The sequence below is a fragment of the Panicum virgatum genome, chromosome 9N (genome assembly GCF_016808335.1).
Source record: "Panicum virgatum strain AP13 chromosome 9N, P.virgatum_v5, whole genome shotgun sequence".
Lineage (NCBI taxonomy): Eukaryota > Viridiplantae > Streptophyta > Magnoliopsida > Poales > Poaceae > Panicum > Panicum virgatum.
This window is the reverse complement of record NC_053153.1, coordinates 20,154,725-20,225,767: the sequence shown is the minus strand read 5'-3', so window position 1 is coordinate 20,225,767 and position 71,043 is coordinate 20,154,725. Positions and strand designations below refer to the sequence as shown.

Sequence of the window (71,043 nt, the reverse complement as noted above, 5' to 3'; positions counted from 1 at the left end):
CACGCGGAGAAGATGAAAAGGCGGAAGGACGCGGCGGTGGCAAAGGTCGAGAGGAAGAGGAAGAGGAAAGCGAGGCACGACAAGGCGTGCAAGCTCGCTCGCGCGGAGGGGAAGCCGCAGCCCGCCACACCCAGAGTCCTCGGAGGAGGACGAGGAGGAGGCTTCGGATGCCGAGGACCACGCTCTGAGGGGCGACGGGGAAGGTGCGGGCGCGAGCCCCCCACCGTTCTACCTGTGGGACGAAGAAGTGGGAGCGCCCGTGGCGCCAGAGGAGCCGAGGGCCGTGGCGGGGTCATCGGCGAATTCCTCCCTCGAGGGTGCGGAGCGGGAGTCATCCCCGCCGGCGGCCGGCGAGGAGACGCCCTCGCCCCAGGTGCTGATCCGTGGCGATGAGGCTGCGGCGGGAGAGGAGTCGTCCGTGCTGGCAGCCTCGATCCACCGGGCCGACACGAGGGGGGCGCCCTCGGGGTAGTCTTCGAGGGGCGGCACGATGCCCCGGGCTCGAAGAAGCATCACGAGGAAGCGGAGTATGAGTGCTCGATCTAGGTAAGTATTTTGGATTTCGTTTTTGTTGCGTGTTTGGTGGATTTCTCGATCCTGTTGTCCTCAATTCGCGTCTCTTGATTTCCAGCCCCGGGGCCGTTCCCAAAGATGCAGTGCAGCTTGCCCCGGCCAAGGCTCTCAAGACCGGGGCACGCAGCACGCCGCACACGACGCCGCAGCCCCAGCCTGCTGTGGATCTCGAGGCGGCGGCCGCGAGGCTACGGGAGGCCATGGCTCGAGGGGCCCAGGCGGCGCAGCAAGCTCGGGCACAGGAGGAGGATGGTGACGCCGGTCAGAGCGGTGCCGAAGCGGCCGCTCAAGCTGACGACGCCGAGGAGACTGGCCGGGGCGGTGCCGGTGGCGCTGCCCAGGCGACCATTGAAGTTGAGGCCGGTCAGGGCGTCGCGGCCAGCGCCGCCCGACCGGATACGGAAGGAGAAACTGGCGGGGAGGAGGACACCCTCGTCCCCGAGCCCCCGAGAGCCGAGGGCGAGGGCGCCACAGAGGAAGAGACGGCGCAAAAGGCGCCAGTGATGGAAGGAGCCCCCATCTCGGAGCCCACCGAGGCCCGGGACGAGGGCATTGTCGCGGTAGTGCCCGTGCCAACAGCGCAGGGGGGCGTGACGTCGGTGGAGCTGCCGGACAGCAGCGAGGAGTACGGGGACCCGATGGACATCGACCCCGCTGCTGCGGCAAGCGCCGCCGCGCATATCGCCGAGTTCGCGTCGGCTAGTGCGGGCATGCTCGTGGTGGGGACGTCCGAGGGGGGGCATCTCTGGGCGATCGTCCCGTCCGGGGTCCCCTCGGAGTTCCTCCGCAAGGAGCAAGAGGAGGATGCCTGGAACAAGCAGATGGGCGTGGGTCGGGAGATCTTGCAAGCCCTCGACCGCGCCTTCCAGCTCCACCAGAATGCGGATTACCAGGTCAGCCAGGTAAATACTCCCCTCGCTGAAAATTGCTCAGATTCGGTTTTAGCTTTTACGCTTCTTCACCCACGTCCTCCCCCTTTGCAGCAGCTGAGGGAAATCTCGCGCGAAAAGAGCGCCAAGATGACCCGGCTGTACTCCCAGGTGAGCCAGCTCAGGCAGCACAACGCCGAGCTGGTGCTCAAGAACATTGACGCCAACACGAAAATGGCAGATCTGGGGGCACGTCAGCGGGCGCTGGAAGAGGAATTGGCGCGGGTTGCCGATGAGCGGGATGTCCAGAGGGCGGCAGCGGAGCAGAAGGCCCGGGAGACCGAGGCGCAAGCTGCCGAGCTGCAGCGCCTTCGGACGGCGCTCGAGGAAAGAGCTCGGGAGGTTGAGGCGTAGAGCGCCGAGCTGCAGCGTCTCAGCACCACGCTCGAGCAGCAGAAGGCCGAGCTCCTCCACAAGGAGGTAGGCGTGTTTGCGCTCACCGGGACCCTCCGGGAGCAGGGCGAGGCCCTCGAGGGGAAGGAGGTGGCTCTCCAGAACATGGGGGCTACCCTTAAGGAGAAGGAAGCCTCCTTGTCCTCGCTCGAAGAGGCCGCTCGAGCCCAGAGGGAGGAGGCGCAGAAGAACATCACGGGTGAGTACCTTCGATTTTTCGTCGATTTGTTTCTTTTCGTAGCTGACGTTGATTTCCTTTGCTCAGTGCTGAGGCAGAAGGTGGCGGACGAGACCGCGGCGAGGGAAGCGGTCCACACCGCGCTCACGGCGGCACAGATGGAGTTTGCTGAGCTGGAGCAGACCGCTGTGAGCGTGTGTCAAGAGCTCGAAGGGGAGAGTGCCGTCTCGGGCAGTTCGGTGATCAGCCGCCTGTGCGCGCTAGGCGGCCGGATTGCCGAACACGCCAAGAGCACCTTCCGTCTCGGTGTCCTGCGGGCTCTCGCCGTGGCCTCGACGCATTACCTCATGGATCTCCAGAGGATGTCGTCGGGGTACGTCGTTCCCGATGATGCTGATGCGGACGCCGCGTCGGCCGTTATGGATGAAGCCGACGCAGCTGCGGAGGAGTTCGCCACCGTCCTCGCCGAGAAGCTCGAAGCAGACATCCCTCCCATCGCCGAATTCGACGCCCCTGAGGGCCCGCAAGGGGGGATGGTAGCCTGTAGGAAAACTGGTCATCGAAGCCCATGTAAATAGATTAGTGTTTATATCATAGTCGCGCTTTGTAATCGCATCCTATGAATATAAGAGATTTTATTTCGTAATTTGAATGTGCGGCCCGTCGAGGCCTTGTGCGTTCGAGCCTATGTTTCTTTACTTTATTTCCGTGTCCTTCGTATGCGACTTAGATAATCATCTGCGAGGAAGTTTGCGTTCATAAGCAACGTAGGCGTAGGGTGGTGAGGGGGGTGCCGTATCCCGGATGCGTAGGCGGCCCCACGACTCGGCCGGCCCCGTACCGTAGTTGCTTACGCCTCGCGTCCGTTTTTTCCAAGGATACGAGAAGCTTAGGGTCGAGACGGAATTTTTTCGAAAAATATTGGCGATTTTTTGGGGACGTTTGGGGGTTCCCCCCGTAGTAGCCCTCGAGGGAGGCTCGGCTTTGCCGAGGGTAAAGCCAAGCGTACCTCAGTGTTAGCGCGCATCCTAGCCTTCGAGGGCCCGGATGGTTCCCAAAAATAAACCAGTAAAGCGTACTTTATTATTTCGGGAAATTGAAGATGTGAGTATAAACGATGTACGAATATCTTGAAATTTTAAGGATAGAAGCGACGTAGCTGTTGTATATTCCAAGCGTTGGTGAGGACTTCGCCATTTTCGTTCGCCAGCTTGTACGTGCCGGGTTTGAGCAGCTCGGCGATTATGTACGGTCCTTCCCACGGAGGTGAGAGCTTGTTGCGGCCCCTGTTGTCCTGTCGGAGCCTCAGCACTAAGTCCCCTTCGTTGAGGTCTCGTCGCCGGACCCTCTGCGCCTGATACCTTCGCAAGGACTGTTGGTAGCGCGCAGAGTGTAGGAGTGCCACATCTCGAGCCTCTTCCACTTGATCCAACGAGTCTTCGCGAGCTCGCTGGTTTTGTTGCTCTTGGTATGCCTTGAGCCTTGGCGATCCGTACTCCAAGTCAGTGGGGAGTATGGCCTCGGCGCCATAGACGAGGAAGAACGGGGAAAAGCCCGTGGCTCTGCTTGGGGTCGTCCTTAGGCTCCAGATGACCGAGGGTAGCTCCGTGAGCCACCTCCGACCGAATTTGTTCAGCTTGTTGAAGATTCTCGGCTTTAGTCCTTGGAGGATCATGCCATTGGCACGCTCCACTTGCCCGTTCGTCTGTGGGTGTGCCACAGCCGACCAGTCCACACGTATGTGGAAACTGTCGCAGAACGCCAAGAACTTCTTGCCTGTGAACTAGGTGCCGTTGTCGGTGATGATCGAGTTCGGGACCCCGAACCTGAAGACGATGTCAGTGAAGAACAGAACCGCTTGCTCGGATTTGATCTTGCCGATGGGTCGAGCCTTGATCCACTTGGAGAATTTGTCGACCGCCACCAGCAAGTGGGTGAAGCCCCCGGGCGCCTTCTTCAGCGGACCGACGAGGTCTAATCCCCACACGGCGAACGGCCACGTGATGGGGATGGTCTGCAGAGCATGGGCCGGGAGGTGTGTTTTTCGAGCATAGAACTGGCAACCCTCGCAGGTCCGCACAATGTCGGTGGCGTCGGCGACCGCGGTGGGCCAGTAAAAGCCTTGCCGAAACGCGTTACCCACGAGGGTGCGTGGCGCGGCGTGATGGCCGCAGATGCCGGCATGGATGTCGGGGATGGGGATGCATCGTTGCAGGACACCCGAGGGGCTGCGCTTGTGTAGCTCGTTGTCGATTAGAACGAAGGACTTGGCCCGCCTGGCGAGGCGTCGCGCCTGAGCGCGGTTTGAGGGTAGGACCCCTCGAACCATCTAGTCGAGGTACTGGACGCGCCAATCTCGCGAAGTGGGGGCCTCGTCAACTTCCATTGCCTCGGCCTCGTCCGCGGAGGTGGTGCCGAAGTTGATGTCCATGGGCTCGACCTCGTCCGCCGGGGGGTTCCCGTCGGAGGGCCCAGCGGACGAGGGGCCTGACTTCGTCGGGTCCTTGAACTCGACGGAGGGCTTGATGATGTCTCGAGCGAAGATGTTCGGGGGGACGGTGGTCCGCCCCGACGCGATCTTGGCTAATTCGTCGGCGTCCTCGTTGTACTTGCGCGGGACATGATTGAGCTCTAGGCCGTCGAACTTGTCTTCGAGGCGGCGCACTGCATTGCAGTACGCTTCCATCTTCGGGTCGTGACAGCTAGACTCCTTCATTACTTGATCGACGACGAGTTGAGAGTCACCGCGTACGTCGAGGCGTTTGATGCCGAGCTCGATGGCGACGCGGAGGCCACTGAGGAGGGCCTCGTACTCCGCCATGTTGTTAGACGCAGGGAAGTGTAGGCGTATCACGTCTCACATTTGTTCTCCGAGGGGTGAGATGAAGAGAAGGCCGGCACCGGCGCCGGTTTTCATCACCGACCCGTCGAAGTACATAGTCCAGCATTCGCCCTGGATTTGCGATGGGGGTAGCTGAGTGTCCGTCCACTCGGCCACAAAGTCGGCCAAGATTTGGGACTTGATCGCTTTGCTGGGGGCGTAAGTAAGATTTTGCCCCATCAGCTCCACAGACCATTTGGCGATTCTATCCTCGGCTTCCCGGTTGCGGGCTATCTCTCCCAAAGGAAAAGACGAGACCACGGTGACGAGATGGGCCTCGAAGTAGTGGCGCAGCTTGCGCCGAGCCAGAACCACTGCGTAGAGCAGCTTCTGAATCTGCGGGTAGCGTGTCTTAGTTTCAGACAACACCTCGCTGATATAGTACACCGGCCGCTGGACGAGCAATGCATGGCCCTCCTCTTGTCTTTCGACTACGATCACCGCGCTGACCACTTGGGTCGTCGCAACGACGTACAGGTAGAGGGGCTCGCCGTCCGTGGGTGGTGTGAGAATGGGGGCTCGAGTGAGTGATGCCTTCAGCCTTTCGAGGGCTTCTTGAGCTTCGGGGGTCCACGTGAAGTGCTCGGTTTTCCTCAAGAGTCGATACAGGGGTAAGTCTTTCTCGCCGAGACGCGAGATGAACCGGCTAAGGGACGCTAGGCATCCCATGACCCTTTGTACCCCCTTTAGGTCTCGGATCGGTCCCATCCGAGTGATGGCCGAGACTTTGTCAGGATTGGGTTCGATGCCCTGCTGGGAGACAATGAAGCCTAAGAGCATGCCTCGAGGCACCCCGAACACGCACTTCTCGGGGTTAAGTTTTACCCCTTTGGCCCGTAGGCAATCGAATGCGATCCTGAGATCAGCAACTTGGTCGTCCGCCTTCTTGGATTTTACAACGATGTCATCGACATATGCCTCTACGCTGCGCCCGAGGTGGTCTCCGAAAACGTGGAGCATACACCGCTGGTATGTGGCTCCGGCGTTTCTGAGGCCAAAGGGCATCGTAACGTAGCAGTACATGCCGAAGGGTGTGATAAAAGAAGTCGCGAGCTGGTCGGACTCTTTTATCTTGATTTGGTGGTAACCGGAATAGGCATCAAGAAAGGATAGGAGTTCACATCCCGCAGTAGTATCTACAATCTGATCAATTCGTGGCAAAGGAAAGGGAACCTTCGGACATGTCTTATTTAAACTAGTGTAATCTACACACATCCTCCATTTTCCACTCTTTTTCTTCACTAATACTGGATTAGCTAGCCACTCGGGATGGAATACCTCTTTGATGAATCCGGCCGTCAGAAGTTTCTGCAACTCCTCGCCGATCGCCCGGCGCTTGAGCTCGTCGAAGCGTCGTAGGCGCTGCTTCACCGGCTTGGAGTTGGGTCGGACATCAAGGGAGTGCTCGGCGACCTCCCTCGGTATGCCAGGCATGTCCGAGGGGCTCCACGCGAAGATATCTGCGTTGGTGCGGAGGAAATCGACGAGCACCACTTCCTATTTGTCGTCGAGGGTGGTGCTGATCTGCAACGCCTTGTCGTCGGAGTGGCTCGGATCGAGGGGCACCTTCTTGATACCCTCGGCGGGTTCGAAGCTCCCGGCGTGTCGGTGCGTGGAGTCCAAGGCCTCGCTTGCCATTTTGTCGAGGGTGGCTGCGAGGGCCTCGTCCTCCGCTTGAGCTTCTGCGCGCTTAACGCACTCAACGTCGCACTCGTAGGCGTGCTCGAACGAAGGGCCGATGGTGATGACGCCCTTTGGACCCGGCATTTTAAGCTTGAGGTAGGTCTAGTTGGGGACGGCCATGAACTTGGCGTAGCAAGGACGACCAAGGATGGCATGGTAGGATCCTCGAAACCCCACCACCTCAAAAGTGAGTACCTCATTGCGGAAGTTAGCTGCCGTGCCGAAGCAGACAGGCAGATCGATCTGGCCGAGGGGTTGGACTCGCTTCCCCGGCGCAACGCCATGGAATGGCGACTTGCTGGGGCGAAGCTTGTCCAGTTCGATCCCCATGAGCTCCAAGGTGTGGGCGTACATGATGTTGAGGCTGCTGCCTCCGTCCATGAGCACCCTGGAGAAGCGGGTGTTGCCGATGATGGGGTCGACAACGAGCGGGTACCGTCCCGGATGCGGGACGTAGTCGGGGTGGTCCTCGCGGCCAAAGGAGATGGTATCCTTCGACTAGTCGAGGTAGGATGGCGTGGCCTTGGTGACAGAGAAAACTTCCCGACGCTCGCGCTTGCGCTGCCGAGAAGTCAAGTTCGTCGTTGCTCCTCCAAAGATGAAGAAGGCGTTCTCCACTGGGGGGAACTCGTCATCTCCACCTTTGTCGCCCGCATCCTTCTTCTTGTCCTCGTCGCAATGCGCGACGCGGTTGTAATATTTTTTGAGCATTTCGCACTGCTCGAGGGTATGATTGACCAGGCCCTTGTGGTAAGGGCACGGCTTCTTAAGCATGTCGTCGAATTGGCCACCACCACCTCGAGGGGGCCTCGAGGTCCTTTGCGGTCTGGGGCGGCAGCGAAGGCCTCCTCGGAGTCCTCTGCCTGCCCCGACCCGCGCTGGTTTGGTGGTATCGGCTTCTTTCCCTTCCTCCCCCGCTTCAGTTTCTTGGCAGGGGCGTTGGGCTTGACGCTGCTGCGTAGTTGGTGGCAGCGTCGAACAACTCATTGGTGCTGACGGGTCGGCTTCTCGCGAGCTCATGTACCAGGTTTCTGCACGTCGTACCCTTGAGGAAAGCGTTAATGACCTCGACGTGGGTGACGCTGGGGAGCTCGGTGCACTGCTTGGAGAAGTGTCGCACATAGTCGCGCAGGGACTCGCGGGGCTTCTGGCGACACCCTTTGAGGTCCCAGGAGTTCCCAGGGCGCACGTACGTGCCCTGGAAATTGTCCACGAAGATATGGACCAAGTCGGCCCAGTTGTGGATCTGATCCGCAGGCAGGTGCTTGAGCCACGTTCGTGTGGCGTCTTCAAGATGAAGAGGATGGTTGCGGATGATGACCGCGTCCTCCGTCGCGCCGCCCAGCTGGCACGCTAGGCGGTAGTCATTGAGCCAGACTGCAGGATCAGTTTCGCCCGAGTACTTGACAAGGGTGTTGGTTGTCGAAAGCGTGGGGGAAAGGATGCAGTTCGAATCTCCCGGCTGAATACCCGGGTGCCCGGAGGCTCTGGGGACTCACCCCTGTCGTGCTCGGGGTCGAAGTGTCCACCCCGTCGAGGGGTGTACCTCCTGCCGTTGATGACGTTGCGGGCGTCGCCGTCGCCAGCGTGCCCGCGAGTGTCACGGATTCGCTCCCTTACGGGAACTCTCTCGACGCGCTCGTGCACCGAGGGTGCCCCCGCACCGGGCGCTACGGCTGCCTTGCCCCTCCCTGCTGGCGGTGTGTGCACAGAAACCTCGCGGTCCTGGTGCGCAGTCCCACCAGGCTGCTCCGGGGCCCTGAGCGCATACGAGACGCAGAACTCTCGGCCTGCTGCACGGCAGCTTGCTCGATGAGCTCCTGTGCCTCGCGGCGCAGGTTGCGGCCCGAGGGTGTCGATGGCTCGGGCATAGCTTGGAGTAGATAAGCCGCAGCGACGAGTTTTTCGCCGGCCGTTTGCAGTTCCGGAGATTTGTCGACGTTGTTGTCGGCCAGGATGCGCTCCCGGGCAACACGTCCCGCCGCCTGGGTGTGTGCACCACGCGCGGTACGCTGCTGCTCGAGTGCGGCGCGCAGCTCCTGGGTTTGTTGACGCTGCTCGTCGAGCTTGGCTTGAAGCTCATTGAGCTGCGCCAGCTGAGCTTGTCGCGCCGCCGAGCTTGACGAGGAAGGGGCTGCAGCCTGGACCACCGGTTGCTTTGCCCGCGTGTCCGCCCCGCCGTCCCCGTCGTTGCTCGGGGCGTTGTCGTTCTGCTCGTCCGCAAGGTCCGCCATGAAGCACTCCCGGGAAGGATCGAAATCCCCCTCGCTGGAGTCTTCGGAGCAGGTGAGGCAGTAAGCCGTCGCCAGCTGGAACGAGCGAAGAGCGTCGGGGTCGCGAACCCCGAAGTAGTCCTCGGCCTCCTCGGCCGTGAAGTTGTTCATGAAGAAGTTGACGTCGTGGGCGATCGAGCTCGCCGTCTCGGGGTAGGATTCGTCGGGAGACGACGCGATGAGGCTGCGGATCGACAGAAGATGATGACCCGGCGGATCCTCATGCTTGATGAAGTTAGCGCTGGTTGACGAGGCGTGGGCGGCAGCGTTGCGCATCCCGAAGGGAATGGGCGACGCCAAGGTCGAGCCCCCCCGGGAGGTACTAGTGCCGCAGCAGGTGACGATGCCAGCGCAGATGACGCCGAGGCACGTGATGACGACACGGTGGCTCCGTGGGCCGTGACGCCGAGTTGCGACATGCCAGCCTCGACCCACGTGGGGGAGCTGTGGCGTGCCGCGCGACGCCGCTTCGCGCGTGCTTGTCGCGAACGCTGACCCGAGCGCCTGTTGTGCCGGGCTGGTAAAGTCGGAATGATGGGGTTGCTTCTGGGCGAGAGGAGCCGCATGAGGTAATCGTTACCGGCCGCTCTGAACTCGAGACTCCCGAACCAGATCACAGATCCCGCTGGGAGCGGATCCGAGACCACCCATGGGGTATGGGTTGGATCTCCTCGCCATCCCTGGAGATCAAAAGGGAAAAAGAGAAAAATGTCACGCAGCTCCCCCTACCTGGTGCGCCAACTGTCGGTGTTCCGACCCGGGGGCCCGGATCCCAACTAGTAAATGCTGCGTGTTTCCTCGTCCCAGATGATGATGCAAGAGGCAACACAGTAACGCACGGTTTATCCTGGTTTCGGCCGCGGGGCCGTACGTCCAGCAAAGGGGGGTGTGCGAGGGCACTGTATTATCTTGCACCCGGAGTGCTTGCAGTAGGGGATACAAGCGAGGTGAGAGAGGGAGGGAAGCTCCCAAGTCTCTGCTAGAAGTGGAGTCGGTTGAGATGAGTGCTTAGTAGTCCTTGAATGTTCTTTTGGAAGTGAGAAGCCAGAGAGCCCAGAGAGACTAGAGAGACCAGAGAGACCAGAGAGACTAGACCCAGCTAAGGGGAGCCCGCCTCCTCCTTTTATAGTCACAAGGAGGGGCAGCGTACATGAGTGGGGCATGGAAGTCGCCGTCCTCCCCTGAATCGCGGGGGTACAGTGGTCGGACACTGTAAGAAATACACTGTGGGAAGGCGGCGCGCGCCCGTCATCCTGGATATCGTCCTTGGTCCTGCGAAGATCGTGCCGGTCGTCCTGCCAGCCCCCGCAGGTGGCGTGGTCGTCGCTGGTGCATGGTCTTCTATATATGGCGCGATGGCATTCGGTGGGCCCTTCAGACTAGGGTCCTGCATGCACCAGCGGTAGTGGTGGCGCGTGACGGCCCCGGACCCCCTGGTCGGAGTGCGGGCGTGCACACTAGAAGGTCCGGGGGATACGTGGAGGTCCTGGGCTCCTCAAGGGGGGAGGTCCGGGGCTTCGTCCGTGTGTGCTGAGCGCTCCTCTCGGAAGGACACGTGTCGCCGGACCCCTTCCCCAGTGGGAGGCGAGTCCGGATGGTCGGTGTCGGCAAAACAGTTACGGGAGCAGTGCCGAGCCCGTCTTGTCTCGCGTCGCATGTCCCACAGTGTCGCTACAGCCTTCGGGCGGGATGGCGGAGCGGTGACCGAAATCAGCGGATGGGACCCCGGTCACATCCACTGTGGGAGTGGCAGCCTGACGCCGTCTGTCCTGGGCGTCGTGGCGGAGTGGCTGGCCTTTAATGCCTTCGTACGGCGAGTGGTTGGGTGGCGGGGCTGTTTGTCCCTTGCGCCGAGGGGTGGCCTCGAGCGAGGCGGAGATGAGTCACCCGCTCGAGGATAGATCCGCTACTCTCGAGCGAAGCGGAGATTGCCCAGCGGGCACGAGAGGGACCCTCGAGCGAGGCGGAGATGGCTTACCCGCTCGAGGGTAGATTCGCTACCCTCGAGCGAGGCGGAGATCGTTCCGCGGGTTCGAGGGGGATGTGAATGGGCCGCACGCTAGGCTACTTTGAGTCCTTTCCTTTCTTTCAGATTGGAAGGAGGCCGTGGGTCTTTGTGGGCCCAGTTGTCTTAATATGTGTTTGCGTTTTAAAGCGATCTTAGTGCCCCGATTAGGGTGTCCCTAATCGTGGTACCCGACACTGCTATTCAAGAACAAATCTATGAAACTGTTATAATTAGTAATTAGTACTATCACGGATGTTTGTAACATGTTGGATCATCTTGGCTCTGAATTTCATGCTGTCTAGATCATTCAGGTCTGGAACTATAGTTATTTGCATATTTACATATCTTGGTTAATTTAGTATTTTCAAATCATGTGATTACAGAAGTTTGTACTCCGGCATAGATAAGTACCTTCATTTAATATGCAATATTTTTGCCAGTGAATATCTTCACTTTTTTGTTGTTCTGTATTGCACATTTATTATCTTCGATTTACTTATATTTGATTGTTTAAACGGTAGGGCGCGCATGGTGCGCCTAATGTTCTAGTGCGATTAATGCATCAAGGGCTCCCAAGGAATCCAGCTACAATTGCCAACACAAGTCCATTTCCTAGCTGTTGCTCCTGCTGAGTAACTGATACTCCCTCCGTTCTAAATTATAGATCGTTTGGCTTTTTCGATTATAAGTTTGACCACTCGTCTTATTCAAAAATTTATTAGTCCATCAAACTTGGTGTCAAACTTGGTGTACAAGTGCTTTTCAGTTTTGATAATTGTCCATCCCCTGCAAATTTATTAGACCCAAATTACGTAAACTGCACATTATGTAACGAAAGATTGCACGAACATTTTATTCCCTTTCTATAAAAGCAGGCTGAACCCTTCTTCAAAAAAAAAAGACCGAAAGATTTGCTGTTTTTGTTACTATTTATTGATTTCTAAAGGAAATTCCAAATCAAGGGGTCCGTGGTCACCTTTTGTCTCAAGGAAGCTCCATGCCAGAGTGCTCACTTATTTACCTAAATTTCACATTTGGTGATGTACTACAAATTTGACTGAAGTCTGTGTGCGGTTTTGCGCATATGTAAATAGTAACTTGAATGTTGACTTGTTGAGTCAATTGGTGCATTGTTGAATTGGTTTTGGTGTATCGTACACTGGCTGTAGCATTCCCCTAACTATATGCATGCTCATTTGTGCTTATTTGTCTTCTTGGAAACGGAGTACCGGGGCACTTATCATCAAATCTTATTCCCTGTCTTAACTGCACTGATATAACCAACATTCTCTGTCCTTGTATTGGATCCGTTCTCGTTGGCCAGGAATTCTCGTCCCAGGATGGAGGATAGCTCCTGCCGTTCTTGCGAGTCTGCACCCAGAGGTGGAACTGAAGTCTTCCACAATCTTCAGTAGATTGCTACTGACTGTGGAAAAATTACTGTAATATGAGGCTCGATTTTCAGTGCGCTATTTTAATCTGAATATGAAGTACTTATTGAGAGTGGTCATCGTTGTTTTACACTGTAGCCACTAGCCACTATTTGAAACAAGAGGGGAACAAAAAAAATAGGAGTTTTGTAATTTTGCAGGACTTGAGCAAACCATTTGTATGTAGTTGCCGGGAGGTGTGATTAGCGTGCTCTATTCTGCTCATGACGAATCACCACTTAAAGCTTTGCCAACATCTCTTCCAGCTCTGCACAATTAGATTTCAAAATTTTACACCCAAAAACGCCACGTCGAATGTTTGGACACATGCATGGAGTACTAAACAAAATTTATTTGTAAAACTATTTGCACGGATGGTTGTAAATCGTGAGATAAATATAATGACTTTATTTAATCCAAAATTTGCAACAGTGATGCTACAGTAATTATTATGAATTAATTATAGATTCATTTGGTTTATTAGATTCATCTTGCGATTTACAATCCATCCGTGAAAAAAAAATTTATAATTAAATTTTTTTAGTACTCTGAAATAGTAATTTTTTTAAAAAAAATTACACCAAAAGATCTAAACACACCATCTCTATCTGTACTGCACAACGACGTTAAATTATTCCTGAAAGAGAGAACGACGTTAAATTATTCCTGAAAGAGATTCTCTGGCGCCCACACACTGATCTGATCCGTGCTCGATGCATCGGGCTGGCTGCTCGCTTTCGGTACGTTTGGTTTTTTAGCGCGCTAGTGAATAGTGATACTTTGATCGTTTATTACGGTGTCAAATAAAGTCAGTTTAAAAAACAACTCCAGAACTCCTGCGCTAGTGATGCTGAAGAATCTAATGAGGCCTTTGACCGCGTGATTAGAGGATGATCACTGTAGCATCACTGTAGCAAATCATCGATTAATTACCGTCATTAGATTCGTCGCAAAAAGTTATACCCATCCCTAAAATTTTTTTACAAATAGACTTCATTCAATCCTTCATGCAGAAAAGATTCTCTTCTAGCGCTAGAATTATAGCAGGCATCCAAACAGGCCTGTATCCTGTTTTGTGCAGACAAATTGCCGGTGTCGCTTTTACAGTTGACATGGAATCAATTCCATCAGCCTTGACGTCGATAGGCACCGAGTCTCTTAAGCTTGGGGTGTGTTTAGAACCACCCGTAAATGCAAAAAAACCATAAACGCATTAAAGTGAAAAGGAATTTTACTAATTTAAAATATCAAATGAAGTCTATTTACAAAACTTTTTGCATTGGTTGAGCTGTAAATCGCGAGACGCATCTAATGAGCATACTTAATTCATGATTTGCAACAGTGATGCTACAGTAACCATCCGCTAATTATTGAGTAATCATGGATTAATTAGCATCATTAGATTCGTCTCGCGATTTACAACCCATCTATGCAAAAGTTTTATAAATAGATTTCATTTAGTACTTCAAATTGGGAAGATTCCCATGCAAAATTTTGCGTTTGATCTAAACACGGCCTTGATCCATTTCCTCCCCAAGTCCACAGCTACATACTCATCGGCGTTCATTGACGAGGCCGGGAAGCTGGGCCGAGCAAGAAGACTTGGCCATGGACACACAGCTCCTCCTCCTCGCCGCCCTCCTCCTCCTGCCCCTCGCCGCGCTCCTGCTCGCGAACCAGCGCGGGGCCCGCAGGGGCAAGAACGGCGCCCGCCTCCCGCCGGGCCCGCCGGGCCTGCCGCTCCTCGGCAACCTGCTGCTGCTGAGGCGCTCCTCGTCCGACGTGGAGGCCCTGCTCCGGCGCCTCGTCGCGCGGCACGGGCCCGTCGTCTCACTGCGCGTGGGCTCCACCCTCTCGATCTTCGTCGCCGACCGCCGCCTCGCGCACGCTACCCTGGTCGAGAGCGGGGCGGCGCTCGCCGACCGCCCGGCCGCCACGCGCGCGCTCCTGGGGGAGGGCGACAACACCATCTCGCGGTCCAGCTACGGGCCCGTGTGGCGTCTCCTCCGCCGCAACCTCGTCGCCGAGACGCTGCACCCGTCGCGGGTCCGGCTGTTCGCGCCCGCGCGCGCGTGGGTGCGCCGCGCGCTCGCGGAGACGCTCGGGCGGGAGGCCGAGGAGGCCCAGGCGCGGGCGCCGCCCCCCGTGATGGAGGCGTTCCGGCACGCCATGTTCTGCCTCCTCGTGCTCATGTGCTTCGGCGAGCGGCTGGGCGAGCCCGCGGTGCGCGCCATCGCGGCCGCGCAGCACGCCTGGCTCATGTTCGTGGCCCGGAACGCGAACACGTTCACGTTCTTGCCGGCGCTGACCAGGATCCTCTTCCGCGGCCGCCTCCAGAAGGGGATTGATGCTCGGCGGCGCCAGAAGGAGCTCTTCCTGCCCCTCATCGAGGCGCGGCGGGAGCGCAAGAAGCGGCTGGACAACCCAGGCGGCGGCGGTGCTGCGGCGGCACCAGACAAGGAGACGACGTTCGAGCACTCGTACGTGGACACGCTGCTCGACATCAGGCTCCCCGACGAGGGGGACCGCGCGCTCACGGACCAAGAGATGGCAAACCTCTGCTCCGAGTTCCTCACCGCCGGGACCGACACGACGTCCACCGCGCTGCAGTGGATCATGGCCGAGCTGGTCAAGAACCCGGCCGTCCAGGAGAAGCTCTACAGCGAGATCAAGGCGACGTGCGGCGACGAGCAGGAGGAGGTCGGCGAGGAGGACACGCACAGGATGCTGTACCTCAAGGCCGTCGTCCTCGAGGGGCTGCGCCGGCACCCTCCTGCGCACTTCCTGCTGGCGCACAAGGCGGTGGAGGACATCGAGGTCGGCGGGTACCTGATCCCCAAGGGCGCGACGGTGAACTTCACGGTGGCGGAGATGGGCCGGGACGAGCGGGAGTGGGACAGGCCCATGGAGTTCGAGCCGGAGCGGTTCTTGCCCGGCGGCGACGGCGAGGGCGTGGACGTGACTGGCAGTAGGGAGATCAAGATGATGCCCTTCGGCGTCGGGCGGCGGATCTGCGCCGGGCTCGGCATCGCCATGCTTCACCTGGAGTACTTCGTTGCCAACTTGGTCAGGGAATTCGAATGGAAAGAGGTGCCCGGCGAGGAGGTGGACTTCACCGAGACGCGCGAGTTCACCACCGTCATGAAGAAACCGCTCCGCGCGCGGCTGGTGCGCAGAGCCACTGGGTGAATCGGTGAAGGCAATTCATGTACAGTCTGCAAGCAGGATTGCCCCAAAGCCTTCACAGCGTCTGAAGGAAGTAGTCATGCCATCCTTTTGGCTTCTTTCTAGCAGGCCAGCCCCAGTTCCTTGCGTTCAAACCACCTTTCCTTTCGCAGGTCACATTGCTCCACATCTTCTTCTCAACTAACAGTAACCTCGTTGCTAGAACCTAGCAGAAGCGTGGCAGAGGATAATCCATAGGAGCACATCAAAATTTGTAAGGACCTTTGGCAGACTTTGGCTGCTGCAAAAACACCTCCGGTTTCGACTCCTCTAGCTGAGCTTGGCGTTTGGCAAAACAGTTTCGCCTTATTTTTTATGAATACATGAGAGAGGTTAAATATCCAATATGCCTCGGCTATTTGACGTGTAATTTTGGAGAGGTCAAAATGCTTGGAGAGATAATATTGTAGAGTAATTTAAAAAGGGTGTCAATCCAAAGTCAGCCAACCAGCTAGCAGTATTTTTTTCTCACACCAAATCAGCATCAACTAGCCAGCCAGCAATATTTTTCTCTCACAACAAATCAGCACCAGCTACCAGCCATAGCCAGCCGAATAGAGTCACCATGGATACATGCTCACGATGATCTAGAAAGAAAGATTGCTTGTGCAAGGTTACCACGGAATCTATCCATGGACCGATTCTCAGATTCTGGAGTTGATGTATCACTTGTATTTTGGAATGAAGATTTCATGTATATTTTGCCGGTATAGTGGGCACATAATCAGGATTCCGATCACATCTGGGAAAATATATCTCGTGCATTGTTCTCACGAATGAAGTTATGGAGGCACATGGTTGTAGCACACAATAGTCTTTTGCTTAACCAATGGAAAAGTCGGCATCATGACAAGCATTTTCCACTTCATTTTCAACAAAGAAAACCGTGTACTTGAATGCAAATGATTAAAGTGCTCATGCTCACCACGTTGAGCAGGACCCCTCCTCCAATATGGAACATGATAACTTGCAATCTTGAATGGTGCCAAGTGCTCCACCAATCCGGTGGACACCCGCCATCCACCACGGCCGCACCTCCGGGAAGCATGCCGGCGTCGAAACCGGATGCGGGGATGCCAGGCCATGCCCATGCGAATGAGGTTGGGGCGGCTGCAGGAAAGCTGGTCCACGGCGCATCCATGCCGCTTCCCCCTGGACCGGCCGGCGCGTGCGCCATGCCTTGTCCGGTTACCATGCCCGTCACAGCCGTAGCGCCCTGCCCGGGTGCCGCGCCACCATGCTCGGTCCGACCACCATGGCTTGCTTGGCCGCCGCAGCTCCAACCAGCTGTAGGACAGACCATCCGCCATCCCTAATCCCTCGATCAACCTCCTTCTCAGTGGATCCATTGATTTCGCCGCTCGGAGTGGCCTCCCTACGTGCTAACGTAGTCGGAGTGGATTCACAACCACCGCCGCGTGCGGGCTGAGCCGATGGAAGAGAACTGTGCGGTGGCAAAAATGTTGTAATTACTTTGAAGCTTGGCGGCAAAGGTTAGGTGCGGGACGCAGGGCTGCGGCCGAAGCCGCACTGACCTACGATTTCTGGCTCCGGCTCGTCCAAAGTGTTGCAGTCTCCATGTTTCACGGGGCTAGAGCCGCTGGAGCGCTTCCCTGATATGCGTTTGGCACGAGTCCTCAAGGAACCGGTTTTGGAGGGGGCATCTATTCATCACTCTCTGAGAGCCGACAGCCGAGCACCCCCGACCGCCCCCGCCGTCGAGCGCCTCCCTCGGCTCCGGCGGCCTCCGCTGCCTCCGCTGCCGCCTTCCACCACCGCCACGCTAACCAATCTTGCCGCCACGCCGTCTGTCCAGCACCGCTGCCGCCTTCTCTCACCCCTGCCGCCGGCCACCACCCATCGGTAATCCGGCCCCGGCCGGCCGGCGGCGCCGCCGCGCCCCCCCGGGCCGAACCGCCGCCGCCGCCGGGCCGCCCCCCGGGCCTCTCCTCTAGATCCGGCGACCATGGAGCCCGCCTCACCCCCAGCAACCCGAAACCTAAAGCTCCGCCGCCTCCCGCCACCACCCCGGCCGCCGGCGACCTCGCCGGCGGCCGGCCCGCCCACCTCCCACCCCTCGCCGGCCACCCCCTCCCCCACCCCTAGCTCGCTGGCGGCCCCAACCATCGCAAGCGCAAGGTTGAAGATGCACAGTGCGCGGGCCCACCTGCAGCGACGCAGCGCCTCTTCTGCGATGCGTCGCGTCGCACTCGCGCCTGCGATGAATAGCCTCCCCGGTTTTGGAGCCCCTCAAGATCTAGTACTTTTACAAGAACGGATGCCTTTACACGTAGAATGACCACTATGACTTGCCACCACATCAATATTTTGACAAGTCAGCTTTTGCACGGCTCACAGTGCTTAAACGAAACAGCTTTCAACTTTCTTACAGTTCCCAACTCAAAGTCAGCTTTTCCATAGCTCGTAGTAGCTTTTTTTTCACACTCACAGCTCAACCAAACAGGCCCTAAATTTTACATTAGCCTTTAGCCTTGAATTGGCTCCAAAGAGAATTGGAAAATGAACGAGAAGCTGTTGTTGAGAGAAGAATTCTTGAAGAGATGCTCTAAAGAGAGTCCCAAATAGTCCTGAGTCTTGAAAGCCAAAGCTAATTCTTGGAGGCAGAGAATTCCAGACTTAATGAGTTTGTTCTCTTAAAACTTCTTCAGCTAGATTTTTTTAATAAGAACAAGAATTTACTTGTTACTCTTGTCAATTTTAGAGAACTGGAAAATGAAAAAGTTGACAACCAGTCTCTAATGTCAGATATTTCAGAAAAAGTGATGAGCTTGCTACACTCAAATATTACTATGACATATTTGAGTCAGAAAAGACATGTAAAAGATCAAACTTTCTCTTTCACCTTTCAAATATTTTGCCATGTGAAATTATAGGTTACTGAGCAATTGAGCGTCCTTAATTTCTTTTATCAGAAAAAATTTACATGATAGCATTTAGTAAGTTAAGTTTGTTGAATGCATCCATTACTAACTTCATATCATCTATTTCTAGACCAAAAAGATTATTGAATGTTCTCTTCTATAAAGTTGTTATGTATTTTTATTAGATTCATATATAATATATTCATGATTAACCTATATTAAGACATACAAATTAAGCATATGATGATCAACCTAACACACATTGGTAAATTACAAAGACCATAAGTCTTCTACAATCCAGTGGCTTATCTATTACTAGTTTTTTCTCCAAACTATCGCTTGTAACATTTTCTATTCTGGAGTAGTCATTTTTAATTCATGAGGACAATTTCGTACTCACATAAAACCATACCCCAACTTAAATAGATTAGTCATATCATTTTCGCCATTTGTCAAGATATAAAAAAAACTCTCATAGATGGATATCCTTCATTAAGAAAATCACCAAAAATATCAGGCATAAGATGTCTTTGACGGTTACATGTCATTCTCATAATATATCATTGCATTACACATAGCTTGCACCTCGTGAATTCATGACCTGTATCAGCCTCTTTTGCCTTTGCCTATATCATAGCCTCTTTTGACTACCACACAACAACGGTAATTGATTTGGGATATTTTTATATGATTGGATCTTTGTGTGGCTAGACTGAAAAGGAACAGGATGGTGTCTCGGTGATTGATTTTGGATTCCTTTTCATTGTATTTGGTCATCTTTTTTTTCCCTCTAAAACCTTATTCTAGAACCTAGATGCCGGTGACATCACGACAAGCAGCTTGTTGGCTCGTTAATATCGGGTAATTCGGGATTACCCGAACCCAAAATTGCGGGTACACAAATTGTCGGGTTTTCTTTTTTTCGGGTAATTTTTGGGTTTCAGTTTTCAAAACCTAAATTTTTGAAAAACCAAAAAACCCGACCCGAATATTTCGGGTAACCCGAATGCCCACCCCTAGAGAGGAGAAGGAAGATGAATCAAGTATTACTGGTGCAGGCACATATACAGCCAACTATTATATGGGTTGGCTATTAGAGTGGTGTCGGGTATCATGATTAGGGGCACCCTAATCAGGGGACTAAAATTGCCCTAAAAACACAAACACGTATTTGGCAACTGGGCCCACGAAGGCCTACAGTCTCCTTCCAATCTGGAAGAAAGGAAAAGACTCAAAGAAGCCCAACACGCGGCCCACGTACGCAGTGCGGCCCATCCACACCCCCTCGGACCCGCAGGGTGATCTCTGCCTCGCTCGAGGGCTCCCCGCCGAAGCCCTTGACTGCGCCCCGCGCCTCCGCCTCGCTCGAGGGTAGCGAGCCCACCCTCGGTGAGGCGGATCGTCTCCGCCTCGCTCGAGGCCACCCCTCGACGGAAAGGACAAACGGTCCTTCCGCTCACCTGCCCGCCGTACGGAGGCATTAATGCCAACCACTCCTCCACAGTGCCCGGGTCAGATGGCGTCAGGCCGCCATTCCCCACAGTGGCTGTGACCGGAGTCTCGTCCGCCAACTCCGTTCACTGCTCCGCCATTCCGGACGCTGTGACGACACTGTGGGAACCTGCAACGCAGTGCAAGACGTACTCGGCACTGCTCCTGCTACTATACTGCCAACTCTCCATACCTCCTTCGTACTTTCCCTTCCGCGGAGCCCTCGAACGGCATGGGCACAACCCTCGGAAGCGGCTCCGGTCTTGACCAGGACAAGACCCTGGCCTGTAGGACCCTCGGAACGCCGCCACGCCACGCCTGGAGGACGGTACCCCCCACAGCAACGACCACGCCGCCCGCTGGAGCCGCCAAGACGCCGTCGCGATCTCCGCAAGACCAAAGACGATGCCCAGGACGACTGACACGCCCGGCGCCATACCCCACAGTGTACTTCCCACAGTGCTCGACCACTGCACCCCCGCGATTCGGGTAGAAGACAACGACTTCCACGATCCCCTGTGCATGTACACCATCTCTCCTTGTGTCTATAAAAGGAGGAGGCGGGCTTTCCTTTAAGGGGGTCGGCCCATTCGGTAGAACACAACGCTTAGCACTACTCACAGAGCACATACGCTCTTCTGAGCCCCGATATTGGCACTCGCCTCAATCAACTCCTCCTCTAGCAGAAGACTTGGGAGCTTCCCTCCCTCTCTCGCCTTGTTTGTACCCCCTACTACAGGCACCCCCGGTGCAAGATAGTACAGTGCTCTCGCACACCCCATTGTTGGACGTACGGCCCCACAGCCGGAACCAGGATAAACCCGTGCGTTACTGTGTTGCCTCTTCCATCAACATTTGGGACGAGGAACACGCAGCATCATCACTAGTTGGGTCCGGCCCGCTGGGTGAGGACACCGACAGTTGGCACGCTAGGTAGGGGTCGCTGCATGACATTTTCTCTTTTGTTCCCATTTGATCTCCAGGGATGGGGAGCAGATCCAACCCATTCCCCATGGGCGCCTCGAATCCGCTCCCAGCGGGATACGTGATTCGGTTCGGGAGTCTTGAGTTCAAAGCAACCGGCAACGGTTACCTCATGGAGCTCCTCTCGCCCAGACGCAACCCTGACACTTTGACTTCACCAGCCCGGCGCAACAGGCGCTCGGGCTAGCACTCTCGACAAGCGCGCATGGAGTGGCGCCGGGCGGCACGCCTCAGCTCCCCCACGTGGGTTGAGGTTGCCATGTTGCAGCTCAGCGTCGCAGCCGACGGGGCCACCGCTTCGTCATCACGTGCCTCGGCGTCATCTACACCGGCACCATCATCGACTGCAGCCCCAGTGCCTCCCAGGGGGGGCACGACTGCGCTATCGCCCTTTTCCTTCGGGATGCACAACGCTGCCACCTACGCCTATTCGTCCAGCACCAACTTCGCCGAGTACGAGGATCTGCCGGGTCATCACCTCCTGTCGATCTGTAACCTCATCGCATCATCTCCTGACGACTCCTACCCCGAGACGGCGAGCTTGATCGCCGACGACATCAGCTTCTTCATGGACAACTTCACAGCCGACGAGGCCGAGGACTACTCCGGGGTCCGTGACCCCGACGCTTTCCGCTCGTTCCAGCTCGCGGTGGCTTACTGCCTCACCTGCTTCAAGGACTCTAGTGAGGGGGATTACGATCCCACTCGGGAGTGCTTCATGGCCGAGCTCGCGGACGGGCAAAACGACAACGCTCCGAGCAATGACGGGAACGGCGGGGCAGACGCGTAGGCAAACCAACCAGTGGTGCCGGCCGCGACCGCTTTTTCTTCGTCAAGCTCGGCGGTGCGGCAGGCACAGCTGGCGCAGCTCAAGGAGCTTCAAGCCAAGCTCGACGAGCAGCATCGGCAGACATAGGAGCTGCGCACCGCACTCGAGCAGCAGCGCACCGCGCATGGCGCACATGCCCAGGCGGCGGCACGCGTTGCCCGGGAGCGGATCCTAGCCGATGACAACATCGACAAACCTCCGGAACTGAAAATGGCCGGCGAAAAACTCGTCGTTGCGGCCTACCTACTCCAAGCAATGCCCGAGCCGTCGATGACTTCGGGATGCAACCTGCGCCTTGAGGCACAGGTGCTCATCGAGCAAGCTGCTATGCAGCAGGCCGAGAGCTCTGCATCTCGCATGCGCTCGATAGTCCCGAAGCAGGCCGGTGGGACTGCACGGCAGGACCACGAGGTTTCGGTGCACACTCCACCAGGAGGGATGGGAAAGGCAGTCGCAGCGCACGGTGCGAAGGCACCCTCGGTGCACGACGGCATCGGAAAGACTTCCGCAAGGGAGCGACTCCACGACACGCGCGGACATGCCGGCAACGACGACGCCCGTAACATCATCAATGGCAGGAAGTACACCCCTCGACGGGATGGACGTTTCGACCCCAAACATGATAGGGGCGAGTCACCGGAGCCTCCGGGCACCCGTGTGTTCAGCCGGGAGATTCGTACCGCTCCTTTCCCCCCACGCTTTCGATAGCCCACCACCCTCGTCAAGTACTCGGGCGAGACTGATCCCGCAGTCTGGCTCAACGACTACCGCCTAGCATGCCAGCTGGGCGGTGCGACGGACGATGCAGTCATCATCCGCAACCTTCCCCTTCACCTTGCTGATGCCACACGAATGTGGCTCGAGCACTTGCCCGAGGACCAGATCCACAACTGGGCCGACTTAGTCCAGATCTTCGTGGGCAACTTCCAGGGCACGTACATGCGCCATGGGAACTCCTGGGACCTCAAAGGGTGCCGGCAGAAGCCCAATGAGTCCCTGCGCGACTACGTGCGGCGCTTCTCTAAGCAATGCACCGAGCTCCCCAGCGTCACCCACGTCGAGGTCATCAATGCCTTCCTCGAGGGCACGACGTGCAGGAATCTGGTGCACGAGCTTGCGCGAAGCCGTCCCGCCAACACTAATGAGTTGTTCGATGCTGTCACCAACTACACCGCCGGCGAGGAGGCCGTTGGTGCCATTTTCGATGACAAGCCGAACAAGCGCAAGGAAGATGCGCCCGCAGAGGGCAGCAACGCCAAGACCAACGCCCCCGCCAAGAAACAAAAGCGGGGGAAGAAAGGGAAAAAGCCGGCCCCACCAAACCAGCGTGGACCGGGGCAGGCCGAAGACTCTGACGAGGCCTTCGTCGCTGCCCCGGACCGCAAAGGACCTCGAGGCCCCCCTCGAGGCGGTGGCGGCCTGTTTGACGACATGCTCAAGAAGCCGTGCCCTTACCACAAGGGCTCGGTCAACCACACTCTATAGCAGTGCGGGATGCTCCGGAAATGCTATAACTGTGTCGCGCATCGCGATGAGGACAAGAAGAAGGATGCTGGCGACAAAGGTGGAGACGACGAGTTCCCCCCGGTGGAGAACGCCTTCTTCATCTTTGGAGGACCGACGACAAACATGACCTCTCGGCAACACAAGCGTGAGCGCAGGGAAGTCTTCTCCGTCACCAAGGCCACGGCATCCTACCTCGACTGGTCGGAGGACACTATTTCCTTCGGCCGCAAGGACCACCCCGACTACGTCCCACACCCGGGACGGTACCCGCTTGTTGTCGACCCCATCATCGGCAACACCCGCTTCTCCAATGTGCTCATGGACGGAGGCAACAGCCTCAACATCATGTACACCCACACCTTGGAGCTCATGGGGATCAGATTGAACAAGCTCCGCCCCAGCAAGTCGCCATTCCTTGGCGTTGCGCCGGGGAAGCGAGTCCAACCCCTCGACCAGATCGACCTACCCGTCTGTTTTGGCACGAAAGCCAACTTCCGCAAGGAAGTGCTCACCTTTGAGGTGGTGGGGTTTCGGGGAGCCTACCACGCCATCCTTGGTCGTCCCTGCGAGGCCAAATTCATGGCCATCCCCAACTACACCTATCCCAAGCTAAAGATGCTGGGCCCGAGGGGTGTCATCACCGTCGGCTCCTCGTTCGAGCATGCCTACGAGTGCGACGTCAAGTGTGTCGAGCACGCGGAGGCTCAAGCGGAGGATGAGGCCCTCGCAACCACCCTCGACAAGGTGGCAAGTGAGGCCTTGTTCTCCACGCACCGACACACGGGCAGCTTCGAATCCGCCGAGGGTATCAAGAAGGCGCCCCTCGACCCGAATCACCCCGATGACAAGGCGTTGCAGGTCAGCGCCACCCTCGACAGCAAATAGGAAGTGGTGCTCGTCGACTTTCTCCGTGCCAACGCAGAAATCTTTGCGTGGAGCCCCTCGGACATGCCTGGCATACCGAGGGAGGTCGCTGAGCACTCCCTTGATATCCGACCCAACTCCATACCGGTGAAGCAGCACCTGCGACGCTTCGCCGAGCTCAAGCTCCGGGCGATCGGCGAGGAGCTGCAGAAACTTCTGGCAGCCGGATTCATCAAGGAGGTATTCCATTCCGAGTGGCTAGCTAATCCTGTATTAGTGAAGAAAAAGAATGGAAGTTGGAGGATGTGCGCAGACTACACTAGTTTAAATAAAGCATGTCCGAAGGTTCCCTTTCCTTTGCCGCGTATTGATCAAATCGTAGATTCAACTGCGGGATGTGAGCTTTTATCCTTTCTTGATGCTTATTCCGGTTACCACCAAATCAAGATGAAAGAGTCTGATCAGCTCGCGACCTCTTTTATCACACCTTTCGGCATGTACTGCTACGTCACGATGCCTTTTGGCCTCAGAAACGCCTGAGCTACATATCAACGGTGTATGCTCCATGTATTCGGGGACCATCTCGGGAGGAACGTAGAAGCATATGTCGACGACATCGTTGTAAAATCCAGGAAGGCGGACGACCTGGTAGCCGATCTCAGGATCGCATTCGATTGCCTAAGGGCCAAAGGGGTAAAACTCAACCCCGAGAAGTGCGTGTTCGGAGTCCCTCGAGGCATGCTCTTGGGCTTCATTGTCTCCGAGAGGGGCATCGAACCCAACCCTGAGAAAGTCTCTGCCATCACTCGGATGGGACCGATCCGAGACCTAAAGGGGGACAGACGGTCATGGGATGCCTAGCGTCCCTTAGCCGATTCATCTCGCGTCTCGGCGAGAAAGGCTTGCCCCTATATGGACTCCTGAGGAAAACTGAGCGCTTCATGTGGACCCCCGAGGCTCAAGAAGCCCTCGACAGGCTAAAGGCATCACTCACTCACGCCCCCATTCTCACACCACCCATAGACGGCGAGCTCCTCTATCTGTACGTAGCTGCGACGACCCAAGTGGTCAGCACGGTGATCGTTGTCGAAAGACAAGAGGAGGGCCATGCTCTGCCTGTCCAATGGCCGGTGTACTACATCATGGAAGTGTTGTCCGAAACCAAGACACGCTATCCGCAGATCCAGAAGCTGCTATACGCAGTGGTTTTGGCTCGGCGCAAGCTGCGCCACTACTTCGAGGCCCATCCTGTCACCGTGGTCTCGTCTTTCCCTCTGGGAGAGATAATCCGGAACAGGGAAGCCGAGGGTAGAATTTCCAAGTGGTCCGTAGAACTGATGGGAGAAACTCTCATCTACGCCCCTCGCAAGGCGATCAAGTCCCAAGTCTTGGCCGACTTCGTCGCTGAGTGGAAGGACACTCAGCTACCCCCACCACAAATCCAAGCTGAATGTTGGACCATGTACTTCGACGGGTCGGTGATGAAAACCGGCGCCGGCGCTGGCCTCCTCTTCATCTCTCCCCTCAGATAGCACATGCGCTACATAATACGCCTGCACTTCCCTGCGTCTAATAACATGGCGGAGTATGAGGCCCTCCTCAGTGGCCTCCGCATCGCCATCGAGCTTGGCGTCAAGTGCCTCGACGTACGCGGTGACTCTCAGCTCGTCATTGACCAAGTGATGAAGGAGTCTAGCTGTCACGACCCGAAGATGGAGGCATACTGCAATGCAGTACGCTACCTCGAAGACAAGTTCGATGGCCTAGAACTCAACCACGTCTTGCGCAAGTACAACGAGGATGCCGATGAACTAGCCAAGATCGTGTCAGGGCGGACCACCGTCCCCCTGAACATCTTTGCTCGCGACATCGTCAAGCCCTCCGTCGACTTCAAGGATCCGGCGGAACCAGGCCCCTCGAATGCCGGGCCCCCCGGCAGGAACCCCTCGGCGGACGAGGCCGAGCCCATGGACACTGACTTCGAGACCTCCTCCATGGACGAGGCCGAAGCAATGGAGATCGACGAGGCCCCAACTTCGCGAGACTGGCGCACCCAGTACCTCGACTGGATGATTCGAGGGATCCTACCCTCGGACCGCGCTCAGGCGCGGCGCCTCGCTAGGCTGGCCAAGTCCTTTGTCCTAATCGACGATGAGCTGTACAAACACAATCCCTCGGGCGTTTTGCAGCGATGCATCCCCATCCCCGAGGGCAAGGAGCTGACCCGTGACATTCACGCTGGCATCTGCGGTCACCACGCTGCGCCACGTACCCTCATGGGTAACGCGTTTCGACAAGGCTTTTACTAGCCCACCACGGTCGCCGATGCCACCGACGTCGTGCGGACCTGCGAGGGTTGCCAGTTCTACGCTCGAAAGACACACCTCCCGGCCCACGCTTTACAGACCATCCCCATGACGTGGCCATTCGCCGTGTGGGGATTGGACCTCGTTGGCCTGCTGCAGAAGGCGCCCTGCGGCTACACCCACTTGTTGGTGGCAATCGACAAATTCTCCAAGTGGATCGAGGCTCGACCCATCGGTAAGATTAGATCCAAGCAAGCTGTTCTGTTCTTTACTGACATTGTCTTTAGGTTCGTGGTCCCGAACTCGATCATCACCGACAACGGCACCTAGTTCATAGGCAAGAAATTCTTGGCATTCTGCGACAGCTACCACATACGCGTCGACTGGTCAGCTGTGGCGCACCCACAGACGAATGGGCAAGTGGAGCGTGCCAATGGCATGATCCTCCAAGGACTGAAGCCAAGGATCTTCAACAAGCTGAACAAGTTTCGTCGAAGGTAGCTCACAGAGCTACCCTCGGTTATTTGGAGCCTGAGGACAACCCCAAGCAGAGCCACGGGCTTTACCCCGTTCTTCCTCATCTATGGTGCCGAGGCCATGCTCCCCACGGACCTGGAGTACGGGTTACCGAGGCTCAAGGCCTTTCAAGAGCAGCAGAACCAGCAAGCCCGCGAGGACTCGCTGGATCAAGTGGACGAGGCTCGAGACGTGGCGCTCCTACACTCTGCGCGTCATCAGCAGTCCCTGCGAAGATATCAAGCGCAGAGAGTTCGGCGCCGAGACCTCAACAAATGGGACTTGGTGCTGAGGCTTCGACAGGACAACAGGGGCCGCCACAACCTCTCACCGCCGTGGGAAGGCCCATACATCATCGCCGAGGTGCTCAAGCCCGGCACGTACAAGCTAGCGAACGAAAACGGCAAAGTCCTCACCAATACTTGGAACATACAGCAACTACGCCGCTTCTATCCTTAGAGTTCCAAGCTATTTGTACATCATTTGTCCTCGCATTTACGATTTCCTGAAACAATAAAGGAGTATGCTTTACTTGTTTATTTTTTGGGAACTTTCCGGACCCTCGGGGGCTCGGAGGCGCACGAACACTGAGGTACACCTGGATTTACCCTCGGCAAAGCCAAGCCTCCCTCGGGGGCTACTACGGGGGGAACCCCCGAACGTCCCCAAAAAATCGCCAATGTTTTTTTGAAAAATTCTCGCTTCTAAGTTTCTCGTATACTTGGGAAAAACGGACGCGAGGCATAAGAAACTATGGTACGAGTCCGGCCGAGCAGTGGGGCCGCCTACGCCTCCGGGATACGGCACCCCCTTCACCACCTCACGCCTAAGTCGCTTATGAACATGAAATTCCTCACAGAAGTTTACCAAAGTCGCATACGAGAACACGAAAATAGAGTAAAGAAAATGAGGGCTCGAATGCACAAGGCCACGCTGGGCCACACTGTCGATTTATAATTACAAATTTCTTACACCCACAAGTACTATTACAATAAAGTACTAACTTATTACATGGGCTCCGATGCCCAGACTACCTACAGGTTATCATCCTCCCCTTGCGGGTCTTCTACAGCATTGAATTCGGCTATGGGGGATGTCGGCTTCCAGCTTCGCGGCCAGGACAGTGGCGAACCCCTCGACGGTGGCGTCGGCATCGTCAATGATGGCCGACGCAGTGTCCGGGCTGGCGTCGTTGGGGACCACGTACCCCGACGACACTCTCTGGAGATCCATGATGTAGTGCGTCGAGGCCACAGTGAGGGCTCGCAGGACACAAAGGCGGAAGGTGCTCTTGGCGTGCTCGGCGATCCGGCCACCTAGCGCTCGCAGGCGGCTGATCACCGAGCTACCAGACACGGCGCCCTCCCCCTCGAGCTCCTGGCACACGCTCACAGCGGTCCGCTCTAGGTCAGTGTATTCAGCCTGCGCCACCATGAGCGCGGTGTTGACCGCCTCCTTCGCCGCAGTCTCGTCCGCCACTCTCTGCCTCAGCTCTGATCAAAGGAACCAAGATAAGCTGCGATAAATTAGAATCCAACAACAGCGAAATCTCGAGCACTCACTCGCGATATTCTTCTGTGCTTCCTCCTGTTGGACTCGGGAGGCCTCCTCGATCGAGGACAAGGAGTCCTCCTTCTCCTTGAGGGCAGCCTCCATGTTCCGGATGGCCACCTCCTTTTCCTCGAGGGACCCGAAGAGCGTGGCGAAGGGTTGCCTTCTCGCGCTGGAGCTCGGCCTCCTTGTGCTGGAGCTCGGCCTCCTTCTACTCGAGCGCCGTCCTAACACGCTGTAGCTCGGCAGTCTGCGCCTCGGCCTCCTGAGCCTTCTGCTCCGCCACGGCCCTCTGGACGTCGCGCTCGCCGGCGGTCCGCGCCAGCTCGTCCTCTAGCGCCCGCTGACGCGCCCCCAGATCTATCATCTTGGTGTTGGCGTCGATGTTCTGGAGCACCAAGTCGGCATTGTGCTGCCCAAGCCAGCGCATTTGGGAGTACAGTCGGATCAGCTCGTCGCTCTTTTTGCGCGAAATGTCCCTCAGCCACTGCAAGTGGAAGAGCGTGAATGAAACGCACAAAATCAAGGCCAAATACAAATGATTCCGGGGAGCGAGCCACCTACCTGGCTGATCTAGAAATCCGTCGTTCTATGGAGCTCCAAGGCGCGGTCGAGGTGGTCCATATGGCTTCCACCTCCTGCTCGTTGCGGAGAAACTTCAAGGGGACCCCGGACTGGATGATCACCCCGTGACGGGGCCCCTCAGACGTCCCCGCGTTGAGTACCTCCTCGGAGGACGATGTGAACTCGGCAATCCGGTCAGCGGCGCTGGCCGCAGCAGCAGGGTTGATGTCCCTCGATTCCCCGAACTCCTCGCTGCTCTCCGGCAGCTGCACCACCGGCACCATGTTCTCCGGTGCTGTTTGCGCTGTCACCGCTGCAACAACACTGTAGTCTCGGGCCCCTGCAGGCTTCGGGACACAGATTTCCTCCACTGCCGGCGCCCTTGGCGCCGACTCCTCCTCCGTGACGCCCTCGACCCCAGCCCTCGGGGGCTCGAGGACGAGGGTCTCCACCTCTATTTGGCTGGCGGGGCAATCCGGGGCATCCCCACCAGCTCCTTCTCCTGTGACCGGCCGGGCGGCGCTATCCGCGTCGCCCCGACCGGCCCCGACTTCGACGTCCGGCCGGGTGGCATCATTTGCGCCGCCTCGGTCGACCTCCCCCTCGGCGTCAGCCTGAGCGGCCGTTACAGCGCCGCCCCTGGCCGGCGTCGCCCCTACTCTCCGGCGCTCGAGCCTGTTGGGCCTTCTGGGCCCCTCGAGCCATCGCCTCCTGGAGCTTCGCGGCCTCCGCCACAATGTCCACGACGGGCAGGGGCTGCGGTGCCGTGTGCGGCGTGGCGCGCGCCCCGGTCTCGAGGGCCTTGGTTGGCGCAAGCTGGGCGGCATCCCTGGCGATGGCTCCGGAGCTGGTAATCGGGGAAGAAGCGCTGAAGTCAGCGGGATTGGGGGGTCGATTAAACGAAAGCGAAGAATAAAATCAAAATCACTTACCCTGACCGGGCGCTCATGCTGCGCTTGCCCGAGCTGCTCCTTCGAGCCCGCGGCACACTGACACCTCTCAACGACTGACCTGAGGGCATCGTCCTCGGATCGGCCTGGAGCCACGAGGCCGTCTGCGCGGACGTCTTCGTGCTCACCGCGGACCCGCCGCCACCCGTCGACACCGTGGGCGTGGGTGTCCTCCTACCCGTCGCCGGTGGAGATGACCTTTGTCCTGTCACGGGCGTAGACGATCTCCCGCCCGCTGCCGGCGTGGGCGACCTTCGTCCCGCCGCTGGCGTGGGCGACCTCCACCCCGCCCCTACGAGGGGCGGATCCACCAACAACCCCGATGTGAGCCTCGCCTCACCCAGCGTCATTGGCACATCCTCGTCGCCAGCCTTCGTTAGATCGGCGGGGAACCCGCGCCTGTCGCCGCCTCATCGTCGTCCGAGAAGTTGAGCTCGGCGTTCGAGGAGTCCTTCCCCTCCTCCTCGGTGGACTCAGGAGTGGCGGGCCAGGGCTTTCCCTCCGCGTGTGCAATCTTACACACCTTCTCGTGGTTTTCCTTCCTCTTCCTCTTCCTGGCGGTGGCCGCCTCCACCACCTCCTTCTGCTTCTTCACCACCTCTGCGTGCAGGCGGTTGACTTCGCGTTCCTCCAGGACCGGAGGCCTCGAGGTGTAGTCCCAGTGGCTCACCCCCTGCGAAACACAAACAAGTCAGAATCAGGGAGTGGGGAGAGGAGTAGCACAAATTGGCAACGAATTGAAACTAGAACTAACCACAGAAAGGTACCCCGTCTCGGGGCTCATCTTGATCTCCCAGAGATCGTTCGGGTTGTCGGGGAACTCCGCCACCGCGTTCTTCGCCCTCCAGGCAGCGACGTCACAGGGGAGCAGCATGAGCGACGTCCTCGAGCCCGAGCCCGGGGCCTCGGGGGTGAGTTCGAAAATTGGCAGGCTCCTCTCCGTGAGAGAAATCACCCTCTGCCGGTGAAAGTTCGCGATGACGGCTGCCGCCGTCAACCCCCTCCTCGCCAGATGACGCAATGCGTTGGTGAGCACCTCGAACCTGGCCTGATGCGGTAGGGGCGATACCCCCCAGTCCCACTTCTCCGGCCTCTCCCGGAGCACCTTGTTGGTGAACGCCGGGAGCCGATTGCCGAAATTGCGTAGGTAAAACCACCCTCGGGTCCACCCGGTGTTGTTCATCGTCATCCTGTTGGGGATGTACAAATTTCTCCGGGTTGGGCGCAAGTGAAGCATCAGACCGCCGGCGCGGGCGAACCTCTTCGGCTAGCCCCGCACGTTCTCGATGAAGAGCTCCCCGTGGAACAAATGGATCCATAGATCCCAGTGCACCTCGATCCCTAGATACCCCTCGCAGACAGCGACAAAGACTGCCACCTGCGAGATGGAGTTTGGGCCGAAGTTGTGCAGCTCCACCCCGTAGTACTCGCACAGCGCCCGCATGAATCTGCCGACGGGGACGCCGAATCCCCGCTCGTTGAGTCGCACGAGGCTCACGACGTAGCTCTCGGGGGTATTCGGTTCGGTCTCCTCCGGCCGCGGGGGAATCCACGCCGGCCGCTCCGAGTTGATGTTCCCCGGCAGCAGCCTGTCGGCGACCAGCTACTCCAAAACCGCTGAGGTGGCAGTGGACTTCCCCCACGACAATGGCTCCTGGACATCCGACATCGCTTCGAACCACTGGGGATGCGGGAAGGCAAGCTCTACGGTGGCTAAGGTGTGCTCTCGCTCTCTCCTTCTTTCTCCTCTCGCTCTCGGCTATGGGCTCAGGATGCAGGGGAGACGGAGAAGGCAGGGGAGACGAAGACAAAGTGGCCAGGTGAGCCCAAACAATCCCCCCTTCCCTGCTTTTATCCATCAAGACGGGCGAATTTGCCACCACAGCCCGAATCCACCGCATTGAATGCGATAGATTTTGCTGTCGCTGATGGCTGGACCCATGACCGCGGAGTCCCCCACGTGCGCACTTGGCAATAGTTACGGTGCGGTAACCGACGGACACGGCCCAACTGTAGCACTGCTCCATCCGTCAGCCGCCGCCCACGCTGCTTCGTCTACCCGAGGCAGCCGCCTGAAAATGTGCACCCGCACTGCACCGCACGTTCCGGGCCACGTCGCCCACGACCAGCGAAAGACCCGCGTGCACAACTTACGACTCCACGCCGTTTGCGAACCGTGACGGAATATTCCTTTCGGGGGCTCTTCACCCTCGAACGAACCTTATTCCGAGGCCTTACTGATCAGGGGTTCGAAGCCTGGCCCGTCGAGGGTTCGACAGGCGCCCCAGATCGCCAGAGGCAGGGACTGCATGGATGTGCCATACAAGCTACCCTCGAACACGGAGTTCGAGACATCCTACGCAGTGTTCAAGGCCAGTCGAGGGTGCCTAGCAGGGGGATCCCATCGAGGGAGAGCATCGAGCCCTCGGACCCTATCGAACGGGTCCGAGCCCCGCCTAGCGAACCTTTGCGAGCACTTTATGTGATGTGTCCACGGACCACGAGCCGACCCTTATCGAATGGGGCACAGATGTCCACTTGAACCACCCGCTAGCAGCTCACTGAAGCAGCCATAGCTCGCGGCCCAGGCATGGGTAGTATGGTGCGCTTCACCCCTCCTCCCTGCGGAAGGGCGACGAGGGTCGTAATAAAAGTCGAGGGTCCCCTAAACGCCTTCACGTAGGCTGGGGCTCGTGGCCTCCTCGCACACCGCGGCTCAGGCCGCACCCTCGAATGTATCGACAACCGTCGATTATGAAGTTCCACGTGTTTAACCAAAACCCCCGCTCTTAACGCGTGCCTGCCAGATGGTTCAGCAGGACTCTGAGTCGCTGCGCCAGCACGAAAAATGCTGAGGCCGGCTGAAAGGAATGCCGATGCCGGCTAAAAAAGACCCAGGACGGCCACCGCAGTAAAGCAACCAAGCAGGGCGACGTATATAGCCCTTGGACGAGTGCAAACACTCCTCCAAGGCCTCGGGGGCTACACCCGTGGGTGCCCTGGCACGCCCCCATGAAGGAAACTTCACACATTCGAGGACCAAAATCCTCTGCAGACTTGCTCGAACGCCCTCAGCAGCACGACGTCGACATGCCCAGCGATGGCACCATGGTACTCGAGGCGACTATGATCTGCATAGGCAACTCAGAGTGGCCACCTCACTGCTTCTCCAGCGACAAACCCCGACTCTGGATCAAACTCCTCCAACAATGCTCACCGGAGCACCGTTGTGCCCTCGCCGGGCAAACTAAGGCTGCCGCAGTCAGTACTCGAGCCACACCCTCGAAGGGTTAAGCCTCTGCGGGGCTGATGCACACCTTTAAACCCTCGGTCATCCTTTCTGCGAAGGAGAAGGAGACTTCATTGCTCTTTACAAACAAAGATTACAAAGGGTTACCGGCTCGAAGCCGTCAAAAAGTACAAATGCATTGCCACCTGTGTGGCAATTTTCCCTGTCTTGGGGAGGAGCGAGCGCCGATGAAGAGCACCCAGTCCTTGGCCGACATGATGATGAGGCTGCTCGGGATTACGAGGAGCAGCCCCAAGACCGCACGGGTCCGGCGGGATGCCCTCCTCGCAAGCTTTCTTCTAGCGTCTCCTCCACCAAAGACCTTGCGGGGGGTCAAGCTGGCGGGCAGCACCCTTTGCACCATCTCCCCGAGAGCGACGTTGTCACCAAGGGGGGCGATGCGAAGAACGTCCACCAAACCTGGCGCCGACGCCATGGTCAGGCGTCTCAACACCCCTTCAGGCTGAGGAACATCGCAGAAGCAGGAGCCCACAGGCCCAATGTTCTTCAGCTAATCCCACTGAAGCTGAGGGACGGTGAGCACGCCCTCTCCAGCTCTCCCCCGCCGCTCGCAAGCATTCCTCTAGCATCAGAGCCTAAAGAAACCAGGTCACCCCGTCCGGGGGATGGCCGGGAAAGGCAAAGGGACACATTATGAGACTTAGGCAAAGTTAGAAGTAAGAGCGGGGAAGTTGGAGAGGAAAGGAAGTCCCACGACCCCTATTTTATAGCTGCGTCGGGTGCCAAGCCTTAAGCCTGTCGCAAGGGGAAGGCTTGGACCGCCCGTGACGGTGCGGCACCCCACGAGTGAAAGATGCCCTCAGTTACCGTGCCGAGACGTGACCAAACAACGCAAAGCCGAGCCCCTGGACGCTGAGCAGCGCAGCATCGGCGCTGGCCGACTGCCCTCGAACGGCACGTCGGAAGGAGACTAGGGAAAGCAGGGCTGAGACCCTGAGCCCGGGACAGCGCGGCAATAGCACCAGCTGCAGAGCAGCAGGCACCATCATGACTCTGGCTTGCTCAGCACGCTGACGCATCTCACCCCCGGAACAAAACAAGAAGGGGCGCGCGCCTCGGAGTACTTTTTTCGCAGGCGCACTGCCCCGACCGATGAGTTGTCGCGTCCGCCAGGCCAGCAACCGGATGCGCCTGGCGGGAGCGCAACACCGATCGATCACATCAAGGGGTAAAATTGCCGAAATACCCTTTGGCCGAATCCCCTGACTCGACCATAGGCTCGGGGGCTACTGTCGGGTACCATGATTAGGGGCACCCTAATCAGGGGACTAAAATTGCCCTAAAAATGCAAACACGTATTTGGCAACCGGGCCCACGAAGGCCTACATCCTCCTTCCAATCTGGAAGAAAGGAAAGGACTCAAAGAAGCCCAACACGCGGCCCACATACGTATTGCGGCCCATCCGCATCCCCTCGGACCCGCGGGGTGATCTCCGCCTCGCTCGAGGGCTCCCCGCCGAAGCCCTCGACCGCGTCCCGCGCCTCCGCCTCGCTCGAGGGTAGCGAGCCCACCCTCGGGGAGGCGGATCGTCTCCGCCTCGCTCGAGGGTAGCGAGCCTATCCTCGGGAAAGCAGAACGTCTCCGCCTCGCTCGAGGCCACCCCTCGATGGAAAGGACAAACGGCCCTTCCGCTCACCCGCCCGCCGTACGGAGGCATTAATGCCAACCACTCCTCCACAGCGCCCGGGTCCGACGGCGTCAGGCCGCCATTCCCCACAGTGGCTGTGATCGGAGTCTCGTCCGCCAAATCCGGTCGCTGCTCCGCCATTCCGGACGCTGTGGCGACACTGTGGGAACCTGCGACGCAGTGCAAGACATCCTCGGCACTACTCCAGCTACTATACTGCCAGCTCCCCATACCTCCTTCGTACTTTCCCTTCTGCGGAGCCCTCGAACGGCATGGGCACGACCCTCGGAAGCGGCTCTGGCCTTGACCAAGACAAGACCTTGGCCTGTAGGACCCTCGGAACGCCGCCACGCCACGCCTGGAGGACGGTACCCCCCACAGCAATGACCACGCCGCCCGCTGGAGCCGCCAGGATGCCGGCGCGATCTCCGCAAGACCAAGGACGATGCCCAGGACAACTGCCACGCCCGGCGCCATACCCCACAGTGTACTTCCCACAGTGCTCGACCACTGCACCGCCGCGATTCGGGAAGAAGACGACGACTTCCACAATCCCCTGTGCATGTACTCCGTCCCTCCTTGTGTCTATAAAACAAGGAGGCGGGCTTTCCCTTAAGGGGGTCGGCCCATTCGGTAGAACACAACGCTCAGCACTACTCACAGAGCACATACACTCTTCTGAGTCCCGATATTGGCACTCGCCTCAATCAACTCCTCTAGCAGAAGACTTGGGAGCTTCCCTCCCTCTCTCGCCTCGCTTGTACCCCCTACTACAGGCACCCCCGGTGCAAGATAGTACAGTGCTCTCGCACACCCCTTTGCTGGACATGCGGCCCCACGGCCGAAACCAGGATAAACCCGTGTGTTACTGTGTTGCCTCTTGCATCAACATTTGGGATGAGGAACACGAAGCATCATCACTAGTTGGGTCCAGCCCGCCGGGTCAGGACACCGACAAGTGGCTTACCATGATATGACAACATATAGCCAACAGCTGGCTAAATTATTGGCCGTTGATTGTTTTGATACCTGTGTAGCTTTGGATGATTGGCATGAGCACACACTCACACCCTTCTACCCTAAGACAATTTTCTCTAATACATATACTTATTGGTTAGGTGAAGCATAGTTTTTCTTTCCTTCCTAGATTGGCTCATGTCTTATTTTGGATACAAGTTCTGAGTTAGTTTGTTCGGCTTTTGCTTTTATTTCCTACCAGGCAGGTTTATAGAAGGATGAAGACCGCGCACAGCTGGAGGATGAAGCTACGGTTCTCAAGAATGCAGCCTTACACTTCCATTGCGAAGGTCTGTCGCCAGGTAATGTAGGCGTGGGTTTGCTGCAGTGATCCACCCGGAACTTGCTTATCAGTTTCTGCATTTGGGTTTAGGAAAATTTCTTTTTCTCGCCATGTGTGGTAATAAGGTTTCGGGTGTGCCACGAGGACTTTCTCGTGTTTACCTAACTAGGTGTGGAGTGTTTCTTTGCATACTCCTTTAAGTTGCATTGTTCATTTAGCTTTTGTGGTGTTTCTACCAGTACTCGATCAGAAACTCTGTAATTCCGTTGCCTTGGTAATGCAATTTGGTGTGGCAAAACTGCCTAATTTATTTCAGTTTTATAGCATCTGATCATCTCCCAAAGACATAATTCAATCAACACCCCTAAAATGGAACAAATCCGGTAGTCCGTCGGGCTTCACCCGAATTTTCCACCTTACAACCGTGTCATTAGCATGCATACAGGATCACTTTACATAAAGCTTCAGATAGATTACACACATACGATGAATATAGATCATAAAACATAAAAAGCTTTATTACAATATAAGAACAAACTTATTGCAAACCTACACTATGAGTTTTCAAAGAGAACACCTATAGCCCTAGGGATTGTTGCCATATAAGTTCATATATTACAACGAGTATATAAAACACTCAGAGGAGTATGGACTCAATATACTCTCCGAGACTTGGGGATTCACTCTTGCGGTTCTTCCGCCGGCACTGTTAAAACAGTTCATGCATAAACACTGAGTACAAAGGTACCCAACAAGACTTATAAATACATAGGATCAAGTATATGCAAGGCTTTTTATAGTGGATTGGTTTCCTTGGTATAAAAACATCTAGGCTTACTATACACAAACTCCTATTCAAATAGATCTAATTACTAATTAAACAGGAAGGTAAAGTTTAGCTGTTACAATCATCAAGAGACATCTAGGTTCATCAAGCCATAACTTTTAATAAGGTTGCATCGTAGTTACTTTACGAAGTTTAAGCGAGATCAAGCAGTATTCATAACCGAAAAGTGCAGTGATTCGAATCGATTCTATACCCTACAGGGGATCCCTTATCACAGGTCACATATCCATTTCCGGTAAACTATACGTGACAACCTTTGACAAGGTAGATACTAAACCTTGAACCAAGCTTACCTAGACCAGATTTTGCACCCAAGTGCAAGACCAGTTGTCAGGACTGATCTCGAGTGAGGTATAACTTGATTCAAGAATTTATGTCAACCACATTACTCGGCTTACTGGTTCTAAATATATGTCAGCATGTGATCAGTACGTTCAAAGCTTTACGAAGGTTAAACATGCCATAGTTACTTATTTATTTCTTTGGAAGTGAGGATAGAGTCAGAACTTCACTTCTGCTCTGCACTCAATGACCATCAAACTTGTTATACAATTCTTTGATTCAACAGGAGAAACATTATACTAGTATCTTGACTATCCATTATTTTAAAGGTAGAATATTTTTAGACCTTTTGGTTTAATCTAAATAGTTGAAAAGGTAGCAAAGATGTCCTTAAATCAAGGAGGTTGAACATGCATATATTAGGTTTCAAACAACTCCAAGACTATTGTAATCACATGCGATATAATAAAATAACAGTATAAGTTAGCAAATTAGTAGGTGTAGATGCTCTAGTACTTGCCTTGGTCGACTCCGGGAGCTGGGACCTCGACGGACATCTCTGGCTCGTGCTCGTGCTCGACCACGATCACCTCCTCTTCTCTGACAAGACCTTCAGGTGGCAGCACGACGACACTGACATCGTAACTTCAGGTTCTAGTCGTAATGATATGCAGTGTTACTGCATGAATGCAGAGCATTTTGAGAACTGAATTACTGCTTTACGTCACAATAATGTGTAATCCAACATCTAAAAACACTTACAACCCTAACCACGGTTTCATCTTAATTATTTAAACCTTAAATAAATTTTAAACAATCAATTAAAGTTATTTCAATTATTGTACCTAAGAAAAAGCTTATATTCCTATTTATTATTATTTATAATTATCTCCATTAGTTATTTAAGAATTATCTAAATTATATTTTAAAAATAAATAAGGATCTAGTTATTTATTTAAATCCTTTAAAAATAAATGAATTAAAAATAAATATCCTTATTCAAAACTTAGGATTTTTATATTTTTATTATTGCATGGATAACAATAAAAGAAATCAAACAAAATTTACTTCACAAATTTTGGACAACCTCACAATTTTTAACACAAACAATAAGATTGCAACAAGAATAAACTAAAACCATTTGCACAAGACCCCTCTCTTTGGCCCTGTTTGGTTACCGGCACCATTCTAGCATTCCTAGAATGCACGCTTTCCAATAAAAGAATGAAGTCTATTTGCAAAAAAAATTACAAATGGGTATAATTTTTCGCGACGAATCTAATGACGGTAATTAATCGATGATTTGCTACAGTGATACTACAGTAACTATTCTCTAATCACACGGTCAAATGCCTCATTAGATTCTTCAAGGTTCCTAGCGCAGGAATTCCGGAGTTGGTTTTGTAAATTTATTTTATTTCACACCATAATTAGCAGTCAAAGTTTTCTAGCACTTCCTAACAATTTTGTTTCATTTCTTTTCTTGTAACAACCACAACCAGCTCTCTCCCTTCGTCCTAGCCCAGAAACGTGGGCAGTGGAGCGGCAACCCACGGTGGCTCGCCAGCGACCGGACCTATCCCCTAGGCTCTCAGAGCCTCGGTGCACCTCCTGGGGCCCTTGTCCCCAAGCTCCGCCGTTCACCGGCGAGGAACGCCTCGCCCGTGGCCCTCGCCTTGGCCACGAAGGCCAGCGCTGCTATGGCTTCCTAGGCTAGATCAACAGTCCAGGGAGCACCAAGGAAACCCAAGGAGGGCTCCAAGACCATAAGCCGGACCGCAGAACCACCGGAGCACCAAGCTCTGCGGCGACCCCAATGGTCGCGACATGGCCACGGTGGCGCGCGTGTTCTGGCCGCTCCGACCATGGAACAGCACGAAAACCCTATCCTACCCGACGTACACAACCCACACACGCCCCTGGATCACCCAGAACTAACACCTAAGGTCGGGAGGACCATACTCACCGGCGACCCCCTCTTCTCTGCTCGGCGGCGGCTGAAACTGAAGAACACGGCGGCCGTCGGTAATGAGGAATGGCCCGAGCTGAAGTTAGCTAAAAGGGTTTGTGGCTTGTTTGTGGTGGTGTGGTTCCAAGGAATTGGTGGGAGATGACACAAGGGTGGAGGATTTTGGCGAGATGTGGAGCTCGGCGTGGGGGAAACAGAGCGGCGCGAGGAAGACGATGATCCATCTCAGGATGGTATTTATTTGAAAATTTCATTCATCGTGACCCATTCACCACGTCATTACTGTCTGCTTGTGCGTTGATCCCGTGCATACTCGACGCGTGGGCACTTTGAACTTGCCCGCAAATCCTCAGGTGAAGATAAGGATGGCGAACAATTGTAGCAGTCTGAACTTTGCTGAAAACCATCCAAGCCAGTGACTTCCTTCCCTTGATTCTCCAAGTTTCATTACAAAACTTTAAAATATGCCAAACTAAAAGCTGTATCCCTAACATTTTTCTACAGTTTTATTTCATCCACCTCCTCAAATTCGGCCTCTAAAATGGTTGAAATTGGCTCTGAACATGCCTGGTTCAGGCCGTTTTTCAGAGTTACAGACTAGACCCTTCAAAACCTGAGCTTTGTAGTGCACTTTTCTCCTAAATTTGCTACTGCGCTCCAAAATCTACCAAAATATAATTTGTAGATTTGGTATCTATCTACAACTTTTGTTTCAGGCACATCTTAAAATTGACATGAAGATGCTGATTTCAGGCTATTTTCAGCTTTTCAGAGATTTTATTCAAATTGCCTGTCTTTGGATTCGAATTCGACTATCTTATTTATTGTTCCCACAAAAACAAATGACACCTTTGCAAAGCCTGAACTTCCAGGTTTGCATTTGAGTACTTGCCATTCAAAGTTATTAATTATTACACAAAATATTACTTTATTGTTCTTGGCCTAGCCGATGCGTTGTCGGGGAGTTCCGAAAGCGGCCGGGCTCGTGTTCTTGATCTTGCGAGCATCTCCAATCTCTCCAGTGTCGTTTTACTGCCAGCCAGGGCCAGCACAGTGCTGGCTCTACTGGGTCCTGTCTAGGGTTGAAAGTGGGAACGGGAAATCCCGTACCGACCGCTAGCGTATACTGTGTAAACCGCTCGAATACCGTTTAAACAGAAAAAACAGTAAAATAGGGGAAAAAAACAGGAAAAAGCGGCGGGAATAGGAACGGGAGTGGTTAGTGCTGTTTCCCAACCGAATTCACGGTTGCCGTATAGTACCGCGAATGTTCCCGCGGGAGCTTCCTATATTCAACGAATCAAACCTCCAATTAAGCCCAAGCTCTCTTTCCTCTGGCCCAGCCCACTAGCGCCCCATTCCCCCGCCCGGCTAAGGCCTCCTCCAGCGGGAGAGGCGACGTCGCCAACAGCGTGGAGGAGAGAGGACACCGGCAGTTCCACCTCACTGCTAACTCTGATTTTTAAGTTTCTATAGGGCCCACCGTTAGGCATATTTTACTCCATCTTCGAGAGGCAGGAAGGGCCGAGGAGTGGCAGGCAGGTAGAGAGACAGTGCGTTCGGCAGGCTGGAGCTGGAGGCTGGAGGCTGGAGTTGGAATGATGTGAGAGAAAAATACTGTTACCTGGCTGGAGCTGGAGGCTAAAGCTGGAATGATGTGAGAAAGAAACACTGTAGGGCTAACAGCCCAACAGCTCCACCTCGATTCCTGTGTGGTCCCACTGATGGCTCGGGTGCCGCGCCATCCGCTAGCGACAGAATACTGTCTAGCTCGGATGTTTTCGCTTATTCTCTTTCCTCCAGCTCATCTAAAATCTGAGTCAGCTAACGACGTCGCCTTCCTTTGGAGGAGGCCTAACTGTAGAATCCACTGTCCAGTCTCCACTCTCTCTTTCTCGTCTGTCGGCTGTCGCCTCTCACCCTCTCTCTCTGGTCTGCGCCGCTGCCCCAGGTGGCCAAGCCCGCCGCCGGCCGACGCCATCGCCGTCTGCGAGGAGCCGAGGACCGAGGAGGAGAGGATGAAGCCGCTAACTGCTTCTGTGTCCGCGAATGCTGCTGCCTCGTTGGGATCCAAGCGCCGGCACATCTACTGGTCTCTGGTCTGTTTATATTTGGAGTTTGCCACTGCTGGTCTGTTTCTCACTTCAAACTTGTGGTCTGTTACTCTATTTCGAGTTTGGACTTGTCACTTGTGGTCTGTTGCCGTGTTGGCTGTTGTGTGTCACGGCCCACGGGACGACTGGACCGCGCGGGAGGTTACTGTAGAGAGGGTAACTGTAGCAGCGCGGCTGAGCTGCTTAGCCTCGGACTGACAGCAGAGAGGGAGCCGAACCAGCTTAAATAGCCGGTTCCTGGGAAGCTAGTAACTCTGGTTCGAACTTTTTGCGCGAAGCGAGGACGAAAGTGCAAGAGAGTTATTTAGCAAGTGTAGTTTACTCAAAGTGTAGAGTAGATCTTAGCCGTTATCCCGGACCGGGTCGTTACAGGGGTATCAGAGCCATACTCTCGCGGTTTCACGTCACGTACAGACAGAAGTGCGCGTACATGAGCACGTTGTGCGTGTGGGAACACAGATGCCACCGGCATGTTGACGGACACACATGGGCTGCTGGCTGTGAACCCACGGACGTGGCACATGGGATCATTAGCACTAGACGTATGAGACGTGACCAAGAGAGAATATCCTGCTCCTTTGTCCCCGTATGGGTAAGCTGGTTACATCGAATCCTAACGGGGGGAGATTGTCACGGCCCACGGGCCGGCTGGACCGCGTGGGGGTACTGTAGCGCGGGTTACTGTAGCGTGAGTTGCTGTACCGCCGCGGCTCAGCTCCTTAATCCCAAACTGGAAGCAGAGAGGGAGCCGAACCAGCTTAAATAGCCGGTCCCTAGGAAGCTAGTAACTCCGGTTCGAACCTTTTGCGCGAAGCGAGGACGAAAACACAAGAGTGTTATTTAGCAGGTGTGGTGCACTCAAAGTGTAGAGTAGATCTTAGCCGTTATCCCGGACCGGGTCGTTACATTGTGAGTCTGTGACTCAATGATTATATGTCTTGTATAGTTGTATTAAGGCACTGTTTAGTTCTCAAAAATTTTCCTAAAGTACCCATCAAATCAAATTTTCGGACACATGTATGGAGCATTAAATACAGTTGAAAAAAATAACTAATTACACAGTTCAACTGAAAATGACGAGATGAATCTTTTATGCCTAACTAGTTTATAATTGGACATTAATTGCCAAATAACAACGAAAGTGCTACAGTACCCAAACCCAAAAAATTTGAATTAAACACAGCCTAAGGCTATCTCCAACAGCTGAGACTCAAATCGGATACCCATTCTACAATTTGGGTCATCAACAGGAAAAAAAATCACTCCCCAAAATTTTATCTTCTCCGTCAGCCTACCCAAAATCCCCATTACCCATTCCCTCTCTCCCCTCCCTCGCGTTCGACGGCGAGAGGACGCCGGCTCCGCCATGTCTCCTCGCCGCGCCCCACCTCGACGCGGACCCGCCGCACCGGCGGCTCCCCGCCGCGCCCCGCCTGGATGCGGACCCGCCGCGCGGGGCTTCCTCGCAGCGCCATCGCCTCCCTTCCTCTGCTCTCTCTCTCCCATGGCCGACAGCACCAAGGAACAGAGCCGCGGCGGCCATGGAGCAGCAGCTCCCCCGCATGCCTCCCGGCCAGCCCGCCGCCACGGCCGGTCCCGCCCGGCACTTGCCGTCCGTGGCCGCGCCCTCTCGCCCCGACTCGCGTCGCCGCCCAGGCCAGTCTTGTCCCGTGCTTGCCGCGCCATCGCGACCCGGCCCCGCGCGCGCTCTGGCCACTTCCCCCAAGCTCTAGCGCGGCGGTGGCGGCGGCGGCGGCGGCGAGACACAGCCTCGCCCTTCCCTAGCGCAAGCGTGCGCTCTCGCTCTCCCCACCGGCCGAGGAGGTCCCCGCCGAGCTCCTGCTCGAACCGAAAATGCGTCGCTCGTTTGTCTGCTCCGTTGGAGAGCGATTTTGGTACCTAAATACTCTGTGCGCGACGTATTTTGGGTTTGGGTCGCGGGATGCGTCCGCCGTTGGAGACAGCCGTACGAGACTTGGCGTTGGCTTGCAGCTTGCTGTTGCTGTCTTGATGCTGGTTTGCTGCTGCTGCTGTAGCTTGCTGTAACCTGTGTTGGCAGTGGCACTTGAAAGTTGGCAGTGTTGCAGCCTTGCTGGCCTGCTGGATGTTGCTGCTGCCGTATGTTGCCAATTGCCATATATGCTGGTTTGCTTCTACTGCCTGCTGTGTGGCTGACAGTAGGTCTGTATGTGTGTGAATTCACTGAATTGTGATGCCTTGTCGGTGCTGCCATTATAAAACTTGGTGTTCGCATATGCATAGTTGGAACTATCTTCTCGAGCTTAATGTTTCCACTGGTTACATGTATTTTCCTGTCTTGAAATTTTGATTCCCGATCATAATCGGTATGTTCCCGATATCCCGTAATATCAATTTTATTTTTCTATCCGACATTCCCGTTCCTGTTCTCGTTCTCGGTCAAAAAAAATATGGTTGCAGGAATGGTTAAGTTATTTCCCGACGACCGTTCCCGACCCTAATTCTCTCCGGCCGGCAGCTGGCACGCGTCGACGATCGTGCATCGTCATGTGCATGTGATGCAAGAGCTCGTTTCTGCCCACCGTTCAAGCATGCGCGCAGTCGTCAGCCGGCACCTGGAGCACAAGAATCATGAGGGCGATAACTTGCTATGCTTGCTACGTTCAGTGGACGGTACACGGGCAGGAGTCTCATACGGTCGACGACGACACCACACACACGGAGAGGTGTAGCAAGATCTGGCCCTCAACCTTCATTACAGCGCCGGTTCTTCTCCGCCTAACCTCAGGTAGCCTTTTTTTTCTTCTTCTTGCGATTCGTTACAATGTACAATTATGAACTCAAAAGGTCAGTTCAGAAATCAACTATTGATCCAAGCTGTGACACTATTATTTCAAAATTCAAGCAAGCAGGAAGTCGTAGCATAACTCAGTTTTTGGGAACCCACCTGAAGGGTCACTTTCACTGTCATGTATTTGTTTAAAGGAAACAAATAAAGGAACATATCTGATGGAAACCACAATCTTCATGAAAACTCGTGTAAACTACAGCAAAAAATTCATCTAAATTTACTAAAAAATTACACATGTAGATAATATGATGATACACAACTTTGTAAAATAAACCATTAAAAACTGCATCAAAACAAGGATTTTATTACCATGTAAGACATGGACACGCTGCAGGCACGACACTATAGTTTATATAGACTTCTGAATCACCTAATGATAAATCTCACAACTGAAGCTAATCCAAAACCTGTGCTTAATTAATTCCTGGTCACAAGGCGGGGCCGGAGCGGCTTCTTCATGACGGTGGTGAACTCGCGCTTCTCGGCGAAGTCCACCTCGTCGCCGGGCACCTCCTTCCACTCGAACTCCTTGACCATGTTGGCCACGAAGTACTCCAGGTGCAGCATGGCGATGCTCAGCCCGGCGCAGATCCTCCGGCCGACGCCGAACGGCATCATCCGGATCCCCTTGGTGCCGGTCATGTCCACGCCCACGCCGTCGCCGCCCTCCAGGAACCGCTCCGGCACGAACTCCATCGGCCTGTCCCACGCCTCCCCGTCCCGGCCCATCTCGGCCACCATGAAGTTCACCGTCGCGCCCTTGGGGATCAGGTACCCGCCGACGTCCATGTCCTCCGCCGCCTTGTGCGGCAGCACGAAGTGCCCCGGCGGGTGCTTACGCAGGCCTTCGAGGATCACCGCCTTCAGGTACGGCATGCTGTGGAGGACCTCCTCCGAGACCTCGCCGTCCCCGCACGTGACCTTGATCTCGTCGTAGAGCTTCTCCTGGACGGCCGGGTTCTTGACCAGCTCGGCCATGATCCACTGCAGCCCGGTGGACGTGGTGTCGGTCCCGGCGTTGAGGAACTCGGAGCAGAGAGCGACGATCTCGTCGTCGGTGAGCGGGCGGTTGCCCTCCTCCGGTAGCGTGATGTCGAGCAGGGTGTCCACGTACGAGTGGTGGAACGTGGTTTCCCTCGCCGGCGGCTGGCCTTCCCTGACCTGCCTCTTGTACTCCCGCCGCGCGTTGATCAGCGGCACGAAGAGCTCCGTCTGGCGGCAGCGCAGCGCGTGCGCGTCCCGGAGGCGGCCGCGGAAGAGGTGCTTGGTGACGGACGGGAGGAAGAAGAAGACGCTCAGCTTCCTCGAGATGTAGAGCAGCCAGGCGCGCTCGGCGTCCTCGATGGCGCGCACCGCCGGCTCGTCGAGCCGCTCGCCGAAGCACATGAGCACGAGGAGGCAGAACATAGTGTACTGGAACGCCTCCATGACGCTGCCGGGCGCGTCCCCGGCGGCCTCCCGCAGCTTCTCCATGAGGACGCGGCGCACCCACGCGCGCGCCGGCGCGAACAGCCGGACCCGCGACGGGTGCAGCGTCTCGGCGACGAGGTTGCGGCGGAGGAGGCGCCACACGGCGCCGTAGTTGGCGCGGGTGACGATGTTGTCGGTGACGCCGAGGAGCGAGCTCGCGGCGGCCCGGGGCCGGTCGGCCAGCGCGGCGCCGGCGCCCACGAGCGCGGCGTGCGCGAGGCGGCGGTCCGCCACGAAGATGGTGAGGCGCGAGCCGATCCGGAGCGTGACGACGGGGCCGTACCGCCTGAAGAGCCGCAGGAGGAGCGGCTCGACGTCGGCAGCCGAGTGGCGCAGCCACAGCAGGTTGCCGAGCAGCGGCACGGCCGGCGGGCCGGGCGGCAAGCGGCGGCCGCTGATGCCGCTCCGGAGCAGAGCGAGGAAGGGGATCAGCACGGCGGCGGCGAGGAGGAGCCAGGTCTCCATGGCGTCGCGCGATGGCTCGTGCTGCGATGGGATTGCGAATGGCAAGAGACCGGCTGTCCATGCTCGTTTTATAAGGTGCCGGCGGGGCAATCCTGTCGCCGCAGGACTACCAGTTCGCGAGGTGTCCATTGACGTAACGACGCCACGCGTCCAGTAGAAGCTTCGATTCTGTGAGAGAATTATTTTGTGGAACCTGATAAGGATTCGCTAGATAGATATAGTTATAGATGGATTTGAATGTTTTTGGCTGTAAATTCCTTCCTTTCAAAGAAATTTGAATCTTGCAATCCTCAAGTCACCCGTGCAATCACCTCTGGGGCAACTCCCCCCACTGCCACCCGGAACGGAATATGCCGAATTTCTTGAGTTCAAAACTTTGCAAAGGATTGGAAATTCAGGAAGGAAAATATATTACTAGACTATTTCAAGCATGCGGTCAGTAGAAAAGATCCAAGTGAGTGGGATGGAAAATCAGGAAGAAACATATAGACATAGGACATCGATTATCTCGAATGGTATGTATGGATCAGTGGATGGGGAATGGGACTTGATTCTTTTATAGTACACTGGCTAGCCCTATTTTCAATGTAAAATGAGCTGCCTCCTGCAATAACATTTCACTGTATGTTTCCTTTTTTTTCTTTTTTGATTTGAAGAGGCCGACAGTAAGCACGGACCAACATGTGTATTGATAAAGAGAATAGCACCAGCAGTCTGGTTCTACGCTCCAAGAACAAACTCCCTGAGCCGATTTGCACCGGCCAAACACCAGGCCCTTACCTCTTCCATCATCTTCACCATCAGAGCTTCTATAGTTCTATTGTGTGAAGTGCTTGTTCTCGAAAACTTGGACGTTGCGTGACTTCCAATTGTCCCAGGCGACAGCCGACAGGGAGTAGCAGTGAGCGGATCGACCATGTTGCCATGTTTTTTTTTGCCAAAAAAAACTAAACCATTTGGATTTTGTTTAGCAACAATGGAAAGAATCATCTAAGTTCCACATCTTTAAGCCTAGATCATTATTTGAGGGACCGAAAATGGCGACCAGAGGGGGTGAATGGGAGCCTATCAAAATTTCTTTCGAAATCGATCCGTCGGCCCATATCCCAAAAATCACCACAAACCCTCAAGTCCTAGATGAAGTGTGGAGTAGCTATAGAAGAGCTAAACCAACACAAATCAACCCTAAGAACGAGCGAGAGAAAATACGGAAGCGGTCGAGAAAAACTACAAATCTCACAGTCAGGGAACGTTCAGACCGCTTGCACTGGGCGGTCAGACCGGTCGGGCTGGATTTGAAATCCCAGACCGGTCAGACCGGTTGCACCGACCGGTCAGACCGCTTCTGCGACCGGTCAGACCGCTTCTGCCCAGAACAGAATTCCAGCCCGCAAACTCGAGGTGATTTCAAGATTACTCGTTCAAATCATCACCAAATGGTCTCAAAATTTGCAGGGAGGTTCCCGGGCTAGAGACGAACCTCTCCACAAAAGGAATCAACCCAAACCGCAAAGGATCACAAGAATTTCGTGGGGGAAAGAGGTAAAAGAGGGTTTTCCAAAAATTCCAAAAACCTCAATCCGAGGGACTCGTGATTCTCGGGGGTTTAGCTCTAGGCTAGATGGTCAAGATGCAAATCACGGAGTCCCTAAACCCACCAAGAGAGAGCTTTGATCCCAAAAACCACCGAAAGAGAGGAAATCAATCCAAGAACAAAAGATGAACGGAAACACAAGAGAGCTGCTCAAAAGGGTCCTCGATTTCATTCAAATTCATCGTGATTTACAGAGGAATTCACCTATACAAGAGCTAGACCTCCACCCATTCATCCACCCTCTCAAATTTGTGGACCTAGCTATAATCTAGACCTATACGCCATGGAGACCTCGGCCTAACCCTAGAACAGATAGAGGAGCAAGGAAAAAACAGAAAAGACTCGTGGCTTGGAGGCTCACCTGTCCAAGGGGGCAGGTGAGAGGTATTTATACCATCTCGAGGCCGACCGGTCTGACCGGTCCCTTCCCAAAAATGTCCTCCACCCTGACTCGTACACTAAAACGCCCGTAGGGGCAAAACCGGAAAGGGTACAAGATCTCATCCGATGGCGGGGTTTCTTTCTTCGACTCGAAGTCTTCTCCGCGATGCCGCAACGTCGATGCAGATCTGGTCCGCGGTTTTGAGGGGTCCGCGAAACCCGGTGAGGTGGCCGGTTTTGAGAAAACCGCCAAAACTCCACGCGTGGGAAGATTCCCGCCTCCACGCCGTGGCCCTAGACGCCGTTCCCGCCTCGGCCTTCTGACGGCCCTAGACGCCGCCCGACGCCCGTCACCTCCTCGCCCGCAGCGAGGCCCTAAACGCCGTCGACGCCCGTTCCTCTGCCAGTCCCGAGACCGACGCCCGTGCCTCCACGATTTAGCGTCTTCAACCGCCATCCGCCTGCTTGGTTTTGTGGCGCAAACCAAGAAACCCGCCATCCGTCGCTGCTTGCGCCCTCGATCCAGGAGTGGACGCCACAGCTGCCACCCGGCCTGAGCTCCTCCACGGCAACTCTCCGTCGACACTTGACGCCTGTGTACCTACAACCAAAGACCAAGCACGCGATCACACCGCACGGTTGACAATTCACTCATCACAGCCAGGAGTGAGTACTGCTCATTCCTCAATCTCCCCCCTTGATGAGTGCATTGTCAACACACCACCTGTAACCAGAGAAGTGAAAAGTGAAAAGAAAAGCAAGAGAGTGAAGAACTCAAGCAAGTGACAAAAAGCTCAGAAAGGCAAGAACAGTCACTTACTCAAGCACAGATCGATCCCCTAAGACAAGGGCAACGGCTCGACGCAATCGATCAAAAACCAAGACATGACTCCTCAAAGACAGAGGTAATGCTCGACGCTGTCATGCAAGAAGCAGAGGGAAGGCGAGGAAAGATCAGGAGCCAAAACAAAGCAGACACTCCCCATGCAAAGCCTTTCCCTCTCACAAGTGCAACTCTCCCAAAATGATGCACTCTCAAAGCCCTGTGCGCAACAAGTTTTTCAAAAATCAAACAAGTCTCCCCCTTGTTCAATCACTTCTCTCCCAAAAAATCTCCCCCTTGTTGGCACATGCACACATCAAGCCTAAAAAATGCCTAAACCTCCCCCTGAAATCATGCTATGCAATGAATGTCGTGCAGAGGGTGTAAGTGAAACATTCAGGCTTACAAAGATATGATCATCTAGTGACAGGCAAGTGTGCTTCATAAACAGGAACTGAATCTAGCTCAACAGGGTATATCAATCAAGTCCAGAGCTAGCAAGTTCAGTTCAGCAAAAATAAAAGCATCACCCATGATCTAGCTACAGCAAGTAGGAGAAAGAAAGCAGTGCTAGCCAAACTCATACATGGTGATCCAAAGCAGCCAACATATTTGATTATGAATCAATTCTGCAACTCAACACTTGAATTTGAAAGAAAAATTAACAGTATATATCAAGCAAGTGTTTCTGCCAGGGGTTGAAAGCTTGTCATTCTTTACTTAGCAGCGAGGCCAAGCCTATGCCAAAGGCAGTCAGAAGCTTAAGGCACTCGCTTCAGTCATACACAGCATTGCCCGGGTTCTCACTAGTGCTATGTGAGCCGCCCCAAAAGCTCGATCAGTGCGACAAGCAATCCCACCTGGATCTTTTCAATCCATTTCAGACAAATATTTAACAATTTTAGCTCATGTCAAAGATTAAAAGCCACACTAGCATGAGTAAGATAGCAAAACATATCAATACATCCTAACATGCTAGTAGCCAAGACAGGGTGATCATATTTTTAGATTTTCAAATCAAAATAGCTTAACTCAGATGATATGACATATACTGTAGAGCAAGCTATACATGATCAAGTCTAAGAAACTACACTAGCAAGCACTAGAGAATCATAACAGTGTATACAAGAATGCCAGTGTAGTGAAGCAATACAAAATGCAAACATGTACAATGCAAATGCATCTATCAGAAGCTAGAAAGCGAAGAGAAACAAAAACAAAGACCTACAAAAAACTTACCAAAGAGAAGTCAGCGATCAAAAGGGGTAACAAACCCCAAGCTCCCCTCGCAAGCGAGCAAAGGTGTTCTGCTCAAGTGGTTTGGTGAGGATATCTGCGGTTTGCATTTCTGAAGGGACATATTTCAAGTCTATGTGGCCTCTCTCATGGTTATCTCGTAGGAAGTGGAACCGAATATCTATATGTTTGGTTCTGGAGTGTAGGATAGGGTTCTTTGCAATGCTAATGGTGGACATGTTGTCTACAAAGATGGGAACCCTACCAAAACTCAATCCATAATCCTGCAAGGTCTGTTTCATCCAAAGGATCTGGGAGCAACAGCTAGCAGCAACAACATACTCAGCTTCTGTGGAAGAAAGCGCTACGCTAGCCTGATTGCGAGAGGACCAAGACACCAAAGATGTACCGAGAAATTGACAAGTGCCGGATGTCGACTTGCGATCCAACCGACACCCACCGAAATCGGCATCAGAAAAGCCAACCAAAACCAGAGAAGAATCCGCAGAGTACCAAAGACCAAACTCAGGGGTGAATTTCAGATACTTGAAGATGCGTTTCACCACCAGACTGTGGGAGGTGCGCGGCGAAGCCTGATACCGCGCACAGAGGCCGACACCGAACTGAATGTCCGGCCGTGTCGTCGTCAGATACAGGAGAGAGCCGATCATGCTCTTGTACTCCTTCTGGTCCACCGCCTCACCGTCCAAGTCCTCATCAAGCGCCGTCGATGTGCTGATCGGAGTCGGCTGAGGAGACAAGTCACTCATGTCGAACTTCCGCAGCAAGTCCTTGGTGTACTTCGCTTGATCTGCAGCCCGAGGAAGAACTGCAGCTCACCCATCATGCTCATCTCGAACTCCCTGAACATCTTGGACCGTGTGACTCGCTCGTTGAGGTCACCTAGCATCTGTTGAGGTGGGTGACGACGCTGAATGTGTCGTGATGCTTCCCTTGTCGAAGTCGCCTCCTCCTCAACCAAAGCTGGTGTCTCCTCATGTGCAGCTGGGGAAAGCTGAGTCACCTGCTCGATCGGCCCCTGGGAAGTGGATGTAGTCGGATTGGGGCTGTCATCATCGTCCGAGCTTGTGGCGGAGGCGACTGGGTCCACAGCACGCGTGGTAGCCTCAGCATCACCCTCCGTAGCTTCTTCCTCCTCATCTTCAATGATGGGGGTGCCGAGTTCATCATCTCCTGCAACCTCAAAGACAGAAGAATTGCACGATGCAGTCTCGTTGAAAGTGACTTCACAAGTCTCTCTGACGATGTTAGTATCAATAATCAGCACACGGTAAGTTCTAGAGTGAGAAGCATAACCGATAAAAATACCGTCAGACGATCGAGACTCAAACTTATCAAGATTTCCTTCCTTCAGCACAAAGCACCGGCAACCGAAAACTCTGAGATGGTCAACATGGGGCTGGCGTCCAAATCGCAACTCATAAGAAGTCTTGTGCATGAAAGCACGCAAGAAAATACGATTGGTCACATAACAAGCGGTGTTAACCGCCTCAGCCCAGTACTTTCTAGGAGTCCTATGCTCATCGAGCATCGTCCTAGCCATCTCCACCAGCATCCGATTCTTCCGCTCTACAACCCCATTTTGTTGTGGAGTGTAGGGAGAAGAATACTGGTGTTTAAGACCTTGATCACTGCAAAAGGTGTCAAAACGAGGATTTTTTGAATTATGTGCCATTGTCACTACGAATCACTCTCATGGCCTGGGGTAGCTCGTTTTTCAACCTCAAGATCAAGTCTCAAACAAACTCAAAAGCCTCATCCTTGGTTCTCATGAAAAAGACCCAAGAACAGTCAGAAAAGTCATCCACGATCACAAGAACGTACCACTTCCCACCAACCGACATCACCCGAGAAGGACCGACTGTGTCCATATGTAGCAACTCTCCAGGGTGAGTGGTCCTCACTTGATTCACAGGCGGATGGGAGGTGGCAACCATCTTCCCGTAACGACACGGGTGGCAAACAAGATCATTTTCAAACTTCAATTTGGGCAATCCTCGGATTAGGCCAAGTGAGCTAAGTCTCGACAACAAGTCAAAGCTCAAATGTACAAGTCTCCTATGCCACTTCCACAGATCAGAAGAAGGACCAGCCAACAAGCAGCAAGAAGGGCCAAAAGGAGTTCCAGAGAAATCGACCAAGAAAACTCGGTCACAAGAAACGATCCGGCAAACCAGGTCTCCTCTGGAATCCAAAACTCGAGAACAACCCTCCTTGAAGCGAACTTCAAACCCATCCTCAAGAAGTTGCGAAACCGAAAGCAAATTAAAGCCAAGATTCGAAACCAAAGCAACCTCTCTTAGGGTGAAGCGATCAGCAACTCTAACAGCGCCAACACCATGTACCTTGCCCTTACCATTATCCCCAAATATGATGTATTCTTTGTGGCGCGTTGGGGTAAGACTGGAGAACCATTTGTCATTCCCGGTCATATGGCGCGAACAACCGGAGTCCATGAATCACCTGTTCTCCAAGCCTCCAACCTGCACATCAGTAGTGAGACAAAGGGTGAGCAAATGTCCCAACACTTTGGTTAGCAAAGTGTGAAGCAAACCAGTGTCGAGCCATTTGCTCCACAGAAGGGTTAGCAAAATCAGTAAAAGCGTATCCCCTGTCACGTCTACCGCGAGGCTGACGACCACCATCGCGAGGAAAGCGTGGTGCATCGTAACCTCCTGCAAAGCCTCGGTCCCGTGGTCCATAGCCGTACTGAGGACGACCAGGAGCACGACTAGCAAAGCGACAACCCGCTGGAGCACGATAACCTCCACCGTCTCCCTGTCCTCCACCTACACGGTGCGCCCTAGCATCTTGCCTACCACCACGCCGAGGAGGACCATGCACCCAAACAGAGTACATGTCCGAGTTACGTCTCTCCTGCTCACGCCTCACAGCCCGCTTCCTCCTGAAGCAAAATTTCTCCAGGTGACCTTCTCTGTCACAGTACTCGCAGTGATACCTCACCTCTCTCCTGGGAGGTGGAGGCCTCGCCTGCGGACGGGGAGGAGCAGCCCCCTTCTTCTGGGCAACCTGGGCTGTGGCACCAGGGAGCGTATCGAGGGGATTCCTCAGCTCATTGGGCTTTGGAACCCAAACCTGCTTCTGTGGATGTGCTTTTTGTGGTTCTTTCAGCTCACCATCCACGGGGTCAACAAGCGAAGGCTGCGTGCTCGTGCTAGCAGTGTTTAGAGCACTTGAAACTCCAGCAGCCTTGCCGATCTTACCATACAACTTGTCAAAGTCTGACTTCGTGTATGTGTAACTGACCCTAAAACCATCACCACACTTAAACTGCTTGATCATCATGCCCAACTGCGGCTCACTGCTAGAAACCCAACTCAGAATCACCCTAAGATAGATATTCTCATTCTCCAAGTTGGCTTTCTCTACAGCAAGATTATCCAAATCAGAGATCAAACCAGGGCAAATATGACAATCAATAGGTGGGCTAGACTCCCCGACCTTAGTCCTCCCTAAAGACTTAATCAAGGCGTTCTTCTCATCTAGCTCCGACCTAAGCGTGAGACAAAGGTTACAGGTACAAAGTAGAACAGGCCTAGATCTAAGCTCCTCTAGCTCACAAACAACAGTGGCAAACATAGACTACAAAGAAGCTAGATCGGACTTAAAAATGGGACACTCATCGCATTCAAGCACATCACTAACGATGGGAGCGTCCTTAGCCAGTTCTAGCTCATGCTTGGCCTTAGCTAGCTCATGAGACACGTCAGCAAGCGAAGTCTTGGCAACATCCAAGTTCGCAACGTTCTCATCATGCTTGGCACGGAGAGCACAAGATCATTCATGTGAGATATGCAGCCAGCGCACTCATCCTCACCAGATTTCTCTCTAGCGCAAGCCAGCTCAGCCCTAAGCTTTCTACGCTCTCTAGCTGCTTCCTTAAGCAGCATCTTCTAGTTGTCGAGAGCGGTGTACAACTCCCTAATCTCAGTATCAAGCAGGTCAATAGTGGAGTTTACCTCTGAATCACTCTCGGATCCAGGAGAAGAGCCGTCGTGCGTCGGTGTAGCATGTCCACCTGGAGACGCACGAGCACCATTGGCCTCACCCGCCATGGTGCAGAAACCCTTGCAACGACCAGCCGCCAAGCAAAGGCTGATGAAGCCGATGGCATCCTTGTCCCGCTTCTTCTTCTTCTTGTCATCGTCATCAGAGGTCGGTGAAGAAGAGCGGTCGGTGTCAGAGCTTTTGTCGAGGTCGTTGAGCTGCGCCAAGAAAGCCTTCTCCCGCTTCTTGGCCTTGTACTGAAAGCGCTTCTTGAGCGACTCCTTGTCGAAGCGTCCTCCCTTGTCCCGTTCACGACTGCGGTGCTTGTGGCGCCGACGCTACTTGTTGGAGCCTCCCTCGTCACGGTCGCGGTGGTGGTAGTAGTCGAAGTTGTTGTTCTGGCCACCGCCGGACTTCTTGGGGCAGTCGGCGATGAAGTGGTTCAGATCGCCGCAGTGGTAGCACCCGGGGTTCTTCTTCCTCTGCCTGTTGTGGTAGACACGCTGGAACTTATTGATGAGGAGGCACAAGTCGTCGTCGCCCAGCGTCTCTAACTACTCATCTGTAACAGAAGGCAAAGAGACAAGAGAAAAGCCAAGAGCAGAGTTAGCGTTAGAGCTCGATCCACCTGGGCCAGTCACAAGAGCGATGCTCTTAGAAGGAGGGGCACCATTGAGCTTGGCTTGTGTCTGGTTATCCACCTCTGTGGCCTTGAGCTTGCTGAAAAGCTCATTCATGGTCAGAGTCTCATAGGCTGCAGACTTGATGATCGTGTTCACCTTGAGATCCCACACAGAGCGGTCAAGTGCGTAGAGCAACTTGAGGGCCTTCTCGTGCTCTGTGTAGTCAAGGGCATCAGCAGATCTGTTCGCACTGACTTTGTTAACAATCGATTGAAACCGACTGAACATGTCGCCAATGCTCTCACCCGGCTCCTATGTGAAGTTCTCATATTCACGCCGGTGAGTCTCGAACAATCTAGCCATCACCTGAGGTGTGCCCTCGTGGTAGTTCTCAAGGCACGTCCAGACTTTGTGGGCTTCCTGAAAACTCTGGACGCGTGAGAACTCCGTACGAGAAATGCCAGCGAACAAGTCATTGACAGCCTTGGCGTTCGCCTCGTGCTTGGACACCTGAAGAGGAGTGGTCCGAACGGCAAGCACCTCGTACGCCTAGTTCTTGGTGATATCCCAGACCTCGGCTCCCATGCTTTGCAAGAAGGTACGCATGCGAACCTTCCAATAAGCATAGTCCTCGCCGAAAAACACTGGGATCTTACCAAGACTCGCCATGGTCGCCAAGTGGTTTTCGAACCGGTTAAGGTACTGAAGACCTCAACCAGGCTCTGATACCAATTGAGGGACCGAAACTGGCGACCAGAGGGGGGGTGAATGGGAGCCTATCAAAATTTCTTTTGAAATCGATCCGTCGGCCTATATCCCGAAAATCACCACAAACCCTCAAGTCCTAAATGAAGTGTGGAGTAGCTATAGAAGAGCTAAACCAACACAAATCAATCCTAGGAACGAGCGAGAGAAAATACGGAAGCGATCGAGAAAAACTGCAAATCTCACAATCAGGGACCGGTCAGATCGCTTGCACTGGGCGGTCAGACCGGTCGGGCTGGATTTGAAATCCCAGACCGGTCAGACCAGTTGCTCTAACCGGTCAGACCGGTTGCACCGACCGGTCAGACCGCTTCTACCCAGAACAGAATTCCAGCCCGCGAACTCGAGGTGATTTCAAGATTACTCGTTTAAATCATCACCAAATGGTCTCAAAATTTGCAGGGAGGTTCCTGGGATAGAGTCGAACCTCTCCACAAAAGGAATCAACCCAAACCGCAAAGGATCACAAGAATTTCGTGGGGGAAAGAGATAAAAGAGGGTTTTTCAAAAACCTCAATCCGAGGGACTCGTGATTCTCGGGGTTTAGCTCTAGGCTAGATGGTCAAGATGCAAATCTCGGAGTCCCTAAACCCACCAACAGAGAGCTTTGATCCCAAAAACCACCGAAAGAGAGGAAATCAATCAAAGAACAAAAGATGAACGGGAACACAAGAGAGCTGCTCAAAAGGGTCCTCGATTTCATTCAAATTCATTGTGATTTACAGAGGAATTCACCTATACAAGAGCTAGACCTCCACCCATTCATCCACCCTCTCAAATTTGTGGACCTAGCTATAATCTAGACCATTATGCCATGGAGACCTTGGCCTAACCCTAGAACAGAGAGAGGAGCAAGGAAAAAACAGAAAAGACTCGTGGCTTGGAGGCTCACCTGTCCAAGGGGGCAGGTGAGAGGTATTTATACCATCTCGGGGCCGACCGGTCAGACCGGTCAGACCGGTCCCTTCCCCAAAATGTTCTCCACCTTGACTCGTACACTAAAACGCCCGTAGGGGCAAAACCGGAAAGGGTACAAGATCTCATCCGACGGCGGAGTTTCTTTCTTCGACTCGAAGCCTTCTCCGCGATGCCACCACATCGATGCAGATCTGATCCGCGGCTTTGAGGGGTCCGCGAAACCCGGTGAGGTGGCCGGTTTTGAGAAAACCGCCAAAACTCTACGCGCGGGAAGATTCCCACCTCCACGCCGTGGCCGTAGCCGCCGTTCCCGCCTCGGCCTTCTGACGGCCCTAGACGCCGCCCGACGCCCGTCACCTCCTCGCCCGCAGCGAGGCGCTAGACGCCGTCGACGCCCGTTCCTTCGCCAGTCCCGAGACCGACGCCCGTGCCTCCACGACTTGGCGTTTTCAACCGCCGTCCGCCTGCTTGGTTTTGTGGCGCAAACCAAGAAACCCGCCATCTGTCACTGCTTGCGCCCTCGATCCAGGAGTGGACGCCACAGCTGCCGCCCGGCCTGAGCTCCTCCACGGCAACTCTCCGTCGACACTTGACGCCCGTGTATCTACAACCAAAGACCAAGCACACGATCACACCGCACGGTTGACAATTCACTCATCACAGCTAGGAGTGAATACTGCTCATTCCTCATTATTAAATAAGACGAGACCGCACGATTGACAATTCACTCATCACAGCTAGGAGTGACGGTGTAAACAAATCGGAAATAGTAAAAGATGGACGAAAACCATATATGACCATGAGAAATGGGTCTGTGGAGCAAAGTTGCGTGTAGGTGTAGTGGCCTTCCCACCAAATTCTGCATCTATGGTTAAAAGCTTGCTCAACAAGTTGGCTCGTAAGGAGAACCGAGCTTAGCTCGGGTGGTGAGCGCTGCCGGTGTGCAGCCCACCCGCCCGGGTTCGATCCCCGTCGGGGACAACCCGTGCGTCTCACCGGGGAAAATTCCCCAGAGGGAGGCTGAGCGTGTGTGTGGTGTGTGGTTAGGGTGTGAGTTGCTCAGTAGGCGCATTCTGGGACCACCCAGGTAGCCTCACCTGCGTTTGAGCGCGCGGTCAGCGTGGGTGCTCCAACCGAGTTCTTAAATGATGTACCAGTGCTCCTGGTGTAATTCAAAAAAAAAGTTGGCTCATAAGTCCAACCGTTAATTAAAAATAACCTCCGTGATAATTAGAACCTTCTAGCGACGGACTAGTTAATCCAACTAATAAAGTCACGACTTCAAGCAAGACGAGCTGCTTCGTCCCAAGTTCCCATGCAGAATTCGTGCTACAGTGGAAGTTCGGTTTGGGCTACAATTAAAAGTCGACGTCAGAACAATCGCAAGTGCTATTGACTTGACTCTTCCCACATACTATATTTGCACACGCATACAGCAGCTTTTGAGCGAGGGCATTGGGTCAAATCAGTTGAAAAATACTTAGCCCTGCATACATATCGCTTGTTGGAGACATAAGTAGAGTCTTTTATTCAAAAACAAAAAGGAAATCCAGTAATCAGATAAATGTTGCAAATCCCTTCAAAAAAGAAAAAACGTTGCAATAACTGATACTCCGTACAGTATGTCCACTGTTGGATGGTGGTTGGCTGTGGACATTGGACAACTGTTCCTGTTCAGGGACTTCCTAGACCTACATGTACAACCGGAGGTTTGCACGTGAAAACTGCTACGGAACTCAATAATCACGACATGGAGATGATTGTATAGGTTTGAGTGCTTCTTGTTAGAAATATTTCTGTTAAGAATATTGTGATCTTCACTATTAAGGAAAGCGTTTATACCATCTAAATATGATTAAGGAAATCTAATGATAAAACCCTAATGGGCTGTGATCAGCAGGCCCATTAGGCCTGTTTCCAGAGGTTGGCCCACAGCCTCACAGTGCCTATAAATATAAGGTCGTGGTTAGCACCTTAGTCACTCATTCGCGTCATTTTAAAATCCTAGCTACCGCTAGTCTGATCGCTAAGGGCTCTGGAGGGGTCTGGAAGGCCAAGCACTCCCGTTGGCGCCAGAAGGACGCCGCTACGCTGTTGCATCTTCTACGCCGACAAGAACGCCTACTTCCTCTACGGATCAGGCGTAAATGGTTGCTGCAACTGCTAACGCTGGTATAATGTTTACCATCATTTCCGCATTAGATTGATTTGTCATGAACTGGGTTATGTTAAGATTCTGGGTAATGTGCCACTGATGTTTAGTTTTGGCAATTCTAACACTTCTTGACACGAAGAAGAGTTGCGCGCGTTGACATTCAAATATCCCAATCTATCTAAGGGTCCCTTTGGCACAGCTTCAAGGAGAGCTTCTCGTGAAGCTGTGGCAGACGAATTGTTTGGTAGCACTAGCAGCTAGCTTCACCCACGAAGGATCCGATGAAGTTGTTTCCAGCTTACACTGAGAGGAAGAGCGAGAAATCGTAGTTTCGCCCAGCTTCTCTTGTATGACACGTTTCGCCAAAGGATTTTGAAAATAGCTTTAGCTTAATCAAAGAAGCCGCTTCACCAAAAAAACTGCTTCAGAAGTTGTTTAGCTGTTTTAGGAGAACCTGAAGCTATATCAAACAGAACGTAAGTGATCCTGCAGCTAGCCTCAGATACGGAGCTGTCCTTGTTCTTCGATTCCTAAGATAGCTACTGTGCTACTAACCAACCTGCATCCGTTGGTTGGCACTTGTAAATTGTAAGAGGTCAGATTGTTATAGTCAAGATTCCAAGGGAATCAAATACAAACAAAAGTGACTGTGGTTCCTTTCTCGTTCTCAGTAACACTCTGGTTACAGATCATTGCAACTTTCATTCATGCTTCCTACGCTTCATGGATGACAATCTTACCAGTTTTCGAGATCAGAAGGAGATTTGATCGTCAAGAAAGAAAAAATCCATTCACGACTGACTATTTCCGGAACTAAATGTTCTTTCCAAATCAACGTCTGCTTAGAGATATATCGAGAAGTTTTTAACAACAGTCTGCTGAGCGCTGACTATATTTCTCAAGTCAGATTCTTCTTGCATCCCTAACATATAGTGAATTTCCTTCCAAAACATCAAATGTTGGACTCTTGATGACAAGAAAATAAACGAAATTCTTTTTTTTCTTCACTAGCAAATTCAATTTTGGCATAAATTGTTTGCAATATTTGCCATATATAGATGCAGAAATTTTTTACCTTCAAAGTACCCGTTTTATTTTGTCACACTGCTACGATGCAAGTAGTGGCAACTAAATAGAAAAAGCGCAGGCCAAAAGTCATATTTAGCACTTGATGGTTCAATTAGTTCAGCATGTAGAATCGTTTACCAATATAGTACCACATGCACAAAAATGGCAGTTAGATTATACTCCTATCCATCTTTTGCGCAAAATTTTCAAACAGAAATGTACTAAAAGTCCATTCAATATGGGCGACCTTGAGGATATGTAGCTAAAGGGGGTGTTTTGGAACAGGGACTTAAAATAAGTCCCAGGGACTTTTTAGTATTTAGAAGTATTAAATAAAGGTTAATTATAAAACTAACTGTAGAACCCTGGGTTAAACTGCGAGACGAATCTAATGATGTATCTTAATCTATGTTTAGCGAATGGTTACTGTAGCATCACTGTAGCAAATTATGAATTAAATATGTTCATTAGATTCGTCTCGCGAAAAAGCACTCAGCTGTCAAAAAACATTTATAAACAGATTTTATTTAATACTATAAAATAGTAAGATTTCTTTTGATGTGATAGGGACTTCTGAAAAAAATTTGGAACCAAACATGACCTTTGAGTCAAATGGCGCCTTGGAACCTTCTATCCTACCATGGCGCCGATTCATCACGCATGACGTCAGTGCGTGGGGTGCTGTGCTTGACACGGTAACGGCGATGTACATAAACGCCATTAGAGAAGCTTAATCACAGCTTAACCGCGCCGCGTCCCCCGGTAATCACCCCCACGTGGAACACTCCCCTTATAAAGCGACGCTCCACAGGCACAGCCGCCTCCCACGGCTCCACTCACGCCCCGCGGCGGCGGTTACCATCACCGGCGCCGGTACACCCTGCCTTATCCGACACGGCGAGAAGCACCACCCAGCCCACACGCACAGGGGGCCGCGGGGACCCGCGAATTCGGCACGCACCACAGCCATGGACGCGCCCCAGCTCCTCCTCGGCGCGCTCCTCTTCCTCCTCCCCGCCGCGCTCCTCCTCCTCACCCTCCTCCACCGCTCGCGGGGCAAGCGCCCGCGCCTCCCGCCGGGCCCGCCGTCCCTGCCGCTCCTCGGCAGCGTGGTGTGGCTCACCAACTCGCCCGCCGAGATCGAGCCCCTGCTGCGGCGCCTCTTCGAGCGGCACGGCCCCGTCGTGGCGCTCCGCGTCGGGGCGCGCCTCTCCGTCTTCGTCGCCGACCGCCGCCTCGCGCACGCGGCGCTCGTCGAGCACGGCGCCACGCTGGCGGACCGCCCGGCGCTCGCGTCGGCCAGGCTCCTCGGCGAGAACGACAACACCATCACCCGCGCCAGCTACGGGCCCGTGTGGCGCCTCCTCCGCCGCAACCTCGTCGCCGAGACGCTGCACCCGTCGCGGGTGAGGCTCTTCGCGCCGGCCCGCTCCTGGGTGCGCCGCGTGCTCGCCGACAAGCTCGGGGAGGCCGCACCCGGCGCGCCGCCGCCCCGCGTCGTGGAGACGTTCCAGTACGCCATGTTCTGCCTCCTCGTGCTCATGTGCTTCGGCGAGCGCCTCGACGAGCCCGCGGTGCGCGCGATCGCCGCCGCGCAGCGGGAGACGCTCATCTACATCTCCAGGAACATGCCCGTCTTCGCTTTCTTCCCACCGGTCACCAAGCACCTCTTCCGCGCGCGGCTCGACAAGGCGCGGGCGCTGCGGCTGCGCATCAAGGAGCTCTTCCTGCCGCTCATCAACGCGCGGCGCGAGTACAGGAGGCGGGGCGGCGAGCCGAGCAAGGAAACCACGTTCGAGCACTCGTACGTGGACACCCTGCTCGACATCAAACTCCACGAGGACGGCGATCGCCCGCTTACCGACGATGAGATCATCCTCCTCTGCTCCGAGTTCCTCAACGCCGGGACGGACACCACCTCCACCGGGCTGCAGTGGATCATGGCCGAGCTTGTGAAGAACCCAGACATCCAGGACCAGCTCTACCACGAGATCAAAGCCGCCACCGACGACGACATGGAAGAGGTCTCCGAGGAGGACGTCCACAAGATGCCGTACCTCAAGGCGGTGGTCCTGGAGGGCCTCCGCAAGCACCCGCCGGCCCACTTCGTGCTGCCGCACAAGGCTGCGGAGGACATGGAGATCGGCGGGTACCTGATCCCCAAGGGCACCACGGTGAATTTCATGGTGGCCGAGATGGGCCGGGACGAGCGGGAGTGGAAGAACCCGATGGAGTTCTCGCCGGAGCGGTTCCTCCCCGGCGGCGACGGCGAGGGCGTCGACGTGACGGGCACCAAGGGGATCAGGATGATGCCGTTCGGCGTGGGCCGGAGGATCTGCGCGGGGCTCGGCATCGCGATGCTGCACCTGGAGTACTTCGTTGCCAACATGGTCAGGGAATTCGAGTGGCAGGAGGTGCCCGGCGAGGAGGTGGACTTCGCCGAGAAGAACGAGTTCACCGTCGTCATGAAGAAGCCGCTTCGCCCGCGCCTTGTGCCCAGGAGGGCTCGGAGTGCGAGTTCTCACTAGCTATCTTGAATTACAGCGATCTAATAGCAGAGTGGTTCCATGGTTTCTTGCTGTGTGATGTAAATATCTATTCAGAATACTGCTCACTAGCTGTCAAGAATTACAGTTTTCTAAAATAATAGGCAGAGATACTGCAAAGCTTGGCTTCATCTTCATATTGATAATTGATTGTGGATGACTTCGTGGTTATGGAAAATCAGTACATCACTAGCAAAAGTGCGCCAGTTGGACAACAGAGGTGCTCTTGGATAACTGAATTGTTGCTGAATGTGTCTTCAGATGCTCTTGACTTGGGGCGTGTTTAGTTGTAAATTTTTTTGTGTTTGGCTACTGTAGCCCTTTCGATTTTATTTGGTAATTAGTGTCCAATCATGTACTAATTAGGCTCAAAAGATTTTTCTCATCATTTCTAGCTAAACTGTGCAATTAGTTATTTTTTAAAACTACATATAATGCTTCATGCATGTGTCCAAAAATTTGATGTTAGGGGGAATTTTGAATTTTTTTGAGAACTAAACAGGACCTTACAATTTCCGTCTTGTGAGCAAGGAGAAGTTTGTAGCAGATGTGAGCGGTTCGGTTGAAATTTCCTGTTCTTTCTTCTTTATTTTCACTTGCACAGGTCAACTACGCCATTTCCTATTTAGTTTCATCAACATGAAGACTGAGGATGATTTATCAACTGTACAAATCACCAACACTGCAAAGTCGAATTTTGCAATGGAACTTTTTCAGGTGTGTCTTCGCGTTGATCTCGATCTGTTACCGTCTCATCATCAGAGTTGCCATGAAATGCCTTCTTTTCCTTTCTTTTTTTTAAAAAAAATATAAAAGAAAAGAAATTCCTTTTTCGCGTTGTGTACTTCCAAAATTGACAATTCATTAACATTTACGATGTTGTTACTGTCTCATCATCGGGGTGTAACTGAGGATGCAGCTTTCTGTACGGTTGTTAATAGCTGTCATCTCTGAATTCCTCAGAGATCCCCGTCCTCAATCAATCTCGATTCGTCGCTTGCCGATTTAGCGTTCAATTTCGCGAAACATTGAAAGGTGCGTGTAATGTGTTGCTGAAGTTTCCAACTTTTCATATGGCAAGCACATCGCTTCCTGTGTCGCCTCGACTAGATAGATATTCTAGGGCGTGTGGCTGTCCGACAGGGATGTGCGGAAGCTGCAGAAGCATGGGCTGGGGAGCTGCAGGGAAGCTGGGGGACGGCGCTGTGACTGTGAGGCAACCCCTAAAGCGTGACGCTGAGAGCGGGGGAGACGCAGGAGGGCTAGGAGAGGTCTCCTCTTCACACTGTCCACGGGCTGCAAACCAATTCGTGTCCCTGGCTCCAGCGCTCGAGAGCTCGAGAGGGAAACGGAAGAAAGGGAAAGGAAACTGTACGTGTCCCGTGTCCGCGCCGCAGAGGCAACGCCACTGCTGCCCACGGATCCAGTCGCAGGCTCGCAGCGCCCTAACTTGTTGGGCTTGGCCTGCCTGGCAAACTATTTCGGGCGGATAGGATTTGGCCCCCCGATTGGAGCTGCTGGTTGACCCGTCTTTTTTATTTTTATATTTTTCAAAAAAAAATTACAGAAATATATTTTTAGTTTTAGATTTTACATTTTTATACCTCTACCGCCCGGCAGGGGGCGGTAGGGACCTATATGTAAATAAAAATATTTTTTTTTGCGCAGAGGTCCTTGGCGGGAGCCTGCCGCCCGGCAGGGAAGCGGCAGGCTCCCCACCCAAATATAAAACTCCACCCCTTCCCTCTGCGCCCTCATTTTCTGCCCACGAGATCCAGAGAGGGGAGAGGGAGAGAGGAGGGGTGAGGGAGGTAATTCCATCGGTGAAGCCCTGCCGGATTTTGAATCCAAACCGCAGGTAACCAATATTTCTCAACTTTGTCATTCCAGATTTTTTGTATGTTTAATTTTATGATTTATATTTTTTATTATTGTAAGCACTTAGGGTTCGGATTAGTGGTTATAATTGAAGCCATAATATATTTGTAGATATTAGATTAATTAAAATGAAGTCTTTGCATGGCCAGATATGTCGAGCAAAGTGGCATTTCAAGTTCATTACGGTGACTTCTATAGAATTACTCATGATTCCTATGGAGTAAATCTATCAGCATTGGAAAGAAGACAGTGCGGTCTAGATAAACCCCTAGAGAGGAGTTTTGAGTCCAAACGGAAATGTCTTCACAGGATGTTCAATGTGAATCCAAATACCCATTTGCTTACGGTTCATACCTTGACTTCCTGGGAAACTAATGGGGATTTCTGGGAGTTGACGCATATAATTAGTACGGAAGAATGGCAACATTACATGCACGCAGCTCTTGAAAGTGGGTGGCCTCTCGCAATGGTAATTCAGATTCACCAGAAGACCGGTGATTTAGGTGAAGGGTCAACACACACAACATCTAACTGCAATGAAGAGATGGAAGAGGATAAAGAAGAAGAGAACATGCAAGCTCCAGAACCAGAACCAGAACCATAAGGTTTAGCAGATGAAGGCGAGCGGATACCTGGAATTGTGGAGGACATGGAGAAAGAAGACCAGGATGCACAAATAATAGAGCAATGTGGGGACTCAGTTCGCGCGGTAAACATCGTTTTAGCAGTGTTCGACCCCGTTTTTGTCTCTAATCCGATCTTCAAATCAACTTCCGCCCAAAACAAAAGTTGTAGATCTTATAGTTCTCTACAACTTCTCTTTTGGCCAAATTTCATGTTCCAATGTAAAATTTGGAGCTTTGGACGGTCAAAGTCGGCTAAAAATCACTCAAATTCGGTTACTGTGCCTCCCCGGTTGGTCAGTGCCTCGCCGGCCTCGACGTTGGAGTCGCCACGCGTCGCGCTGACGAACCTCACCCATCGTGCTCACACACCCGTCCTTATCCGCACGGAGTCGTGCTCGTTTTCGCCATCCCTTTCCCTTCCACGCGCTCACGCCGAGCCGAGCTCGAGCTCAGTGCCATCGCCGGCGTCCCCGTTGGCCAAACTCGCCGCCCCTTCTCGATTCGCCGCGCCCAGAGCCACGCAGCATCGCCCCGAACCTCCTCCGCCCCATCTCGAGTTCGTTCGAGCTGCACGCCTGCCGAATCAAGCCCGCGACCGCCGGCCGCCATTGACAGCCCCGTCGAGCTCCGCCCCCTCTCGTCGAGTTCCACTTTCCGGCCTCCCTCCACTCAAATCGAGTCACCGGTGAGCTTCTCCGCGCGCCCCTCTTCCTTCCCGGCCTTTTCCCCGCGCGAATTAGGCACCGCTGCCGCCGGTTCACCGCTGCGCCACCGTAGCCGCCTTGCGCTGCCGCCTATGCCGCTGCGGGCTGCCCTGGCTCGGGCTCGCGCAGCGCCGCCGCGCGCCCTGAGACCGCCGAGCTTCACTGAGCGTCGAATCGCCCAGCCCCGCGGTCGCCCAACTTCTTCGCCGTCGGAACGCCGCCGTCACCCTGCCTTGCCGTTGCCGCCCGCATGCGTCCTGGGCCGCCCCCACGCGTGCCTCTGCTCGGCCGTGGCCGCGCTGTCCCCTGCGCGTGGGCCCGCCCGCGCTGCCCCGCCGGCCGGGCCGGTCCACGGCTGCCCAGCACGCTGGCGTGCGCTGCCGGTGTGCGGCCGGGGCAGGCGGCAGAGCAGAACAGGGGAGCCCCCCTTTTGCTCTCTCTGTTCCAATGACAAGTGGGGCCCACGGGTCAGAGGTTAAGGGTGGAGTTATTTATTTTTGTTATTTCGGCTGAAAGTTTGATAATTTGTAGAAAAATGCAGGAACATGAGAAAAATGCAAAATAAATTTTGTTAGGTTTATAAAATCAGGATCTTCAGTAGAAAAATATTTGTGCAGGTGAAATGTCAATTTTGCCCCTGCTAAATTTATGGTTTGCGTTTAAGCTAGATTGTTTTGTATCGGTTGTTCTGTTGTCTAAAAAAATTCTGAAAATTTTATGGTGTCCTACTCTTTGCACGTGTGGTCCACTGAAAATTTTCCAGGTGCATGGCCTATGTGTATGTTCGTGGATCTGTTGTTGTTCAATTTATAGTGCTAGGGCCAAAATAATTTACTTTCTTTAATGTATCTTTTAATTTTGGCTTGGTTTCAGTTTAACTTTTGTTCTTGCAGTAGGATCGAAATAGGTTACCCTTGAGAAATATTTGATTCTGATTGCTTGTTCGTATTTTGAATCTTTAATAAATCGTTGTCATGTCGTTTCTTCTTTTAATTGGCGTATTGCCTCCTGAGTGCCTTGCACCGTTGTAACTCCTACATGGCATCTTTTCATACGTGTAGACACCGCGAGCGAAGCCATCTGCGAGTTGGTCGCCGAACCGATCCCGGAGCCGCAAGCGGGAAAGCAGCAGGAGAACACCGTCGAACCCATTTCCGAAGAAGTCGCTAACCCCGCTGACTTGCAAGGCAAGCCCCGGAGCATGACCCTTATTTTTAATTACTCCATGTTATATTAAAGTATTGTGCATTTACGTTCAAGGAATTGATTGGAACCATAGATGCATAATCTTGGCTACCCAGTGTCTCTACTAGTTCAGGTATCGCTAGTACTGCTATGCTTAAGTAAACCCGGTACAAGTCGAGTGATTCCTGTCACTCGCGAGAGATAGGTCTTGTTGCTTATGGAAAAGTTGTTGGAGTTTGAATCCTTGAGAAAAAGAAAGGAAAAATGGAGACCGGGCGGCGATGGATTTGGTTATGGATATGGAAGTTATGAAAAGTGAGTCTCCGCCTGTGTCGATTGAGGACCGTACCGTTGTTGGCACTATTGATCGAGGATTGAACAGTACTAACCACATGCCGGAAGTAGGAGGTAGTCGAAACCGGTAAGCTCAGTACCATATGTGCACCGGTAGCCGGACTTGATACTGTCTTCACCAGTGGAGCTAGTATACAACTCATGGCTGACCCTTCGATGGTATCGGTGGGGCTAGCAGTCCCGGGTCGCAGGGCAGTTCGGTTATTCGGTGTGCATATGTGAAGGGTTGCCACGTAGGGTCCGACGGGGCCTATATGTGACGTGTGTGTTAGGTCCACCTTGCAAGGTTAAATCGAATCGATTCGCCGTGACTCGCGGATATGAGAACCTTGATCTCTCTGTCACATCGTAGTAAATGATGGAATTGGGAATGAAAAGTTGAGAATATGAGTTATGGCTGTGGTGCTCTGAAAAGATAATGTGATCAACCATGTATGCTCTAGAGTACTAGGCAAACCTAAGTTATAGCGGTCAACTCAATTGGCGCTAAAATATTGAAAGTAAGGATTCAGTATTAGTTGCTTTTCAGCAAAATAACTCCAGAACCAAAAAGCCTTTCATGTCTAGTTAGTGGGCTAAGTATATCCATGGACGGGTAAGTCTTGCTGAGTATTAGAATACTCAGGTTTGTTGTTGCCATATATTTTAGTAGGTTGCGTTTTTGGAGGACTCCGAGGAGGTCTGCGCCTCGTGGATCGGTCAACCACTTCCTCCGGGTTGGTCGGTCGAGTGGGTCCCGTCTTCTCCGTGAAGTTCGGGCAGGTGAGCCTCACATCAGTGGGCAAGGTGTGAAGCTCGTCTTTGTCTGCGACGTTGGTTATCGTACTGTATTTTGAAGCTTGTTTTAAACTCTAATTAACTTTCCGCTGCGTTTGAACTCTGAGGTTTGAATTGTAAAACTGGCTTGTAAACGCTTTTGTTGCCGGTAATCATCCGTGCTCGTCTTTTGGCGAGAGTTCCTGTGTAATCGATTCTGGTTAAAGCAGGCGGTCTGAGTGTACTGGTTGAGTGCAGTAATTCTGGTTTGAGTTTAAGTGTTAATTATTGCACTTGATTGGTATTATTTGGACTGTTCTGTGACAGCTGGCATCAGAGCTAATTGCACTAGGGGGTGATTACTGGCGTACTTAACTACGTTAAGTAAACTTTGTTTTGCAAAATTTCGTATTTTCGAAAAGTTGACGCTTGAGGCGCTAAGGAATAGAGTAGATAGTTCATATGCCCTAATTATGTTCTATAAGTTAGGTGGCATCTAATTATCTATTTTATTCCAGCACTTCCAGCATTTACTTCTCGTTAAACCTTACTTTTATGCATAACTACTATTCTGTAATGACGCACCTACACTGAGGTAAGCAAGGTGAGTATTCTGACAGTCCTTAGAATAGCCCACGTGTTTCATACGTGTGCGGGTCCCGTATGTTGAGCATACGAGGAGGTGATAAGGCTCAATTCAAATGAGCCTGTCGCTATCTGCCGCCTGATATGGAGTGCGGATTTCTAACTATGTGATTGTGATTACGGCCATCTCATAAGGCAGTGTTACGAGGTGAAGACTCGTTATGCAGTTGGTCATAACCGTGTACCTTGGGACACGTGTACCCTTGGGTGTCCCGTAAGGCGATTTGTACGGGAAGTGAATACGTTGCTTCGGTAACGTATGCAGCGCTGCCCATTCAGCGTCGAACGTTTGGGTGCCATCTCTATAGTGGATGGTAATGTATGTGTGAATATGTGGGAAACTGCATATGCGTTACCCGTGTGGCGTAGGACACATGGGGGCCGTTCGTGTGTGCTGGCACGAAGGGTCCAGAAATGGATATTTATATCTCTCTCTTGTTGTCCTGGTTTGTCTGCAGGAACACTAACTACGTAAGCACGTTATGAATCATTGATCGTAGGAACGACTAGTATATATAGGAAGAGTACGTAATTGTGCCACTAGTCGTCTTCGTATACCATAATTGGTAATTCTTTGGGTGAGAACGATAGAACGAGCATGCATCTTGCATTTTCGAGTTGGTTGGTCGCTTCGTGGTTAATAATTGTGCAACCTTAAGACTGCGACGTTATAGCTAGCCGAGTTACCAACCTGCTGTTCAACCGATTAGATGCGGTTTCAACTGAAGCAAACCATTTTGTTCTCTTGGTGAACCATATCGCGAAGGGAACGATTCAAGCTGTGTGTTCATATTAATTATGCACATTCTTTATTTGCATGGATTAGTCCCGATAGCGGAATGGCTAACCAAGGGATGGTGCTTTTGCAGATGGGCAATAACAACACTGCTAACCGTGGAAATGAGGGTCAAGGAGCACAGCCACCACCGTCTCCCTCCTTGACTCAGGCTATCGCGGCTCTTATCGCCGACCGCAATGAGCAGACCTAATTGTTGAGGCAACTGGTGCAAAGCAATGCTGGCAGAGGTCGACAAGCACCACCAGCAGAAACTGACTACGTCGGTTTTCTTGCCATCCAACCACCTCTGTTCCACAAGGCCGAAGATCCCCTTGAGGCAGATGCTTGGATTCGCACAATGGAGGACAAGTTTGGCATTTTTAATTGCACAGAAGTGGACAAGACTGCCTTTGCAGCGCAGCAGCTGAGAGGCCTGGCAAAGATATAGTGGGGTAGTCATTTAGCTATGCAACCCACAGAGAGAAAGATTCCCTGGTCAGAATTTAGAGAGATTTTTAGGGCACATTATATTCCAGAAGGTTTCATCAAAGTTTCTAAATCTGAAACAAGAGAACAAATCAGTGATGGAATATGCCAACATTTTCAATCATCTTGCACAATATGCTGCACATCACGTAGATACCAATGAAAAGAAGCAAGATTGTTTCCAGAAAGGGTTAAATACCGAGTTACTCATACGTTTAGCAGTGAGAACATTTACCAGCTATAGTGACTTGGTCAGTAAAGCTATCCTCCAAGAAGATGCGATGCTGAAGCATGAAAAGGCGAAAAAGAGGAAGAAATCACCTATTGGGTCTTCTGAGAATGTTGTGCAACGCCTACGCCTGGGGTCCACTAGCTTTTCCCAAAATCAACATCAACTACGACAGGGGATTCCTGAACTTGTGGCTCCTTCACAGTTGGAGCAAAAGAAACCCGTATTGCAGCATGTTTTTCGCTCCCACTCTGATCCGTGCAAGCATCACCTAGCCGAGGGTTGCCATCACTCGGAGAATATCTGTTACACTCCACCCAAGCCGAAAAAAGGCTCTAGCAATACAAATAAGAAAAAGAAGGTGCCGTATATTAAGGATGGGTGGGTGAGTTACACCACTTGTGAGGACGTGCCAGAAGGGGAGAACGTGATGGCAGATATATTTTCCCTCAATGATCATCTAATTAGGGTTCTATTCGACTCTGGTGCTTCGCATACATTTCTTAGTAAGGCTTGTGCAAATAGACACGGATTGAAAATTGAGTGCATGAATACTTCATATAAAATTCAATCCCCAGGTGGTCAAATAATCACAAACCAAATGGCAAGAATGGTACCAATCAACTTGGCTGGGAGAATCTTTCCGACCAATTTTATCATTCTCCCACATCAAGGGATTGATATCATATTGGGTATGAATTGGATGAAGGCACATGGAGTTGTGTTGGATACTCAGGCGCATGCTGTTCATATCAATTCAAGTGCACATGGTTCTACGGTGTTACTTTTGACCAAGTACAAGACACACAATCCGGCCATAAATAAATTGGAGGGTAAAAGCTTGGAGAACATACCTGTAGTGTGCGATTATTCAGATGTCTTTCCAGAGGATTTACCTGGACTGCCACCTGATCGGGACGTTGAGTTTGTTATTGAACTCCAACCGGGTACAGCACCTATCTCTAGAAGGCCATATCGAATGCCACCAAATGAATTGGCAGAACTGAAGGTACAATTGCAAGACCTACTGAAT

The 71,043-nt window shown here is 53.5% G+C and overlaps 3 protein-coding genes across 3 annotated transcripts; 2 read left to right on the top strand and 1 right to left on the bottom strand.

Annotated features, from left to right (window-relative positions):
* The first annotated feature begins 13,887 nt into the window (after positions 1 to 13,887).
* LOC120688427 (cytochrome P450 89A2-like) lies at positions 13,888 to 16,011 on the top strand. The gene has a single exon (XM_039970747.1). The coding sequence runs from the start codon at positions 13,957 to 13,959 to the stop codon at positions 15,535 to 15,537; it is 1,581 nt and encodes a 526-aa protein (XP_039826681.1). The 5' UTR covers positions 13,888 to 13,956; the 3' UTR covers positions 15,538 to 16,011.
* A 28,445-nt stretch (positions 16,012 to 44,456) lies between these two features.
* Positions 44,457 to 46,776, bottom strand: LOC120688426 (cytochrome P450 89A2-like). Its single transcript, XM_039970746.1, has one exon. The coding sequence runs from the start codon at positions 46,358 to 46,360 to the stop codon at positions 44,714 to 44,716; it is 1,647 nt and encodes a 548-aa protein (XP_039826680.1). The 5' UTR covers positions 46,361 to 46,776; the 3' UTR covers positions 44,457 to 44,713.
* Positions 46,777 to 60,638: 13,862 nt separating this feature from the next.
* LOC120688425 (cytochrome P450 89A2-like) lies at positions 60,639 to 62,540 on the top strand. Its single transcript, XM_039970745.1, has one exon. It carries the CDS (start codon positions 60,792 to 60,794, stop codon positions 62,349 to 62,351), a length of 1,560 nt encoding a protein of 519 aa, XP_039826679.1. The 5' UTR covers positions 60,639 to 60,791; the 3' UTR covers positions 62,352 to 62,540.
* Positions 62,541 to 71,043: the final 8,503 nt, after the last annotated feature.

Excerpts from the sequence above, each read along its gene's own strand:
- LOC120688427 (XM_039970747.1), top strand. The coding sequence starts at position 13,957 with ATGGACACACAGCTCCTCCTCCTCGCCGCCCTCCTCCTCCTGCCCCTC.
- LOC120688426 (XM_039970746.1), bottom strand. The coding sequence starts at position 46,360 with ATGGACACCTCGCGAACTGGTAGTCCTGCGGCGACAGGATTGCCCCGC.
- LOC120688425 (XM_039970745.1), top strand. The coding sequence starts at position 60,792 with ATGGACGCGCCCCAGCTCCTCCTCGGCGCGCTCCTCTTCCTCCTCCCC.